At 48.3% G+C, this 71,819-nt stretch overlaps 1 protein-coding gene across 4 annotated transcripts; it reads left to right on the top strand.

The window, feature by feature from the left end:
- Nucleotides 1-13,021: 13,021 nt before the first annotated feature.
- LOC8029880 (inverted formin-2) lies at nucleotides 13,022-60,992 on the top strand. Of its 4 annotated transcripts, none has more exons than XM_040501301.2 (17): nucleotides 13,157-13,504; nucleotides 25,558-25,673; nucleotides 37,990-38,149; nucleotides 42,946-43,115; nucleotides 44,754-44,833; nucleotides 45,102-45,294; nucleotides 48,521-48,833; nucleotides 49,731-49,988; nucleotides 51,013-51,167; nucleotides 51,526-51,690; nucleotides 52,526-52,783; nucleotides 52,852-53,030; nucleotides 53,096-53,216; nucleotides 53,708-53,872; nucleotides 56,180-56,252; nucleotides 58,098-58,165; nucleotides 60,782-60,992. In XM_040501301.2, exons 1-17 carry the CDS (start codon nucleotides 13,168-13,170, stop codon nucleotides 60,812-60,814), a joined length of 2,844 nt encoding a protein of 947 aa, XP_040357235.1. In that variant the 5' UTR covers nucleotides 13,157-13,167; the 3' UTR covers nucleotides 60,815-60,992. The 4 variants fall into 4 exon arrangements, with proteins under 4 accessions (XP_040067285.1, XP_040067284.1, XP_040357235.1 ...); XM_029991187.4 differs by having other exon boundaries at nucleotides 49,620-49,988; XM_040211351.3 differs by lacking the exon at nucleotides 58,098-58,165 and having other exon boundaries at nucleotides 13,022-13,504.
- The last annotated feature ends 10,827 nt before the right edge of the window (nucleotides 60,993-71,819 follow it).

Genomic DNA, 71,819 nt, shown 5'->3' with positions numbered 1-71,819 from the left:
AGATAGATATTGTGATAAGAATTTCGATGGAGGAGAGAAAGGCGTGATACTCGGCAGCGAAGGGGAAGTGAATGAAGCTTAGCGGGTTGACGTAGTCCTGATGTGCTGGTATATGGTGAGTAGTTCTTATAAATGAAATGAAAGGCTCTGTTTTGGACGGATTCTAGGTTATTTGCAAGGTAGGACTGCCATGGGGACCTTATAGATGAGGCGTATTCTAGCTTCGATCTTATAAGAATAGTATACGCTAGTTGTTTTACGAAGGGTGTGGCAAGTTTGAGGTTACGGCGCAAATATCCGAGAGAACGGTTAGTATCAGAAATAACAGAAGTTATGTGAGTAGTCCATGATAGGTCAGAGGTGAGATGAACACCCAGGTACTTATATGATGAACATGCTATTACTTGATCGTTAGTGAGGTAATTCAAAAATAGTGTGGCACGCGAACTGCGGGAAAATGACAGGGATTTACATTTATTCAAGTTTAACGTCATCTGCCATTTTTCACACCAATGGATTACAGATTCAAGGTCTTCCTGGATAGCATGATGATCACGGTATAAAAGAATGGGTCGTTAAATGACACAATCGTCGACGAACAGGCGCACAGAAGAACTTATATTAAGGTGGAGATCATTACTATAGCTTCGAAACAGAAGGGGGCCAAGTACGGTTTCCTGAGGGACACGTGACGTTACGGTAGAGTGGGGAGATTTTACGTTGTTAACGGAGGAATATTGCTTCTGGCTAATTAGAAATTGAGAAATCCACTTAACAACAGAGGGATGAATATTAATATCGTTAAGCTTTGTTAAAAAAACGTTGGTGTGGTACTTTGCCGAATGCTTTGGAGAAGCCAGTGAAAATGGCGTCGGTCTGAATATTCGAATCAAAGCTTGAGTAAATATCAGTAAGGAAGGCGGTTAGCTGGGTTTCGCAAGAGTAAGATTTACGAAATCCGTGCTGATGTTCAAAAAGAAGGTTGTGAGAGTCAAGAAAGTTTATTATATTTGAGTAAAGTATATGCTCCATAAGCTTAAGTGGAACCCTGGTGAGAGAGATGGGACGGTAATTACTTATTACTTGGCGATCACCAGTTTTGTGAACAGGTATTACGTTAGCTATTTTCCAGACTTAACGTTAATATTTAGTTTTTTCTCACGGAGAAAGGCTTATGTTTTTTCTTCTTAACTTAAATACAACATGTAGTGCCTATTGACACACTTATTACTATTTGAGGTGATATACTGCAAGATAATTGTATCGGTGTCGCTTTTGTGTGTTTACATGCAATTTTAGTGTCTGCTTCCAGAAAGTGGCGTGACAACGAGAATGGGTAGTAGCCGGCGCAGTCACGAATCACGGTACCAGAGTTTTGATTTTGAGACTTCATCAGCGCCCGCCCGCAAGTGTGTTTACATTGTTAAAATAAAGGCAATCCCTGCGTTCTTAATTTCTCTGCGAGTCGCCATTTCGTGCGCGAAAACGAATGCGACGGTTGCTGAGCCTTCACCAAAAGAGATAACGATATTGTAAATATGCATGTTTTTCGATTTGAGTCACTTGACGTCAGCTTTGCATGAAAGTGTGCGTTCCATATTCGCAACGTGCCGTTTTTAACCTTTCAAATTCCGGTTTCTGGTGTTAGGACACACACGGACGTTTAGGAACATGGGGGGAGAGTTAGGAATGTCGGATGTGCAACGTCGAGGGCATAATAGATAGTTCTGCGTCTAGTTCTATGCAGATACATGAAAATCGCGAAATAACGCAAACTATAAAGCAATATTATTCTGTTTTGGCGCAAACTACTTGTGAGCCGAAACTAGCTTCGTTATAATAATAATAATAATAATAATAATAATAATAATAATAATAATTTTATTGCATCTCTTTTGCATGATCAATACATGTATGCGGGCTAGGCAATCAATAGATGTATGCATGTATTATATTAATAATAATAATAATAATTTCCTTTGCACAAACTGGAAGGGGCCCATGTTGTGTTGTGCGGCCCGGGCTAGGTAGATAGGTAAAAACATTTACGCAAAGCGCCTGCCAGCCCGCCAGCATATGTGAAAAAACAAAACCGGTGTATAAATGTACAGGATATAGACTCTACAGAAAGTGCGTAAAAAGGAAAGAGAAGAAGGGGGAAACATGTATCACATGACCAGGATGCCACCTGCATCCCATATATTCTGGAAAGCTCTCGTGACTCTGCCCCGTTTGACGGCAGTGGGCTGCGCATGCAGTGAGCGTAGTTGTGAGTTGTCAGTCAATGTTTCAACTACCTCGTTCCATTAATGGAAACGTCAAATAGAAATCACGTTATCCAGAATGCACCGCATCATCTGTCACTTGCGCAGTGGACTGCGTAAATTACTGGTTGATCTTCTGTTCTTGAGGCAAAAAATATTGAAGAGAACCACACTTGCGAAAGCTCACAAACGCACAGTTACCGTGTCGCCTACTCCACACCTCGCCGTAACCGCTGGTTGTACTAAACTGTACGATGGTAACCGCGCGACTGCGCAGCGTCCATTTGCGATCCATGGCCCCGTCGCGTTCGTGTGCGCGCGCAAACATTTGCCGAATTTTTGCCAAATTTTCGCCGAACTTTCCTTCTAAATTTCGGGATGTGCGGAACTTTGCCAAATCTGAAGTTCGGCAGATTCGGTCCATCACTAACTTATACGGCACAGGGTATAAGTCCCCTAGCAACGACGCTCACGCTGGATTAGCTGCTCGGCAACGCGCGGGAACTTAAATTTCGAATTCGGACAGCGCGGGTATATAACCCGCCCCCCCCCCCCCCCCTCTCCCCGCCTTTATTCACGCCGCTTCGCGGTGACAGTGTGCGGCTGCCAATTACAAAACTATTAACCCACTTAGTCCCCCCCCTCCCCCCCCCCCCTTGTCCTACCCACGTACACGCCGCTTTGCAGCCGGCAACCCAAGCCCCGCTCTCCCCCATGCACATCCATAAATAGAGTCCCATACGATTTGGTTCAGCGATGTTTCGTCGACAACTTTTGCTTTTTTTTCAGTGTGGACAGAACCTGGGTCTGCTACGTATGAGGTAGACATCTTGCAACTAAGTTACGCTACCGCTTCGGAAACTCGCATTCTAACCCCTGCCTATGTAGACGGCGGCAGCGCCTATCTCCACGGTTTGTATCGCCTGCGCGTTAAAAATATGCCCCAACGTGTCGGGGAGCGGTACCCTTGGCATTCCTTGGGCGCCGCCGGCTAGTGTTTGCCCTGCCCAGTGGCGGCTGTCTCAGGGGGGCAAAACACATGCCTTGCCCCTCCCCCCCCCCCCACCCTGAGAACTGGGGGGGGGGGGGAGGGGGGGGGCAAGCGCCCCCCTTGCCCCCCCGGTTGGTACGCCCATGGGCATATCACACACGGCGTCGGTGCTTGGGGGCATTGAAAAATAATTTTACTGTCGTAAAACACGCAAGAAGAGCAACACAATTGTAAGAGGTCTGGGGAAATAAGCATGAGTGATAAGTTTATTGAATGGACAGTGCCAAAGACGCCCGAGGAACGCTTTCAGTACAATGAAGCTCCGTAGCGATCTTGGTGCGACTGGTTTTAACGACCCTTTCGAAGCTTCGGAGTTTTGAAAGGGTCCAAAATAGCTATCACCATGGCAACCGACAGCGATGAGCCAATCACCTTGAGAGGTTTTGTCGCCTGTATGTTAATATTTCTTTGTGTTCCGGCTAGCAGGTGGGAATGAACCTGCTAGCCGGTGGGAAGGCTATACTTTCCCAGTTCCAGTGACTTTAGCTTGTATAGGCAAGACAACACAGAGTCATGCCGAGAGCCTGGATGCCCGGCACCCTCACTTTGTGCGTGCTGATTACAGGCTTAGCGTTGCTGATAAAGGCTTAAATGCAAAATTACGAGCTATGCTTCTCGGCGCATCGATAATAACTTGTTTGCCCCAAGTACCCTGGTATCCCGCATAAGGCTCTCAGATGGTAATATGTATAAGCTTTTTATTTTCACGACGCAATTTAGTAGATCGAATTTTTATTTCAATTCAGGCATTGGTAAAAAGTTTGGGGTAAAATATTTTATTAAAAATAACATGTTTTGGGGGAATTCCTGAATTGAACGACCACGAAAACGGCAAGCTTGGATGATTTTTTGTTTTGAAGTTATTGATAATTGAAGCGGCCAAGGCGAAAACTGATGTTTCTTCCCTGTGTCGGAGAACGCATGTTTGACCGGTCGCTATTCTTTGTTTTCACACTACTGCACTAGAGCTGTTCCGTGACACTTCTAGAATAGATTTTATAACACTTGGGCCGGTTGCACCAACGCCGCTTACCTTAACCCAAAGCGGCACTTTCCTAAGCCGGCTTAGCGCCCTAAACCGAGCTTAGGTAAGCATGGGTTTAAATTCCGGTTGCACCAACGTTAAGCCGGCTTTACAGACGCGCCCCTAGCTAAACGCTGGATTTGCGTAGGGAATCTAGGGACAAACAGAGCAAACTAGGGAACGCTCAAAGCGACGAATACGATTGGCGGAGAGGAATCACGTGATGTAAACAAAAAAAAAAAAAAAAAAACTGCCGTAGTAGTTGTCGTCGGCGTCTGCTTTTCGCTGTATTTCTTCGGTGAGTAACAAATTAAAGGTCTCCAAATTCAATCATTTTTTCGTTTAACTTTCAATAACAGAAGTCAAAGCTTCAAATAAACACGAATGCTCTTTACATCTGTGATTGTGTGTTTAATATCGGTTGATAACAGAATATTTTGACAGTGGTAGTAGTTTTCGTGCTCACATTTTGAGACGAAGGAGCCATCGGGGGCCCCAAATCTCACCGAACGCGAGAAGGACACTCTACTCGCTACATCGCTGAAGACAAAACATCACGGATATAAGTAGGCAGGTAAGATGACTACTAAAACCAAGTCAAGCCTGAGACCGATGAAGTTCAAAACAGTGACGAACTCGCCACGGCAGCTGCGAAAATGCCCGGAAATCGTCGAATAGAAGTCGTCGAGAGGTCAGGTCACGAGACCTTGCATCGACGGTACTCGTTGCTATCAGCAAGGTGACAGAACTGCACTGTACCGTCGTTGAACATCCGCTGCAGCCTCAAACGGACTTCAGTTTCACACTGTCGAGTTCAGAAAAAAAAAAAAGAAAACTCCCACTAGTACATCACATCGTGCCGATAAGAACGGTCGTCTCTTCGCATCACCTGCCCCAGCCTGCCCCGATACAGCAATGCACGAATCTAACATAGTAGTCGTTACGATTTGTCGTCGCCACGAATGAAAGATATAAAGCAAAATATTCCTAAAAAATCGCGATCACCAAAAAAGTTACGGAGGACACAACAAGGCGCAACTTTCAACTGAATTTTATTGAAAACGTGTTCCGGTATATAGTCTCAACCATCGTCACAATGACAACAAACGACAAAAGTAAAGGGAAAACACCATCACAGAGCACAACTCGGAAACAACAGTATCTCGTTCTCGGGAAACGAATGAAAGATATAAAGCAAAGTATATAAAAAAAATGCGATCACCAAAAAAGTTACAGTTATGGAACGATACAGTTTGCTGAAGCCAAGATTCTACTCGCGAGATAAGGACAATTCACTGAAGATTGCCTCAAAACTCAGAAAACGAAAGAAATTGAATTTTCGCTGTTTTATTACTTAAAAGCGCCGCAATCTAATGCAAACGGCAGAGGTGTCGACAATCAGCTGATCGCCGAGATCATGTACTGCCACTATTCAACGCGCTGATCAGATTGAAGGATACGCGCTGCAAGTGTAGATAAACAAGGTGGTAAATAACAATGCGTTACAGCTATGCGAAAATTAGTAAGTACATACGAATAAGCTCGTTGACAGAAGAACCAACGGGAATACAGACGTGAGCTCCACAGCTCCGTACGTTTCTCGGTTAGGGCTAACACGCCCTGAAAGTGGAGAGCCAACTTGAAAACAGGGGTCGATCAACACTTCACGCGACAATATTTTGCATCCTTGTCACAATCGAAAGTCATTTTGTCGAAACTTTCACGCTGATGTAGCCTAAAACACTTTGCACAACCAATTTCGTCCACCGCGTCGACCGTGACAAACCAGCCGCCATGTTTTTAATCCAGGATTAAGAAACAACCAGAAGCAAAGCGCCCAATGTTGGGCGCTTAAGTTAAGCGTAGTTTAGTGCTAGGTTTAGCGATAAGCGAGTTTGGTGCAACCGAACGAAACCGAAACTAAGCTTAAGTTCCCGGCTAAGCTCCGCTTTGCGCTAAGCGACGTTGGTGCAACCGGCCCTTAAAGGGCAACTCCGGCCCAAAACGAAACCAAAATAAATTGCTGGTATCGCTTTTGTGGTACGGAATATAATCACAGAAGAAATATTGCGTCAAAGTGAAGCCACGGACTCTATAAAACAAACAATTTTAGAGATGCGACCAGCTGCTTTTTAGCGCGCGGCAAGCGTCTTAGCTTTTAGTCAAGGAACACTGGCTCAGGACCCTTGTGACATCACGTCGCGGTGTAGCTGCGGTAGATTGGTTGTATTAGGGAGGCTATAGTTAGGGAGGCCGCAACTGCTAGATCGGAGATCAAGGGATATGGACGCCATTTAATTGCTGAATTTTGCTGGGAGTCTATGGGGCAAAGAGTCGCTTTATTTCCTAACTCAGGTCAAAAGAGCCCATTAATGTGCTCGAATATTTTTTGCAAGGTATAAATGATTACTTTTCTATAGCCACCAGTTTTGTTCCGATAGGCTTTTTCGCCATCTTGGACGTTGCTGCTTGTCTGGCAACCCTGCGTTCTCCTCTCGATGTTTGCAATTCCCGGAGCGAGAAGGAATCGAAAAGGAAGCGAGAATGGCTACGCAAAGGCGTTCGTTGCTTCCAATGGGAGCCGAGAGGAGGAAAGGCACATGGGGCAACAGAGTGGGCGTCTGCTCTCGTGCAGCCAACATTGGCGCATATCCTTTCCCAATCCTCTCCCTCGGGCGCCGCCATTGATTGCAAAACGCTCTCCAGGATTTGAGTCGCGCCCACTGACTAGAGCCTCACTAGGTTGTACCGCGTACCGGAGCACCAGTGTTATGTTACGTCGTGGCTGTACGGGTGATGATCAGTGTTGGCATCCCCTAGCAGATAGTTTCGGTTTTTCGGTAGAAGCTTGAAACCAAACTCTGGAGGTCGACCTTTGCGACTTGGGAGGGTAGAATCTACTTGCAATGTCATGGAGTGTGCATTAGATCTTGCATCGCCCCTGTTATTAGCGACTTGTTATTAGCAAGCATCGATCGCATCGTTCTAAAACACCTTGACGGTACGATTTGTCAGTCCTGTTGGAAACCGACGCCCTGTCCTTTCATTCATCGATGACTCATATTTGAGGCATCTTTTCTAACTGTCTTTCGCGACTTGTTTTGTCTCATGAAGTACCTGAAGTCGGAGATTCTTGAATTTGACTTTAACAATGTGTCCGAACCATGTATGTAGGGCTTACGAACCTCGGGCCGGCGCGCCCCTTCTGCCCTTTGAGTCCGCACATTCGACAACTGTAAAACGGGCAATCACGAAGACCCGCTACACACATGCTTTACAAAGGTCTTGCTTTCACAAAGTTCAACCTAGCTTCGATAAGTAAACTGAAAGCCTCACTGTCGCTGGGCTCCCTCACACATGTTGACAGCTGTCGCTGAGTCACTGCTCAAAGAAACAAAAACTTGGACTCTGACGGGCTATATCTTTTCTATCACTGGAAAAGGACGGGAAAGAGGAAAGTTCGTTACCATTCCGTATATGCATGGCGTGGCTCATAACATCAAACGTATTGCAGGCAGGTGTGACGTGGACGTGTTGTTCTCCACTCCTGACAAGCTTTCAAGATTGTGTAGAGTCGTTAACCCCTCTGATTGGGAGGCAAGGGCCTGCACTACGAAACATCATAATTCGTTACGTTACCTGCGCTGAAGGAGTTGTGTATTCCCTCCCTCTGTCTTGCGGCAGGCATGCTCCCTTAGCCTGTCTTTAAAGCAGGCTAAGGGAGCATGCCTACAACGTCTCTTCGACGATTTCTGGTCACCTCGGCATACATTGCCATGACTGCAGATGCCAGCCTCAGTTTCAACTGTGTGAGATTCTGAAACGTCACCGGGACCAGCTGACACGCAAAATTCTGCAGGCTTTGGAGATAGAAAGATTAGCCGCCATGTGTGTCAGCAGTCCTTCTGATGCCTTATCAAGAAAAGAGATAAATTTTCTGGCCTCTAGATTAGCTTGGTTTTAGCGCCTGCCCTCTGTCTGTCTTTTTAGAGGCGATACTTCGTTTTTCGTACTTTTTGTTTTGTGTTTTTTAGGCTGATTCTTTTCCTTTTCCGTTCTCAACTGTGTGCGTATATATTGCACTGTTGCGTCAAATAAAATTTAGTTGCGAGTCAGCTCTCTGTTCGTGTCTTCCTTCATCCAGTCTGTCGTCTTCTTGCACTGCTTTCATCTTTTAAGTATGTCGTACCAACTCGCCCAAGCTTCAACCTTATAGTGATGATATATATAGTGTACTATAATCTGCACGTAATAAAGAAAATGGGCTTAGTATTTTACTAAACAATTCGGGTTTACTTTGGACATTCAAATGTTCACAGAAACATGGTACTATGAAGAAGGTGACGTTATACACTCGGAGAAGTACAAAACATTTTATTTAAATCGCTCTGGTAGACGTGGTGGCGTTGTATGTATCCGAGCAAACAAATGTGTCGAGTTCGAACTCATACACCGATTTTCCGTGATTAATGAAGACTATGAGATATTGACTTTCAAACATAACGGCTTTTTATTTTCAGTTCTGTACCGCCGGCCAAGCGGCAATATTTATCAGTTTACTGCATTTATTGAGTCCCTATTTTAGTACGTAGGAGAATACGGCCTCAGATTATTTTGGGAGGATAGTTTAACATTGATATGTTAAGCGATTAAAAACAAGAAAGAGAGTTTATTATGTTGATTGAGTATTTTGGATTTGCTAATATTATAAATTTTGCGTGTTGTGAGATGTTTAATCAATGATCATCTACCCATGTATATTTGTGTCTATCAAAATTTGCCCCAGGTAAACGTAAATGATGCTCCTTCATTTATATTTCAAGACGCGTCGTTCACCGCCCTAGAAAGTTTTAAGAACCAAATCGAACATGCGAACTGGGATACGGTAGTGTCTACGTACTCTGTTGTTGAAGCATGTGACCGCCTTGTCAAGGTCTTCAGTACCATTTGTAAGAAGAATTTTAAATATAAGAAACATCGGGCCTCGAAAGGCTTTCGCAAACCCTGGGTGATGGCCGAAATCCTAAAGAAAATAAACACCAGAAATAGACTCTTTAAGCAATTTGTTCGTGCGAAAAATCCAGAAATACTCTTACTTCTAAAGAAATGTCGTAATGAGGTAGCAAACTTACTTATGCGAGCTAAATCTACCTATTACTTTCACGTATTCAGCAATTTAAGTGCCAGTGTCAGTACACGAGAAAAGAATTAAACTCGATTTGAAGAAAAAAACGTTACCCTCTTCTAATATTGGAACACTAAAAATAAACGGGCAAGAACTCGGAGGAGTTGAACTAGCCAACAAATTTAATGATCATTTTATTAACTTAGTAGATAATGACCGCAGTAGAGTGAATGAAACACTGGTGTATGTATCGATATAAATAAATGAAAGTATCTTCTTTTATGCTATGGTTGTTTATATCAACACTAAGAATAGTAAAAGTCCCGATATTGTAGGCATTCAAATAAAACCCGTTAAATATGCGATTGCGGAAATTGCAGTTATTTTAACTCATTTGTTTAATCTATCGTTATTACAGGGTATTTTTCTTTAAAAATTGTAAATAGCAAAAGTGTCAATACTTTATAAATCTGGAGATAAAAATGATTTATCAAATTATACACCAATTTCTGTACTTCCGATATTTTCAAAGGGATTACAAAAACTTATACATTTTCGATCAAACCAGTTTTGTACAAAATTTTCAGTTGTTACAGATAATCAATTTACATTAACAAACGCGTGATCGACTGAACTTGCGCTGTTGAACATGAAAAGAATAATTATCAGACAGTTTGAAAATAAAATTTTAAAGGCAGGAATTTTGATCGACTTGTCGAAAGCCTTTGATCGGTTAAATCATGACATACTAATCAGTAAACTTTACAACTATTGCATTAGTTGAAATGCGGCGCGGCGTTAGTAAAAAGTTATTGGAGCTATCGTTCTCAAAGCATTCCCATCTGTGGACATTTCTCTGATCTAAAACAACTATAGGCAGGTGTATAACAAGCAGTTAAGACCTATTCTATTGAACCTATGTATTAACGTCATCATAAATATTTCACATAATGCCCAGATAATAACGCACGCGGACGACACGAGCTTACTTTTCAAGGAACAGACATAAATATTATTTCATCTAAAGTGAATAGCTTCCTCAATGTGCTTAGTCCGCGGGCACTGGTAAATTCGTTAAATATCAAAAAAAAAAAGGCCTGTTATTTCGCCCGAAAATTCTCTTTGCCAAATAGGGATATCACTTAAGTAAGATACATTTACCAATACAAGTTGTTCCAACGGTAAAAATACTAGGAGTGTTTTTTAACCAACACACGAGTTGGAACGAACATATAGAAGTTATTATGTCTAAATTATCAAAAAATAATAAGTCTTACTTATAAACGTCGTTTTTATTTGCCACAAAGAGTCAAGTTTTATATATATATATATAACTAATTGTTTGCTTCGCACTTAAAGTACTGTCCGCTTGTATGGGGCAACACGACAAAATTAAACCTACACAAAATAAACATCGCACAAAAAAAGAAAAAAAAAAAGGTCTCAGGTGTTTCGTAGCGAATGTACCATTAAATAGTCTTACCGTTATTTTATTCTCAAAATTTAAAGTATCCCGTGTTTTTGACTTATACACACAGACGTTAATCCAGAAATATAAATATAGTATTTATTATAATAGCAAATCATTCCCTCACTTAGCTTCGCTGATTGAAAACTCTTCGTTTTATCACACGCGTAGCCCAGAGCACTGGAGGGTGCGGCATCCCAGGACCAATTGCGGATATCAAATGCTCCACTATACTGCACCATCTACCATTAATGAACTCACGAAAACGGATATTCGCATTGAAAATATGCCAAAGAACCAAGTCAGACAATTGTATTTGAACAACAATTTATATTTTGGAAGTGCTGCTTTGTTCGTGATATCAAAAGCTGTATCCTGCTCCGCCGGCCGTTTTCTTTTTGATGATTGATGATGTAATGTAACCTTTTTGCGAGTGCTGACTAATCTTCCCAAGTCTGTATGGGAGGCAGGCACCTGTCAAGGCACGTAATGTTGCTGTTTTTCTCTGTCTTCTTCAAACTGGAGTCAAAAAAGATAAATTGAAAGTGAGATTAGAACTATCTACCCGACCTAACTTAGTCGGCGCCCCTCAAGAAATACCGTTCTACGTAGGCACAGCTTCTATCTAGGCACTTTAATTTAACAGGTTTGAAGGGAAGTGGTCTCGTTTTCACCCCGAGAACCGCAGTACGATAAATACGGCTCCGCGCGAAGCAGCACTAATTTCCGCCTTTAAATGGCGAATTCACATATTCGTACGAACATTGAAGATCAGTTATTCGGTATTTTATCAAAACGTAATGCACGTTTAAAACGCCGAAAAGTACCGTTTTTTTCCCCGACAACCATGTCTCGGAAGAACTGCCTTACGCAGCGTACAAACAATGCGCAAAGCTCGCTCTTTTTCATTTCTATTTTTTTTTTCTGACGCAACAATGCGTAGACATTAAAATAAAGAACAGCCAAGCGTACAAAAGACACCAGATTCGATTGTCATAAAACACTTTAATCCACGACTGACGCAACAAATTTCAAAAACTAAAATTATATATAATGTTTTTTGTTCGTAATGTTAATGGACGTGAACGCTACCGGTGCAACTTTCCGTGAACCACACCAGCGAGGGTACAGTGTCGTACTGGAGGAAAGGGAAAACAAAATAAAAATAATTACGCAGTTTATTTTTTTTAATACATAACTAGGAAGCTCGTGTGCTTCATACCTATGTAGGGATCGAACATGCCTGCAGGCAGGTTTTGCACGACCAGTGTGACATATTAGACAAAGTAGAAACACGTCTATACCTGCACACTGTCTCGTGTTGCACGATGCATTAGCTGTGCGAATGCGGCATTGAGAAACATGTTCGCGATGCTATAGGAAACGTCGACGAATCTACGTGGAGGGAGTGGACGCTCCGTTGTCCACTCCCTGGAGAACTGTGTGACTCGTTATCGAGAGAGAAGAGTCCTTCGAAGGACGCGGGGAAAGGTATGTCACCGCAGACGATAAAGGCTGTATAATCTATAGACCGACACACGGTCGACAAACGAGTCCGCCTTTGCGGACACCACGCGTACGGGCTCTGCGGGTGTTCGGGAACAAGATCCGTGTCGAGTGATCTCTGCGATCGTTCACCAGATCCCTGTCACACCGTCTACACTATGTTATTAAAAAGCAAAAAAAAGAAAAAAAAAAGAAAAGAACGAGAGCGTGTTGTTGTTGTTTAAGGCTTATTTACGAACGAAAGAATAAACACCTAGGATGGGGTACAAAACACGACATCTTGCAACTACGAAGCAACGAACAAGTACATTGTTCGTTCTTGTTTGTGGCCAGTCGAAAAATATCCTGTTCTGTGCTCCGTCCTATGAGGTTATTACTTCGTGTGTAACTGAAAAAAAATAATAATAATAATAATAAAAGCTATATCGTTAATTGCGGACGACAAACCGAGACGTCCACGCCGTTTACTTACAAGTTCGCATTTACCCGGATCTGGGTCGGGCGCGTCGAGTGACACGACCACGACGCGTCCGACCCGGTGCCCAGCGAGGTCCGCGGCAGGGCGACTCGCGCGCGAAGCCGCAGGTGCGCTCGAGGAAACAGCACCGCGCTGCGCGCGCCAGCCGCGCCGTCCGTGCCGCAGCAGCAGCGCCACGCGGGAGACGGAGAGGGCTCGAGCTACGCGCACTACGCGCGTCAAACCAGTGAGTCTCTGGCAATGCGCGCGCGATGTCCAGCCGCTGGCAGAGTCTCGCCCACCGGCTGTCCCCCGGCACGGGGGCCGAGCCGGAGTCCGTGGTGTCCCTGCTGCGGCACGGGGGTGCCAGCCAGGTGGCCGGGGCTAGGAGGTCCCTGACGGGGGCTTCGCTGCCCTGGCTCGAGCGATTCCTGTCCCTCGGGGGTCTGGAGGCCCTCTTCGGGGTCCTGGAGCGCTCCGGGTCCGCGTCTCTGAGGGACACCCTGCTCCAGGTGCACTGCGTGGACTGCCTGCGCGCCGTGATGAACGCACGCGCGGGTCTCGACTTTATCGTCCGGGAACCCCGCTACACACGCAAGCTCGCACACGGTCAGTCTCTTGCGGTTCATTATCCACGTTTCTGGGAGGGGCTGCACACCGAGTATTTGTTGGCGGCCCTAGGAAGTGCTCCTTATGCTGTGCGGTTCTGCGCGAGCTGACAGCCAGGGTTCGCCAGAGTCATCATTTTCCACCGTTACAAATGTTCGTGACAGGCGATAGATGACTATGACTTAACCGCGCATGAATACCTCCTATACTATTGGCTTGAGTACTTTGTGTATGAAATTCTTTAAAAAAAAAGGGGGGGGGGGGAAGGGGGGGAATGTTGGTTGATAAATCACTCGTGATTTTCTTCTCGCTAATTCACACTCGAGCACCAGTTCGAGAAAGTCGGGCGGTGGCGCTGGCCGGATGCGGTCTGCGGGGAATTTGTCGAGAGGGGGACAGGGCCTCTCTCGGCGCGCTAGACAGGTTGCCCCACGTGAGTACGGCGAGGCGTAACCCCCGCGAGATTACGAAACAACTTTCTAGGTCGCTCGGGGAGGGAAAACGCGGTTCGCCTTTCGGCGTCGTCGACGGCCTTGACCGTGCCTTGTGTTACGCGACGATCGCGGCGGCAGCGCCACTGCACCTGACTGCACTCCGTTCCACCCCAAGTCAGACCGCGTCCGATGCAATCCGGTCCGACATACAAGCAGCGTAAAATGCGCGTCGTCACGGCGCCCGTCGTCCTCGCGTGTCTCCTATCCCCGGCTAAAGCAATCATGCGCAACAAGCATCTCGAGATCGCGGCGATTTCACATTTCAAACATACAAAGGCGACCATTGCCGTCACGTTACATTTTCGACGCTACTCGGTCAATTCTATTAAAGTCCCTGGATAAGAGCTTCCTCCAAGTAGCGACATTTTTCGAAGCGCCGACTGTATGACGGTGCAGGTTTTAGGAATCGAATGGGCGGCGCACACCATAGGGTTTGAACTGAACGCCGCCATTTTGTTCCAGAGGAATCTGCTGTGTCATTTGTATTGGTTGTCGTTACTCGTAAAAGAAGTGTAAAGGGACTTTAGGTTCCATCGGGTCGTGGCGGCGGCTTGCTTAGGTCGGACTTGAGGCTCGTTCATACAGTGGCGTTCGAGTGCGACTGCGACCACTCGCGCCTCGTTAAGACAGCTTTGCGCCGAGCTGTTGCTATGGCCACACGTACGACGAGCCAACAGGAAGGCGCTGAGCTGCACGATCCGCAAGGTAACCCAACGCGGTCGACGCAGATCGTGCGAACCAGCCGACGGAGTATAATGTCACCAGCCGAGGCCGCTTCGTGCGCGCTGCTTTTAATTCGGGATCCCGAACGAGAGTCTGCGCCGGCCGCAGCTGGCGATTTATGACGGGCCCCAGCTGCGACTGACGCGAACTCGTGAGCCATCGCTCGGAGACGGCTGCGGCCGGAGCCCCAGGCGGAGACTCGACGGTGCCGACCGCCGGCCTCTCTTCGAACCAGGGTCGGTCAGTCGGTCGGCCCCGTATCGTCGAGAAGGCCCGCGCTTGACGTCATCGTTATGGTGCTTCCCCGACCCGCTGCAAGCGGCACACAACGCTCGCCTAGAGTCGCCGCAAGTAGCAGGCGCGTCCGGGCGACTCCGTGCGTTAGCGTCGCGCTCTTTGGGAGACGCTGCAAGATGTGCTGGCAGCGGTGCTAACGCGAGCATAGGCGGCGCTGCGTGGGTCAACTACTGATGACGTTTGGGAGGGATGGGCGCGGGCCTTGTCTTTTAGGTGGTGTTGGTCTGCCGCGTATGGGGAGCGCAATTTCGTCTGCTTCTTTTGCAGGGGTTCTGGTGACGTCGGAACGCCGAGTTTTGATTGGCTCTGATTGAAGGATAGTGGGTAGACTTCAAGGCAGCTTGCTCTGAGGTCTACCTACTGTCCTTCAATCAGAGCCAATCAAAGCTCCGCGTCTTTCTGACGTCACCACAGCTCCTCCAACAGAAGCAGACGAACTTGCGCTCCACGTTCACCTCTCCCCTTCTTGTTTTAAAAGTTGTTTGCTACCTATCGCGAGAAACGGCACGGTGACCGACTTGGGCCCGTTTGCTCGAAGCTGGTTAACTTAAACCGCGGTAAAAAGTTAACGGCATTTCCCTACGAGGGGGAATATTAGGTCACGTGAACGGCAGAGTAAGGACGGCAGGGAAACATGGCGGTGCCCCTGCGAGCGAGCGTCGCTCGCTTTGGGACGAATATGTCGTAGTGGCTGCAATGTCGGGCGCGTTAGTCAGCAAGGAATGGTGCAGGAGGCTTTCGCTTTGCCTTACCCCACTTAAATATCAAAGCACGAGCAATGACCTCGCCGTATTTTTTTAGATATGTCTTTCGATTTGGCCATTACTAAGCTTAAATGACCGCGGTGATTGTCTGTATGGTACGTACACCTTTGGAATAGTATAGTGGATTGCCTTGACTCAATCGGCCGGGTGTTGATAGCACGCAGAAGCAGACAGCGTCCCAACTGGCGACGTGCGCGACCGAAAGCGTCGCTGTGGTCGGCCTTCCGCGATTGGCCGAATGCTGACTATGACGTCAGCAAAGGATTTCTCATCGACGGAAATAAGAGGAATGGAAGAACTTCAATTTCGACGGTGTTGGTAGCGTTGCTTCAAGAGCGCAATGATTTCAAGCTTCCACCATGCTCCTTACAAACACCATCGAACTTGTTGTTCGCAAGGTAGTGACGTCACGAAAGGGAACCATAGGAGGGCGCCACTAAAACATCTCGCCAGGGGGATCGGTGGCCGAGTGGTCTAGCGCACACCAGCTCGGAGCACGTGGAGCGAAAGCTCGCGCTGCAGAACCCAGGGATCCTGGGTTCGAGCCCCACCCCTGCCCGTTTCGATCTGGATGAGCATCGTACCGGCGTGCGGTCGTGTACCACTACTGCGTGATGCACGTTAAAGACCCCAGGCTAGCGGCTGTACCGCACTGGCTAAATTTCTCATCTACAGCTGGGAGACTCGTCGCCCCTGTGAGGCAGACCAAGTTGTATAAACACACACACAACCCAATTATTATTAAAACATCTCGCCGCAAATAGACCTTTTGCTAAAGTTCCCACGCACCAAGGTGCATGCTACGAGTGCAGTTAGACGCGCTGCACGTTCTGGCGTCTGCAGTAGTAACTGTTTTAAAGCAAAAAGCCTAAAACAAAATTTGCCTTGCACGCGCGTTCGTCGAAACCTTATTATGATTATTTACTTCGAATCTTTTATACGCGGAAGGCCAGCGCGCGCGGAGCGTAGAATTACACTTTGAGCATTCTCCTCGACGCTTGGTTAATCTAGTAATAGGTCTATTTTCACTGGAGCCGAATTACACGGTTTCCAATTTATAAGGGTGCTATACACAGTTCTTACACGCTGGTCAACCATGCTGCAGGTGTACTGCCTTCCTTTCACTGCTCACTTCTTCCTCATCGTTTGTCGTAGTCCTGTCGTCCTCTTTCGAACTTGGAAGGAAATTTCAACGAGGCTTGTCTTCACTTCAGACAGCCAAACATTTAGAAATTTTCGAAACAAGGATTAATTTAGTTTGACCTTACCCAATATCTGTACCACGAGCAACAGTGTTTCTTAAGCTCAAGTAAATGCCGCGCTGCGTCGCGAAAACCCGGCACCGCGCGTTCTTGGGTCTCCCCTTTTCGGGAACTTTTCCAAAAAAGCCACTTATATTCGCAACAACCAGTAGGTGACACCAGCTACCACCCCATAATAAAACACGGAGCTATCGCTTATCCAGGCCTCGTCAAACTTGGCTAGACACTTGTAGGTACCTTGTGGAAAAGCGGTTAACTTTTCAGGGATCACCGTGACAATCTGGCGAACAGCTGACAGAACTTTTCCCGGCGGCGCGTTCGCTGTGCGCGTGGCGTCAACGCTGCAGTCGTTATTCCAACATATATAGAGGTGACAGGTTAAGGACCTGTAGTGGATGCTCCGCCTCCTGCACACGCTCGCTGCCTTCCTCCTGTTTGCGCTGCGTGTGCAACTAAGTGTTATTATGGCTGCCGGTCCCTATAGGCAACCGAAAGCCTCGCTGTGGTAGGCTTTCCGCGGTTTGGAAAAAACGCTCACTACGGCGTCTTTAGTGGTCTTGACCCTGATTTCGTTGTCGGGAATAAGAGAAGCGTCAGATTGTCAACTTGGGCGGTGTTAGTTTTAGGAATGCGATAACTTCTAGCTTCCACCGTGCTTTTTGCACACACCATATAGAATTTGTCATTGGAATTAATGTCAACTAGAAGCTCGATCGTCTGCTTCTTTTACAGGGGTTGTGGTGACGTCAGAACGCCGAGCTCTGATTGGTTCTGATTGAAGGATAGTGGGTAGACCTCAAGGCAGCTAGAATTGAGGTATACCCACTATCCTTCAATCATAGTGTAATGCGATATGTAATATTTTGCATCATGGTGTAATACGCCAAATGCGTTTTCGTCCGTGTTGTTTTGGCGTATTACACCATGGATGCGGGGCAACAAACGTTCTCAATGAGTTGAGAAACCACATCCGCGGCACACGGTAACACAAGACGCACCCTAAATAAAACAACTAGCACTTTCGAGCAGTCAACTAGCACACCCAACGCGGGAGTGGCGCCCACAAGAGCACTTTCGCCAACGTTTCTAATCCCTCAGCATGGCCGCGGAACCTGACGCTCGCTGGATGGCGCTGCAGTATTCAAAATGGCGCTACCTACGATAAAACGGTCTACCGTTTTATCGTGGGACGATCGAAGGCAGCTCACTCCAGTTTGAAGGTGTTTATAAACGTTTTATTTGAGGATCACGTCTCGACGACTGTGTCTTTTGTCGAGAACTGAAAACAGCAATGTCGAGATGGGCCTATTGCCGGAGCGAGTCGACCAATGATTCAACGATTCGAAATCAATGCATGTGCATGTTTCAACTTCCAGCAACAGAAATTGAAGGTTTCTTTCCAGCTACATTATTTACTAGTTGTGAAAATAAGAAGAATCTAGTCGCTTTCTGACGGTCAACATGGATCCGTGGCTCTCTGGTGTCGCGCAGGATATCGCGATCCAGGAAAACCGAGAACTAACTTTTCGACAATTTCCAGCCACACCCGGCGGGGGAAATTAGCCTTTAACTAAGTGTTGTAGATGATAAATTCCAGTCAGTGTCACCACTTCAGTATATCAATATTAAGATAAATTCACTTCCAAGGAGTCACAAGCTGAAACAGTGATTATCGCGAGAAAACTTGCACGCACCTTGCGAGCGTACCCCATGTTCATCGGCGGTACAGCGTTAAGTGCGGTGCGCCCTCCATTCACAAAATGTTCCGAGCACAGTCGAGAGGATGGCGTTGGGGAAAAGTCTTTTCGGTTTACGGACTCAACCCACTGCCGCCGGAGATCGGGGTCATGTGGAAAGCGATGCAGCTTAATTAAAGACATCACAGCCGCAGTTGCCGGATTTCGTGCAAGCTACATAGGTCTTGAGACAGTATTCGACTCTTTCTGTGTATATTTTGGCACTCTACTACCGAGCAATGCTGTCCCAATGACCGGGGGACCGCCACCATCGAAGCGCGTGGGTTTAGTTAGGTTCGGGGGTTTAAAACAGAGAAGAAAGCGCAAACGAAGTTCGGGCGATGCATACCCAACACCGGCGAACCCTCTCATCCAGGAGTTTCACTCTTTCTAACGCACCAGCAATGGAGAAAACGCCGTTAGCCCTTTTCCCTCTTTTCTCTCGCCCTCTTTCAGTAAATCTATTGCTATCGCCTGCTGATCACGCGCAACGCACAGAAAAAAGCGCAGAATCATGGGGCATTCACCGCGCGAGATTGGTTGAGCTGCAGGGACCGCCAAAACACAAATGCGACGAGCGCCGTGACGACGCACTTTCTCTGCTCTTCGATTGGCTACAACCGATCGTAGCGACGATGCTGTCGGACTTGAAGGGGAACGGAGTATATCCTGCTACTTTGCGCTCGACGCGGTTTCGTACCAGTCCTAATCTGACGACCTCGTCCGACCGAGACATCGGGGCAGATAAAGGCCGAGCACTTTTTTTTTCCGTATCTTAACCAGTGTTGGAAAACGACCTGGGGGGGGGGGGGGGGTTCCCATAAACCCATGTTCCAGGCGTGTATACCCTATCTTCCGGGATATAGACCGCCGAATATACATATTAAAAAGTTTAAATTTTCTGGGATGCGGTCTATATCTACATACAGGTGCGAACCCTATATATGGATTTCTTTTTTCTGTATTGTTTATTATGACGAAACGTGACGGATGTTCGGAATAATAATTTATGCACAATAACACTTATTCGTGTGACAATAAGGCGGGCATTTGTCAAGGTGGTAATGCTTGCAAATTTTTTCTGAATTCTTCTACGTGTGGACAAGGCACTTGGCACGAACTGTGCACCAAGTGCAAACAACCTTGGGAAAACTTTTTTTTTTTTTTTTCAAACAAAATTTGCATTATAGGGATGCAAAATCCCTATAATGCAAAGTGCAAAATTTGCATCTCACCACGCGGCTGCAATGCCACACCGCTGCCGGAGCCTTGTTGTCACCACGGCGCATGCGCAGAAGCTCCATTTCACGCTAATCTGGTTTCTGCAGGGCCCACGCCTTCCGTGGGCAAACGCGGACTCGCTCGTAAGCACCGTGCCGGTTTTTACTGCTCGTGCTGACTACGGCCCAGAAGATACGGCATACACACACGCTGTGCGACAGAGTTGCTCGAAACGATTCTCCGATATCGGGGGAAGTCTCCCATGCACGAAAGTGGAGAGCGCGGCCGACGGAGACTGGGCCCAAGTGGAGTGGCCGCCGTAATCTTCCCGACGGCCGATACGAGGCGCATTCCTTTTCCGCGGTTCTCTCATCGAGTCCGGTCGGGTCCACGTCATCCGGCGGGCAGGGGAGCGGCGCCCGCGGGCGCCTCGAACGCGTCTTCGACCGGTGTAATTCTGACGCGCAGTGAATAATAAAGGAGCAATTCTTTGTTCGAACTATCCAGCCTGTCAAAAGTATACCACGTCTTGAAACTCATCCCAAAATAAATTCTACCGAGGTTTTTCGGAGACGTCATTTATGTTATAGACCTTAATACATTTGAGTAATACAGACGTAATTTGATATACAAGCCAGTACTACCGGTACTGCCTCACTGATTGTTTAGTGACTTATCACTCTAAAAAAAAGAACGTGTATTCTTAACACCCTTTGTCCCATATAATACACCCCGAAACTTCAGTTCGACGTACAGCGTACTGGCGTCGATCTGACGGTACCACGGTGTAAGATACACTCTTTAGGTGAGGACACGGCGGGGCTGAACGCGGGGCGCGAGAAATCGGATAGTGTTCGTTCGACGGGCACCCGAAAGGCTGCATCCTTCCGCGGCCACCGTGCCCGCGGATGACAGTGTCGCCGGCGGCCAAACGGCGAAACTGTGTGAGAGCGAAAAAAATTATCTCGTTGCCATGACACCCCGGTACACCGTGGTCTTTCTGCACGAGCGGCAACCTCGCTGGAGCTCTGCGCGTGTGGAGCATGAGGCGGCACGAGCCGTCTTGTACGTGCCCACGGCTCGACGAGTCATTTGCCGGCACGCTTGAAACCATAGTGAGAGAGAGAAAGAGAGCGAGAGTGAAAAGCGAACTTTATCTGCACTGCGCGAGGAGCGCGCTGTCCTCACCTTTTCATTTCATTTCATTTCATTTATTGGTACCCTCAGGGCCCGAAGGCATTACAGAGGGGGGTGGGATTATTACGTACAAGTTAATGGAACACTCAAATCACAATCAACTTCTAGTAGTATTGATACAGCTTTTTTAAAATCAACAGGATTAACAATTGTGGCGATGGATGTGGAAAGGTGATTCCAATCAGCAGACGTACGAGGTATGAATGATCTGTAGTAGGTATTAGTGTGGCACTGTGGAATTTCGACTTTATGTATGTGATCATTGCGTGATGATATGTAGGATGGCTCCAGTAGGAGTTCAGTCTTAAGTATAGGGTTGTGAAAAAATATTTTCTGAAATAAACTTAATCGATAAAACTTTCGGCGTAAAGAAAGAGCTGGCAAGGATAGGCATTTTTTCATAGAGGTTACGCTTGATGTACGATGGTAATTAGAAAGAATAAAACGCACAGATCTATTCTGGACAGCCTCCAAGGCGCCGACGAGGCTCTCAGTGTTAGGATCCCAAACAGCAGAAGCGTACTCAAGTTTTGGCCGGACTAGTGTTTTATAGAAAAAGAGTTTCAAAGTCGAAGGGGTCTGGAAAAAATTACGTTTTAGATAGCCAAGCATGCGGTTGGCATTGGAAATGACGTGGTTAACATGCGATTCCCATGAGAGGTTAGATGTGATGTGAACGCCCAGATATTTGTAAGTGTCAACCCGTTCTAAAGTCATATTATTAAGGATATAGGAAGGAGTATCGTTAACTCGCCTGGAAATTATCATGTGTTTACACTTGTCGACATTTAATGACATGTGCCAAGAGTCACACCAACTTGAGATGGAATCGAGATCATTTTGAAGAAGTAAGATGTCGGAACTGTTAACAATTTCGCGGTATACAACACAATCATCTGCAAATAAACAAATAGAAGATGTTACATTCAATGGTAAGTCATTAATGTAAATGAGAAAGAGAAGATGGCCAAGCACAGATCCCTGAGGTACTCCGGACGTTACTGAAACTTTGGACGAGTCGGTATTATTACAACTTACAAACTGTGAACGATTAGTTAGAAATGCGCGAATCCACGAAAGTACATGCGGTTCAATGTTAAGTTTGTGAAGCTTAAGAAGAAGAAGGTTATGAGAGACCCTGTCAAACGCCTTGGAGAAGTCAAGAAAAACACTGTCAATTCGTGAACCACGATCTAGAACGCGATGGAAATCATTTGTTAGTCTTACAAGTTGTGTCTCGCATGAAAAAAATTTCCTAAAACCGTGTTGGTTAACGTTGAAGAATGAATTAGATTCAAGAAAATTAACCAGATTAGTATAAATTATATGTTCCATCGTTTTACAACAAATACTTGTGAGTGAAATGGGTCTAAAGTTAGAAGGGGAATGTTTGTCTCCAGTCTTGTGCAGTGGAATCACCCTTCCAGTTTTCCAGTCGTCTGGAAGCTGACCTAGTGAAAGAGATTGCTCAAATAGTTTAGACAAAATGATTGATGTATATTCTTTTGTATTCTTTAGAAACTTTGAGTTCATATTGTCAACACCAGATGACGATGATTGTTTAGTTGACTCTATAATCTTTAAAATGCCATACTCATCAATGACAATTGGATTCATGGGAAAAAAGTCATATGAAGGATATGATGGACAAAATGAATCAGTAACATTATTAAATACACTAGAAAACATGTCATTGAGAACAGTTGAACACAGTGAATTGGGAAACATTTCACCGGACTCATTTCTAAGTGAAAGGGAACGCTCAACACTGGGATTCATTACACTCCAAAACTGTTTAGGGTTATTAATTAGCATAGATGGTAGGCACTCATTAAAGAAGTAATATTTAGCCTCCCCGACTGCTTTTTTGTATTCATTCGCTGCGAGATTATAACGTTGCCAGTATTCCTCCGAGTCAATGCGCTTTGCGTTTCTGAACAAACGTTTCTTTTTATTTGAGAGCCTTCGGAGTTGAGGAGTGAACCATGGAGACTGTGTGTTTGTTATAATTGAGCGTAATGGAATGTGCTCATTAAATAAAGAAATGGCTTTGTTTTTATATAAGTCCCAATTGGTTTGAACTGAACGCTCGCAAAACTCTGGCAAAAAGTCCTCCAAAAAACAGCACAGACCTTCATTAATCGCTGCGTAGTTGGCCCTCCTGTAATCTCGAATTTGTTTGATCTGTTTTGTATTACGGCACACGGGAGTTATAAAAGAAAAATTAAGCAACGAGTGATCACTGAGACCAGGAAGGTATAAAATATCAGAAATTAAATCAGGTGTATCAGTCAGTATCAGGTCGAGCACGTTCGCCGAGGAGTCTGTTGTCCTTGTCGGAAATCTTACAACTTGCGAAAGATTAAAATCAGAACATAGATTTAAGAACTGGTTACATTCAGTTGAGGGGTTTTGGGATGAAGAACTTAAATCAGACCAGATGATGCCGGGATAATTAAAGTCGCCCATAAGAAAAATGGGTAAGTTTGGAAAGCGAACACGGACAAGGTTAATTGCATCATGAAGTTGCTCAACAAAAGTATTTGATCCTGTTGGAGGACGATAGCAACAGCCTAATACTAGCTTTTTGTGTCCAATGGAAAGACCTACCCATATTATCTCAAGATCAGATTTTATGTATATCAAAAAAGATTTAAGTTCAGGCACAGCTGCTATCAAAACTCCGCCTCCAGAACGTTCCTTGCGGTCATTCCGGTAAACATCAAAACTTTTACTACAATGAAATATTTCAGAATCCTTAACTTGAGAGGAAAGCCAAGTTTCAGTGAGCGCAACCAAACCAGCATCACATGAGTCAATCACTGAGCATAAGTCATCGCGTTTTTTAATCAGACTTCGAATGTTAGAAAAAACAACTGGCACATTAACTGGTCCCCCGCCCCTCTCGGACCGCTAGGCGGAGCCGGACGGTTGAGAAAGGGGGGCTGAAATTAGTGGAAGCACGCTAACATTTCTTTCAGAGCGTTGGAACGAGGTTGACACACATATTCGGTCTTCTTGAGGGTTGTACGTATAGCAGTTGTTATTTTGATAAAGCTTGTTGAAACGCAGTTTGAAAGTACTTCCTTGGGATTTGCCAAATTCTATTAGTTTTCTCCTAGCCAGGCGAGTAGCAAAAGAAAAATCTTCACTGACAGTCACGCCTACCGTTTTTAGTTGCATTTTGCAAGATAAGATAAGATCCCTTGTTTTGAAAGAAGAAAACTGTACGATGATGGGGCGACATTTGTTCGCAGCAAATGCCCCTAGCCTATGTGAGCGCTCTATACCAAATGTTCCGCTTATAGAAGGCAAGGAGCATTCGGAGAGCAGGCTTGTTATCTCTTGTTCAGCGTCACTCCACGTTTCTGAAGCAAGATCAGGAATACCGTAAAAGATAACGTTGTTTCGACGAGACCGGTCCTCCATATCATCAAGACGCTCCCGCAGAGCGATGTTTTCGCTCCGTAAGCTATCAGCTGCTTGACCGGCGACACCGTATTCTTGCTGTTTTGTTTCAAGAAGGATTGTTTTAGTCTCAACGACATGCAACCTTTTGTTAATGTCAGCCACCTCTTCTTGCATAAGTTTCTGGTTTTCCTTTATTTCATTTACACTGGTAAGCAGCCTTGCCTGTCCCTGTTCAAACTGAAGTGAGCGAGCATTCAAGCTCTGTAAAAGATCATACATTTGGCTAAACTGCTTAGCCTGAACATCGCTCATGGGACCCGGATTGGCCTCAACGTCGCCACAACATAGCAAAGACTGAACAGTGTTTCTGACACACTCAAAAAAATGCACATATTGGTGTGGGCAAGACACCAGCAGTAAAAAACGATTATCGGTTCGGTAACAATGATCATTCCTTCTTCCACATACCTGGACAAAGAAGAAGACTCGTTTAAGCATGGTGAACGAGCTGCTGCTGTCCTGCCCACCTGAAGAGTTTTATCTTCCACCGTGGACGGTACTAACTTTCACGAGAGGATTGATAGCCGATAGGTACAACTTATTAAAATATCTAATGTACGTGTTACTGACTACAAAAAAAAAATAATAATCGTTTTTTTTTTGGCGTTACTGCAAAACCTCGGTGCTTTCTTTCTGTGGTCTTTGACACGTACTTTAGCTATTTAATAAGTTATATCGCACCGTTATCAAGCCCCTCGTAAAATTTGGACTGTCTGTTCGACTACAGTGCGCTGCATTGTCGAACTAAAGTTTTGGGGTGCATTATATGGGACAAAAGGGTGTAAAGTGATACCCTTTTTTTAGGGTGTAGTTTACTTTAACTTGGACGATGAATGGTGCACGATAGGAATGCGCTTCCGCGAGCACGGTGTGCGTCTCTCTGCGCAGCGCTCTCCAGTCCGAACCGGGTGGTGCGCAAGCAAGTGCTCGAGCTGCTCTCGGCCATCGTCGTGTACGCGCCCGGGGGACAGCACCTGGCCCTGGACGCCCTGGAGCACGTCAGGGTGAGTGCCCCTGCAACTGGGAAACAGGGCCACCCTACACCTGCCCTCTCAAAGTAGCGTCATAAGTATGAACGCGCAGCGCGTCTTGCAGCGTCTCACGACGATCGGTCGACGCTAAAACATGTTGGCGCCAAGATGAACGGGTCTCCGCTTTGCGACGACTTAGTGCGGGTCGGGGATGCACTAATCATGTCGAACTATCACCGCACTTATCATGTCGAACTATCACCGCACTGCCAGCGTTTCTAGCATGAAAACCTCTTTAGGTCTGCCATCACTAACGCATCGCCGTAAAATCTTTCGCTTGCGTCTTTTCCATTAAATATTTCATCAAAATGCTGACCTTCGTCGTAGACTAATTATCCCACCATTCTATCTCTCTGCTTGCATTGATCATAGTCATAAAGTCGGTATGCCAAATTTTAAAACTTCGTTGTTTCAATATTCTTTTATTCCCCAAACATCGTTGGATTGGAACCACCTTCCCGCCTCAATAGACAATATTACTGATATTGTTCTGTTTAAGAGAGTTCTAACATGATCACATTGTAATTATTATTTTGATGTCCACTCCCCTCTTCATTGTATTATTACCTTGAGGATACTTGAATTAAATAAATAAAAAAACGATGACGTCATGAGCCGGCCTTGTCTTTTATAGTGTGCCTTCACCTGCGCGCTTTGCTTAGGGTGATGGCATCTGACCGTTTCGTTCCAAATGCTAATTTTTCTTTGTTGCTCTGCAGCGCGTGAGAGAGCGAAGACGCTTTGCAGCAGCTGTGCATGGGCGCCGCCATAACTGACCTTCAGTTTTTCTTTCCTCTTATTGGATTTTCTTAACTTCATCATTACCATAGCAGGCCAGGCTATTGCCATCCTAAATTCTCTTGCGTCCTTCTACCCAGCATGGGCCTTTCAGGAGGCTCGTCAACGCCCGTTTCAGTGGCTCGCTTTCTCCATAAGACAAAACAAGGTCAGCAATGGCGGCTGCAATCTGGCGCGTGTGTAAAGCGTCTATATCGGTTGATGTTGATTCTGCTAGAGCGGCATTTTAACGCAATAGCGCTGAAGGGGTACGGAAACGAAAATTGAAATATTCAAATTTTGTTCGGAAATGAATCAAGCACGCCGGATAATAACCGTAATTGATATTCGCCCGTTTGTATTTTGAACGACTGGCTATATTTTTCGTTCCAAACGGTGCACCCGAGCAAGCGCTCGAAGAGTGCGATGCGTCATGGAATATAGACGCTTTACACACGCGCCAGAATACAGCCGCCATTGCTGACCTTCTCTTGCTTTACCGAGATACCGAGCCACTGAAATTGGTGTGGACGAGCCACCACAAAACACAATGCTGTGGAGAAAGACAGAATAAAATCTAAGATGGCAATAGCCTGGCCTGCTATGGTAATAATGAAGTGAAGTAAACGTAATAAGTGGAAACAAAAACTGAAGGTCAGTTATGGCGGCGCCCATGCACAGCTGCTGCAAAGCGTCTATACGGCGCAAACAAAAACAGAAAAAAAAAGATTCTCCACATTCGTGACGTAGCAAGGCTGGCGTGGTTATGAGCTTTGCCGTTGGTGGCGTTGTCAGCGTTGTGGTGGTGTCAATGACGTCAACGCGTTACAGCCATGCCGTTCGAAGTACCCGTGGGGTGACGAGCGTGTGGCTGGCCCAAGGAGCACGTAACTTCCACGGCACTTTCAGCTTAGTGGTGAACGGGGTGGGGAAAGCAACTTCTGTCCAAATTGTGAGCGACGGGCTAATCTTCTAGATGGAGAATGGCTGTGTCTGGGTACACAAACGAGGGTTTGGTACAATGCGCGATTTGGGAGTTGAGGAAAGCTATGAAGGAAAATGTTGAATTCCAAAAAGCGGCGCTGCTCCGATGCAGCTTGCTGTGTCATAAAATTAGTTTTCTTGGGCCTTTCAACGAAAGACTGGTATCTTTGAGGTTATGTTGCAACATGCAACACATTAAAGCTAAAAAATGAGCGCTGGCGCGGAATCGGAGTGACGTGAGCTCGAGCTCTCTACTGCTCGCTTTAAAGTCGGCCATCGCGAAGCGCAGTGCGTATCGCTCTCGTGACGTCAATAGTTCATGCACGGCCAAGGGACCTGTAGTGGCGACCCTTGCCGCTTGGTGGCGTCAACGCGTGACAATCTCGCCTAGTTGTGCTATCCGAGGACTGTACGCCTGCCCGTAATGACACACACCAACATTGCCCCAACGTCATTCGCGACCATGCCGGTATTTTATATGTGCCACGAGCGTCTGATTCACCGTGTTAGTTTCACATCGCAAAAGTAGAAGGTCGAGGAAACCAGTAAGTAAAAATAACCATCAGTACCTAGCAATGGCGACACCTTCAAATTATGTATTAGCGCCGAGATGTTTCAGTGGCACCCTCTTATGGTTTCTATCCTCGACGTCACGACTGGGATTTACCACGCCGTGACGTCACCAGTGGTTATCCTGGCTACTTACCACCAGGTGCAACGACGACTTCAGTGGTGTGTTTAAGAAGCACAGTGGAAGCTAGGAACTAGGGCACCCTACTAGGAACCATCGCAACCGAAACTAACACCGTCAAAGTTGACAATCTGACAATGCTCATATGCCCATGGTTTGGCCAATCATGGAAAGCTGACCGCAGCGACGCTTTTGGTCGCGCACATCGCTAAGGTGGGGAAAAATGAGACAATTTCTTTTTCAATTGTAATTTTTATTTTCGTTTTATATGTTCTTAGATGTCTTGGCTTTATGCCCAGGAAATATTACTTAACTGAAGCAAACGAAATATTCAGCAAAACTACAATATCTGAAAATCACACAATGTCTCATTTTGCCCCGCCCTGTGGGGCTAAATGAGACGACGCGGTAGGCTACCATGAGACACTCTTAAAAAAAACGCGATATGTGTTCACTTTTCGTAATAATGAAAACACTCCAAACGCACTCTGTGAGCTCCGACGCACTCTTCATGAACCCATTCCTTGCATTCTATGTTCTCGATTTATACAAAATGCGGAGCTGCTTGGCTCCAAAGTCCCTTGCATACCAGGCACTGCCAGTCTCTTGTGGTCTGCATCGCACGCTCTGCAGAACGCTGGGACACTGTGCGCATCTTCGGGGGATCACTGAAAATCTTTCTCTTCGAAATCACGATCTTTTTTTTGTGTGTGTGTGTGTGTGGGGGGGGGGGGGGGAGGGGGGGCCCGGGGGGGGGGGGGGGGGAAGAGGGCAGTGGAACGCCGGTTTTTGTTTGCTTTCGTCAACATCGGCTTTGCCTTGTGGGGACATGACGTTAAAACAGCGCTGCTCTCCAGCCTGCTTGTTCTCTTTTTCTGCCCTACTTTAGGTACAGAAGAAATGTTCTCGAAACTTGAAACGCCGGAAAAAACGCGCCTTCTGTGTCGCAGCCGTTTTTTTTTTTTTTTTTTCTTTTTAGCTTTTGCTTTTTACATTTGCCGAGTCGTTTGGCTCGCCTTTAAAGTGCATCCTTTCGTGTCAAAAAGTGTGGCAGCAATGCGAAAAGAATGTCGCTGTTGCTTGACACTTTGAAGAGCTTCGTTCATGTCGGTTTTGCGCTATGAATCCCTGAGTGATTTTTTTTTGTACCTTTGGACAATCCTAGACACTGGGAGAAAATGCGAAAGCATGCAAGCCGCTCGTCCGCTCCCTTGTTCGTCTGCTGCGTACTTTTCGTCGCCGGTCAGCGCGTGTGCTCCCCTGGTGACCTTGGAGGCTCCGTGTTAACGGCGCGCTGATGGACACGCAGCGCCATGGGGTGAGCGGTCGTGGAAACTGACGAGCGCAGCGGCCAATGGGAGCCCCGTCGACGCGCGCCAGCCAATGGAACCGAAGGAAACGGGAAACCATGTGCCGTTTTGCGCTTCAACTGATGACGTCAGCTTGCTCCATGAGACAGTTAAGGCTTTCGCAGTAAAATATGGCCCAGGAGCAACCAGGAGACTAGTGCGTTATTGACATGCGCGTGATAGAATGTCGGATTGTTGCGCTTTGCCCCGCGCGTATCCAGTTACGTAAATAATTATTTAATTAAAAAAAGCAACTACAAATCACTCAAATTTGGTCTGCATGGAGCTAACAAAGCATATCAATAAAATTAAAGCTTACCTTGGTAGAATAGTGGGTGCCAAACGGGGTGCACGCCTCGCAGCGAAACCTCGCGCTGAATTTTCCGTCTTTTTTGGAAAGGGGGTCAAACACGTCAATCTCAACCCCGCATTTATATTCTCCGGAAAACTTTTGCCGACAGCTCTTAAGTTTTACTCATGAAAAGTGTACAGGTTACGGCAACTGTATGTGAAGTTTTAACGTACTCCGGTTGCTTGTCTAGGAGGTGAATGGCGCTAGACACAAACTGTCGCATTTCGCACCGCGTCTCATTTTTTCATTGGGTGGCATATTTCAGCATACTATTCACAGCGCATTCGGGGGGGGGGGGGGAGGAGGAGGAGGAGGAGGATGTTTGATCTGGCGGGGTGCAGGTCTCCGCATCTTCAGATCAAGATCCCAAATAGCGTCTGCAAAGAACGGCGATCGTCATGGTGTGGAAGGCACGTTGCAGAAGCACTGTAAAGCTGAGACTGCAGCCAGTGCCACAACTGTAGCCACAACCATTAGAGCTCGAGGTCGCTGCTTTGAAGCGTTCTTCGGCGGAACGAGCGGTCGCGCTAGAAATGCTTGTCTCAAAGCCAGAAGCGCGGGCATACTCCGTTTCACCTTATGCTGTACCGCAACGAAGGCTAGAAGCGCGAGCTCATAGCGTTGGCAGCAGCCCTTGGTGTACGAGAGCTTGTACCGCCGAGACGTGCCCTAGAGCAAGGAGCTCGCTCTTGTAGCCTTCCCTGCGGTACATCATAAGGTGAAATAGAGTATAGCTCCTGTTTGTAGCTTTAGCTGCAGTATCAGCTTATGAGCGTTCTCCGCCATGTCACATTCAGGACTAAGTAACTCCTCGAGCGAGTCATACTGCCGCGAACTGGCGCTGATTTTTAGGAACTCACGACGTGACGGCATTCTAACCGAGCTTCAGAGACCGCCACTAGAGGCAATTTTCGAATCTATAATTTCGCTTTAAAATTCGTTTTCTTCACTTCTCTGTGTGTAGCCCAGAAACACTAGCCTAGGCTAGTGTTTCTGGGCTGCCGATACCAACGTTATTAGAACCAACTCAGTTCTGGAGCTCCGCTCCGGAGGGGGGTCCCTTTGCGTGGCGCCTGTTAGAGGGCGCGCGCTCCGCATTAATATTCGCTATCATCATCATTGACGGCGTGCTTGTGGCCGTTGCCATAGAGATCGTACATGGCCATTGCATCTGGCCTACTGAGCTTACGGATGTTCGTGGCGCTTTATCTGACAGTAGCAGACGACTTTCAAATTGTTTCTGGTGCAGTTGGTAATCATCGGCACATCTACTATTACAGTATGTACAAACTTGCCCTGATTGTAGCCACCGGATTGTGGCGCCGACGAATTTGGGTTGTTCGAAACTCTTCGCGCTGTGAGCACAGCTAAGGCAGCGGCATTTCACAATAATGCGAAGCGTATGCCAAAACGGTCGTAGCGCTTTTCATGCTCAAATTGTAATTTTTACTGGCGAAAGGGCAAAAATTAACCAAAAACCATGCTGAACCTCGAGAGGAGTCGGGACTCGCAAGCAGCAGCAAAGCAGTAGCAGACGAAAACGCGTGGAATAATGCGCCGGCAGCGCCACCTAGCTGCAAAAATATCGGACACAGTTTCGGACCCTCTCCAATGTACAGCGTCTATGGGAAGTTCCATAACCGAGTTGATCTAGTAACGTTGGCCGATACAACATAGACCATATTCTATGGTGACAGCGCAGAGAAACAATCACACACCAGATACTCAGAAAGACAAGCATCAGCGCGTGTTCTTGTCTTTCTGAGTATCTTGTGTGTGATGGTTTCTCTGCGTTGTCACCGGAGAATATAGTTCACCAACTCGCCCAACCATCCATCCTATCAAGTAACATAAACCACATCTACAGAAAGAAATAAGTGTGAAGATTGCGTTTTCGTACCCCGTTAAGGACCTCGTGTCGCAGATAACCGGCGTCGGCGTTGTTGGCATCGTGAAAGAAAAATCCTGACTGGTCGATAGGGTCATGACGTCATAGCCATGCGACCTCGTGCGGGATTTTCACAAAACTCGCAACGCTCACGTCAAACCTGCTTTCACGCGTGGATTGAAAGTGATTAAAACATGATATGTAACTCGAATTAAGCGTCGCCACATGTCTCAAATGATTTCACTTTATAAGGTAATTCATGTTAAAAAAAATTTGAAGAATGTTTTTGGCGGGATCTGGACCCACGACCCTTCGGTTGCGAGCCAGACACGCTACTGACTAAGCCTTTTTTTTCTTTATTGCTTTATTTTGACAGTGAACAAAGGACCATAATGCACGATACATTTCACTTGAGCTAGTAAATTATTATATTGAGCAAAGACGACTTTAGTGAAGGTGACGATAAAATGCCGCCTGCAAGGCTTTTGAGAGGCTGTGAGAGTTGTTAAAATTCTCTGATCATCGACAGCTTCAAAAAGGCCGGCAACCAGTCCAGTTCCAGACAAATGTTCTGCTACACAGCTGCTATCAAGTTCACATTCTCAATGAAATAATAATGGACGAACATCCAGATCCGCATGACGAACTGCCATCCTACATCTACAACTAGCATGCAGGCCCAGTAAAAATACGAGGTCATATGGGAAAGGCGTCCTCTCCACAGACAAGAAACGTATTTCACGAGCCGTGAGCGGTAGGTCTTTTTCGAGGGTGCGTTGAAGCACATCCCAGAACAGGATAGCATCCCAGCAGTCAAGGAACACGCGCTCTACGGTCTCCCGTCTCTTGCACAAAAAACGATCCTAACCGATAGCGAAAAAGGCCATGGTACAATCATTCCCTTTTTTTCTTAACCAAGTCTTTACTGACAAAGTCTTGTTGTGGAGATAAAAAAAAAAAAAAAAGGTTTTAACGGATCCAGGAACTAGCATTCTTTTCACGCTGGAAAGCACATCACGGTCAGTACTGTCAGATAAAAAAGCACCTCTCCAGGGCCCGTTTGCTCGAAGCGCTAACCGCGGCTAAAGTTAGCCGCAGTACCTAGGAGAGGGATTTTGAGATCACGTGACTGGGGGCTCGGTAGGGATGCGGGGAAACATGGCGGTGCCCCAGTGAGTGATCGCCGGTCGCTTTGGAACTAATATGTCGTTGTAGCTGCAATATCGGGCGAGTTAGCAACGAATAATGCAGAAGGCTTTCGATTTGCCTTACCTCACTTCAACCGCAAAGCACGGGCAATGACATCGCCGCATTTCTTAGATAGTGTTTTGATTCTGGGCATTCCTAAGCCTAAATGAACGCGATAATTGTCGGCATGGCAACGTCTTTGGAAAGCGGATTGTTGATATAGCACACAAAAGCGGACAGCGTCTCGACAGACTTTTTTTCTAAATTATCCAAGCATCGCGAGGAGAAAAACGCTGGAAGTGTAATTCTACGGTTCCTCGCACGCTGGCCTTCCTCTTATAAAAGATTTGAAGTAAAAAGTCATAATAAGGCTTTAACGAACGCGCGTTCAAGGCAAAATTTGTTTTATACTTTTTGCTTTAGAACGGTTACTACCGCAGACGCCAGCACGTGCGACGCGTGCAACTACAGTCGTAGCATGCACCTCGGTGCTTGGATAATTTAGAAAAAAGGTCTGTTGGGACGCCGTCTGCTTTTGTGTGCTATCAACAATCCGCTTTCCAAAGACGTTGCTATGCCGACAATTATCGCGTTCATTTAGGCTTAGGAGTGCCCAGAATCAAAACACTATCTAAAAAATGCGGCGATGTCATTGCCCATGCTTTGCGGTTTAAGTGAGGTAAGGCAAAACGAAAGCCGCCTGCACCGTTCGTTGCTGACTAACGCGCCCGATATTGCAACCACAACGACATATTAGTTCCAAAGCGAGCGGCGGTCACTTACTGGGACACCGCCATGTTTCCCCGCATCCCTACCGAGCCAGTCACGTGATACCAAAGTCCCTCTCCTAGGTACTGCGGCTAACTTTAGCCGCGGTTAGTGCTTCGAGCAAACGGGCGGAAAGCGCGTTACTTTGCCTTCACATCTGTCGCACGTCAAAACAAAAAACCTCGGGTAGCTCTGAACAACCGTTCTTGGATGACAGTTCTCAGAAAAGAGTCATCCTGGTCTCGCAAAAAGATAAACCGTGAAACCAGCGTTCGTATGAACAAATGCGACAAACTATAGGTCCACCCGACATCTCGGGGCTAAAAGATTACCTCGTCTGTTTTCTGTCTGTCTGAGACCTGTCTGTTTTCTGCTACTTCTGCTCTTCAAAAAAACCCCCAGTCTCAGGGTAAACGACGAAATGGTTTACCTCGTCTAGTTCTTTCCCTCGTAGACTTCTATACGTACACGGCCATCACGCGGTGCATGCGTTGCAAATGCACACGATAGCAGTGTAGTAAGTGTGACAGGTACCAAATCTTTGCAACAAAGAATAAATCGCACACCGTTGTCCATGCAAAAATAGAAAAATCCTGCATGGCTACCCCACTTCGCGGCTTTAAAACTCATCTCCTCTATTTTGTTACGCCAGAGCTCGTTGCTTTCACGGTAGTTTTTCAAAGGCACCCCCAAGTATATACCGGGCTCTGTGGACCACTGAATAGTCTCAAACACACGCGGAGTCACGTTCCAGGGGCCGTGCCAGATCCCCAAGCGTTTCTCCCAGTTCACAGCACAGGCCGTTTTGGCGCAGATTGATTTAGTGAGCTGAACAGCCGCTTGAGACGCTCCCTCTTTCGCTACAAAAATTGCAACATCATCTGCGTATGCTAACATTTTAACACCGCACGCATTTAAAGAAAACCCACGTATGTCCTCACTATTTATGACACGTAGGCAGTAGGGCTCAAGAAATAGAGCGAACAACAACGGGGAAAGTGGGCACCCTTGCCGAACAGAGGATAACACAGAAATGCACTTAGTCACTTGTTTGTTAATCACAAGGCTACTCATGCAGTTACTATACGCCATATTTGCTCCATCAAAAATAACTTTACCCACGCCAACATGACTTAGGATGCAAAAAATAACATCTTGGGACACTCGATCAAAACCCTTTTCAAGATGAACTTGCAACAGAGCAATCTTTTGCGGAAAATAGCATCGCATAGTTCCAACACGCTACGCACAACACGAATCTTACTCATAATCGTACGACCCTTGGTACCGCACGTTTGATATTCTTCCACCAGATCCCCAATCACCGATTGCATGATTCTCGCAGGGATTTTCATTGGTATCTTATAGTCAGTATTAGCTAGTGTAATCGGCCGGTAATTTGCCACATTACGGAGTTTAATAGAGTCTTCATTTACGTGGATAAGAACTGTGTGAGTAAACAAAAAACGAAGGCAGGAAAACTTCGTTTTCATAACACTCGCGACGCACTTGTAGCAAAATACAAGTTAAATATTCTTTTTATACTTTTTATAAAAGGCAGCACACAAACCATCGGGGCCCGGTGATTTTCCGCTTTGCAAATCATCAGTGGCTCTTTCTACTATGGACATGCCTATCGGATGTTCTAACCATTCTTTTATTTCTCTATTTATCGTTGGCCAGAAGGGGCAAACAATTATCTGTGAACCCAAATTCTTTTGGGGCTTTGTGACTCGGTAAGCTTTCGTAGAATTCAAGAAATCCACGCTCTGTCATGCCAGGGTCACGCGTCGTGGTATCCTGGTAATGAGTTTGTTATTTCGTTAGCACCTGCGTATTTCGTTTCTGTGGCTAACGCTCGTTTTGTTGGTGCTTCACCAGAAACGTTTCTGCCCGAGCACGTATTATGGCGCCTCTGTAGTGCTTAGCATCTGTAAGTTGTAGCTTGATATTTATTTTATTAATGTCTTCTATAAATAACCCTGGGGATTTACACTCTTCCAGAACAAGCCCCTTCAAAGTCGAGCGTAGCTGTGTTTTCCCTCTTCTTTCTCGTACCTAAAGGAGCACTGCAAAGGGACGGAGAAAATCAAAAATGCCGCTTTGAAGGGCGTGTATATCAGTGTCAAACGCGATCGTTCAGGGACGACATTGGTCTTGAGCGTCGGATGACGACGACATAGGAATCTAGAGGTAGGACTGGCTGAATAGGTGCACGTGACTCCTTCTAATTCTTTCAAGCGCGTGATTCTCACTCAAATTGTTGCTAGGGACACCCGTAAATCGGCGGAGCGTTCACGTCTTCGTAACTGGATGTTAATTTGAACAATTAGGAATGTCGCGCATGGTTGTTGCACGCTCTTGTCATTTCGGTTCTCTATTGGTCCAGACCAATGGCATCATCAACAATAGAAACTGATAAAAGATCCGAACTTCTTTCTACTATTATGTTAAAGATACATCAGATTTATTTTTTATTTTATTTTTACTGTGTTGTTAGGGTGCCACACTCTAGTTTGAGGGAACGCGATGCATTGAAAAAAATTGTCAGAAACGCTTTGCATGGCCCTTTTAAGAGTGATTGATCTTTCAACGGCGTCTATTTTAATTGCTCCCTTAAATACTTACCATTCTCCGCTCATGTCACTCCCGTATATGTTCCCCAAGTTTTCAATCCGTGCATTTATCTTGTCGTTAAACAACTCGTCGTCAAGGAGCTTGTAGTTCATTTTCCAGTTGTGCCACCTAAATCGTTGTGGGTATTTTCTTTTTGATCCTAACCCGAAAGTCACCAGGGAGTGGTCGCTAAAGCACACCTGTTTGACACTATAATGCTCTCACAGCGGGATAAGCTCAACTGACATGAATAATCTGTCTAGCCGTGCGTGGCTGCTTTCTTGGAAATTGGTGAGCTGCACGCCCTTCGTGCACTTTCCGCAATGTGCCACGTCCTACATGTAATGCTCCTTCAGTAGTTCATACCAGACATCGCCACTGCTATCCCTCTGGCGACCATGAGGGGTCTTGTCTTCTTGAGCACATGTACTGTTAAAATCCCCCACCACCTCAAGCAGTCGTTCGCACTTTAAATATTCCGCTATACTTCCCAGAAATTGGCATCGCTCCGCCTCTAGGGTCGGTGCGTAAATACAGATTATACGAAACTTTTGTTTTGACAAGCGAATATCAAAATACACGACTCTTTCATCTTCACGCGAAGCAACATTCTCAACAATAACACGTACAGAATTTTAAAAAATGCATACACTTGCCGATCTCCCAACCGCATGGCGTAGGCATGCATCGTATCGCGACCTAAATTGGCGCACCGTCTGCTCGGTCTGCTCCTTACTTTCAATCTTGGTGTCCCGGACCGTTACCACGTCGATGTTGTTTTCCAAGAACAACCGTCTGAGCTGGCACTGCCTTCGCCTTGCAGACAGTCCTCTTATGTTCAGTGTAGCTATACGCAGTGCGACCTCGAACTGTTTCACGGTTTCAAAAACATTAGGAGCTTATGACCTTGCGTCAACAACCAGACACTCGCCACTGAGGTAGGTAGCGGGGGAACCAGTTTACTGTGACAGCGGTTTTCACGAGCCCTGGAAGACGAGCGGCTGCGTGTCGTATAGCGTCATTTTTTTTTTTCCGGCGAGCTTCCACTGATATGCCAGGCGTCGCAGTGCCAGCTCGCTGGTGGCAGTACTGCTTGCACCCGGTCCTCCAGTCGCCGCTTCGAAGTCATGGTGTCCAGGGTCATTTCCGCGCTGGGGCTGTTGTCCGGCGCCACTTCCTCTTCCTTACACGTGGACGACTTCTCCGCTGTCTGTATGCTGTAGCTGCATCCGAACCTGTTGAGTGTTAGAAATGAGGCACCTTAGTCTTCTATAATCACTGACAAGGTGGGAACGGCAGGGAGGAGCTTCTCTTGCCCCGCCTCCAGGGCGAGCTTCGACAACGTTTCGGCGTGTCGTGCACCTCGAGCCTCGCGCGCGCCGCCAAACCACGGCGGAAGCCATGGAACGCGTGTGGAGTCCGGGCGTTCCAAAAACACGCCCTGCCATTCTCATTCTGGCGACGTGCGTCCACGATTGACCAAATGCTCAATATGTCGTCTTAAGTAGATGGACAGTACTTTCAATACTGAAAACAAGAGGATTGTCAGGCTGTCAACTTTGACGGCGTCGGTTTAAGGTCGCGATGATTACAAGCTTCCACCGTGCTTTTTTAGCGCATCATCGAAATTGCGGCTGGCAATCGATTGTCATCTCGTCCTTTTGCTTTGCCCGCAGACGTCCTTGGGCAAGGCGCACCGCTTCAGCGTACTCATCGAAGAACTGTCCCACCCAGAGGTGCTCCCGTACGCGGCCACGGTGCTGGCCTTCATCAACTGCGTCATCGTGAGCACCGACCACTTCCACGAGCGCCTGAGACTGCGCAACGAGCTGCTCGGTGGGTAGTTCTTGCGTCCCTCTATACTCCTTTTCACGATAATTTGGCCAACTGTGGAGGCTACGGCTTCCGCAAACCAAGTAGCGCGTCGGAGAATCACGTGATAACATTCCATGGTCGAGGTCACCGAGACCGGAGGGATCGGTGGCCGAGTGGGCCAGCGAGCAGCACCAGCTCGGAGCACGGGGAGCGAAAGCTCGCGCTGCAGAAACCAGGGGTCCTGGGTTCCATCCCCACCCCTGCCCGTTTTGATCTGGATGAGCATCGTACCGGCGCGCACTCGTGTATCACTACAGCGTGATGCACGTTAGAAACCCCAGGCTAGCGGTTGTACTGCAGCGGCTAAGTTTCTCATCTACAACTGAGAGACAAGTCGCTCGTTGAGGCAGAGTTAGTTCAAGCTATGTAAACATACCCACAACCGATTTTGCTTTCAACGAGGCCTTGTTACTGCGACAGCAACAACGCCATCCTCAGAAAAAAAAAAAAAAGATTTAGCGGCATATGATTTTGCGCGTTTCCTCCTATATCGAGAATGTATAAAAAATAAAAGATTAATATGGACGAATTTATGTGTTTAGATTCTATTTAAACCAAAAAAGTTACGCCACATCCGTATCCGCTCCCATTATTTTTCACTGTGTAGCGCCGTGGCCATTTTCGATCGAAGCCATGTAATCGACCGCTTCCGCTAAAAACATGACCCTGGCATTAGCATCCGCCACAAATTTGGTGGTAAATTGAGCGTATGGTTGTCTTATGAACTGGTTCCGAAGAGCTCGCTACTCTAGTGGACGGCAATGTTGCGGCTGTGGACGTTCATCCGTAGTTGGTTGGTTTCGCAGCAGACGACTCTTAGCCAGCAGACGACTGCCGGTTCCTTGGTGCAGTGACACACACGTTACCGCGGCGTGTTGTCACGTACCTTGCTCCGACGCTCTTATTGGGTTGCGGGGGCCGTAGCCTCCACAGTCCGCCAAGTTTTCGGGAAACGGAGTATAGTCCTCGAACAACTGGGGTGTGTCTATGTTTATACAGCCTGAACTTAGTCTGCCTCAACGGGCGACTTGTTTCCCAGCTGTAGATGAGAAATTTAGCCAGTGCAGTACAACCGCTAGCCTGGGGTCTTCAACGTGCATCACGCAGTAGTGATACACAATCGCACACCGGTACGATGCTCATCCAGATCGAAACGGGCAGGGGTGGGGATTGAACCCAGGACTCCTGGGTTCTGCAGCGTGAGCTTTCGCTCCACGTGCTCCGACCTGGTGTGCGCTAGTGCCACCAGTGCAACGATTTTCAGACTTTGGCCAATTAACTGCGGAAATTAATCTGCGTCACCTATGGAACGAAAAACCGAAAGCCGCATTTTCTTGCGAGCGCTAGTTCTTATTAAAAAAAAAAAAAATTAAACAAATCGAAGGTCGACATTTTCTTGCGAGCGCTAGTTCTTATTAAAAAAAAAAAATTAAACAAATCGAAGGTCAAAGTGCCTCTCAACTCTCCACGCCGACTTTCGAGTGACGTCTCTGGGGGTTCACGCGGTTTTTCCTCGGGCCCTCTCTTCAGAGACCCCAGCCGCTTCCTCCGCGATTGTCGACTTTCAAAGGATTAGCCTCGTCGAAGGTCGCGGCGAGCGATGCACACAAAGGACAGTTCGCCACGGGGCTGAGGGCGAGTGTAGCAGCGGAGGGGGACAGGGTTTGTTGATTTCCGCGTATCGCCCAGAGACGCCGTCATTTTAGTTCGCATAGCCGCCACCGGCGGCTGCAGATCGGCAAATAATTAGTTTTTTGCCTAGCGATTACGCAGCAGAATAGCCGTTTTTTGGGGAAAAGTGACGCGTTTTTGGTCACTTGGGCTTGTATGAACAATATAAAAAATGCAAACTGGCAATTCTTTCAACAATAAAACCGTTGCACTGCCCCTTTAAATAAGCTACGCTTCAGAGTAACGACACTCAGCCATATTGTGTCTTAAAACCATGGTTTCCAGTCATCTGAAGCTTTATCTGAAATCACAGGAAACGCTTTTCCGCCCTCCGCAAATGTTTAAGCAGTTCGCAAGAGAGCAAAGCAATAATACACTGAGTAAGTCGCACTTTTTAATCATGACAATCGGCACTTGAGTCTGCTCCGCATACGCGCCAAAATGGCGGTGCCCACATCAGTATCGGGGGACGGAGTGCCGATAATCTAAGCGCTGCTCATTTAGTGGCTCCAAAGACCCTCTATCTTGGGAAAAGTGGCACCATTCATTGTTATGGAAATGCTCGAGACACGTGCCACGCGCTACTTCTGGGAAGAACATCGCGTCTGAAATCTAGCTCAGTGCTGCGCTCTGCCGCCATGATCTTCCCAAGGGCTGCGCGTTGCACGTGCCTTGTACATCGACGTACCTTGCGCTACTTTCGAAACCTGAAGGGGCTTTGAGTGGCTCTAGTGTGCGCTAGCCCACTCGGCCACCGACCGAGCGAGGACGGCAGGCTGCCTTTATCCAGTGTCCAACTTCCAGCACGCGCTCGTTGCCTTACGTCGGGCTCTGTCTGCGCGTGCGTGCTCGGCGCTCACGAGACGCCGAAGTGTTATAGGGAGTATTCACTGGCGGCCATAGCTGTGTGCGCGAATGCTGAGCTCGTGCTGACGGCGAGCTTCGACAGTTTTTTTGCAACGTGCATTCCGCACCATCAAGAGTGCCGGTCCTAGCAGCCTATTGATGTGAGCTCGTTCTGAGCATGCGCTCTAAGCAGCACCCACAAATATGGCGTCCAGTGAATACTACCTATAGTAGAGTTCCTGTATTCACGGCGAGAAGTTTGAGTATCGCCGCCGCCTGGTAGAATTTTTTTACGACCCAGAGTGAGGATATTTCAACTTCCTCTGCTGGCGCAAGCACGTCCAATGCCAAGCTTTTATGCCCACTAAAAATTAAGACATAATGCGACCTTGCGAGCTTGTCATCGCGAATAGGCTCCCTACGGGAGCCGAAGTGGCGCATCCAGCCATAGCCTATCCAGCCATCTCGAAATCCGAAGTTAAGCCGGAAAGCCACTCCTCGTGCGTGCAGGAGCCGTGCTCCGTTGATTGTGGCTGGTCACGTGTCACGTGCCTGTATTCGGCGAAAAGCGGCGCCGTGCGCGCCACCGCACATGAGAAGAGGAGGAGAAGGAGTCAAGAGCGGAGGAGCATACACCGCGTGGTTCAGTGTCGGCTAAGCGACTTTCCTGCACGGCGCGGCATTTTTTGCTCCTCACGTGATCGATCTCGGCGAGTAGCGGCGCGGTGGTACGTGGAAAACTGACGCGCAACTCTTGCTCCCGTAAGGGATCCATACAGGAACTCTAGGTGGCGGAACAGCTGAAGGACCTCACTGCCCTTCAATCCTGTCACGGAAAAAAGACAACGCCTGCGTCTTTCCTTCTCCAACGTCGTCACTTATGGACGCACTGAAGAGCCTACAGGTCTAAGAAGTTGTAGAACTGGAACCTTGGAGAGCACTTGCAATATAATGGTGGGCGATTGTCTCGCCGATAGATTGCAGGTGTGCGGTGACGTAGCCAGGAACATTTTTCGGGGAAGGGGAGGCTGGGATCTGTATGGGAAGTGTTGGGAGGTGGCGAATGTGCTGCATTTTGAGGGAAGCTTCAGCCCCATAAGCCCCCCCCCCCCCCTCTCTCCCCTTTGGCTACGCTACGGCATCTGCGCAAGCCCGATGCGGAGTGGCGAGGGAGGTAGTGGGGGGCGGAGAGGCGGTGCGAAGCCTGGAGACGCTCAACGCTCTAGCCCTCCTACTCGCATCTGGCTCGTCGTAACTTCCATGCAATGCGGAGCGCACGTTCCGTCTGCTTCTTGCACACGGGTTGCGATAATGTCAGAACGCCGAGCTCTTATTGGCTGATTGAAAAGAAATAGTAGATAGACCTCAAGGGCATCTAGCGATGAGGTCTGTCCCTATCCTTTCAATCAAAGCCAATCAGAGCTCGGCGTCGTTCTGACTTAACCGTAGCCCCCGCGCAAGAAACAGACGACTTGCTGTCCGGATAAACATTTATTAGTACGTTCCTCGATCCTCGCATCTTCTTTTGCAAACACGGCCCTATAAATCACGTTACCCAGGCCAAGTTGCTGAAAGCGGTCTCAAATCTTAACAGAACAGGACCTACGATCCCACGCAGCGTCGCGTACGCGCGAAGTTCGTGGCTCGTAAAGCCCTGGTCACACTGCTCATACGTCATACAAAAGACAGTGTGCAGACACGAGTCACCGCAATATACGTTGTCCGAAGCGTCGGCTTGTTGGCACCTTGGGTTGGGTCGGGGGTCTACTCATGATGACCTAAGGCCTTGTCTCTTATGGTTATTGAGATGATGAGAACGGCGGAGACTCTCGGACTTTTGGTACATTGTAAGTTGCCGAAGCCTGTCAATCCCTGCTCAACGTGACGGCACGAACTTCCTCTAGCAACGCAAATAGCGCAAGGTCTCAAGCAACACTCGTGTGTAATTTCTGCTCCGCGCCGGCCTTTTACAGCTGACGTAGAAAACTTCAGTGCAAGGCTTCCAGTGATGTTACATAAGCGGTTGTTGTGGTGACTTTGCTGATGAGCGCGTACCTTTCGGAGCATACTCTTCTCACCATCGATTTAGTTCTTCTCGGCAAGAACAATCTGATGACGTCACGTGCAAGCCATAGATCTAGCGGCTGGTGGTTTCAGGCCACTGAGGTCCTCCTATGACATCTCCGGGAAAGGAAATGGGATCTGGTCAACCATCTAGCGTGCCTTCTTTCCTTCTCCAGGTCTGGGCCTGTTGGAGCTGGTGTCCCCGCTTCGCGATGCCGGCGACGACGAGCTGTTCATCCAGTGCCACGTGTTCGAGACGACCAGGCAGGCCGACGACGAGCACGCACGCAGCCTGGGACTGGCCGCCACGGGTCATGCAGAGGTCTTCGCCGCCCTCCTCGACAAGGTGCCGACGCGCATTAGACCGCGCTTTGCAGCCCTGTGTGTTAAACCAATACCACACGTCACTGACAGGGTTAGAACGGCAGTTAAGTACCTCAGTTGTCCCCCCCTCTAGCGCTAGCTTTCTCCCTTCGATAATGCTAGGGCGTCTCGTGAGCCTCTAGTGTGCACGCGCAAGCAAAGCACGGCGGAAGGCACCGAGCCCGTGCTGGAGGCGGGCCATCAAACTCCCTGCCGTTCTCATCGTGTCATTGTCTAAAGGAGACAAGGCCTGCGCTCGACGTCATCACTATACTCGTGAACAACTTTCTGTTGCATTTTACGAGTGAGACCGTCGTGAGCTTTGATCGGCGCTCAAGGTGCTCAAGTGCCCGTGCACGCTTGACCGCATAGATACAAAGTTCTCTATGGGTATAGTGGATCCCCGACCTACCCGAAGTAGCAAACACGCTGAAGCCTTTTTTGGCTCACAAATATATGTCTATTTGCCTAAGCCTTCCAAGTATAAGACCAGTGTGACTCAGAAAGAAATACCTTACAGCTATTTGGCTCATTAAAGCAAGGCACTTACTATGGTGACGATATTACCATGGTCCTCACAAGGCCACGGTCCTTGAAAGGGCCCGGTCTAGACGAACTGTCTCGCCGCGTTGGAGGAGTCTTTTACGTAGCTCTTCTGATTCTTGAGCTAGCTGTCAAAAGGTTCACTGAAAGACGCTCGGATTACCCAGCACCTTGGGGCCTGGCGGCCTTTTCGAGGGACAGCTGTGTCTTCTGCTACAGCGGAGCCGCCATCTTGCCTCCCACTCTATGCACCGTTTATGAGCTGTTTACAAAATTATTGAGCGTTTCTACTTGTGAAATAAAGGCGTGGTAACTTTAAGAACACGCAGTGTTGCCCGTTCCGTCAATCGTTTGATTGCGGCGTTGGTCAAGAGGCCGGAGGCCGAAGTAAAAATGGTGGCCACAGTGAGAAGCAGCAGCACTTGTCCTCCCAAAGGATGTCGCCACCGCCGCCACTCCAGCAAAACGCAGCAAGCAAGCAACATTGAGGCACTCCAGTTTTTGTCTTCTCTTTTTCGTCTCCTAGAAGCCAACTCGTACTATGGAACACTGCTTTCTGCTGCCTTACAGCCTTTCTCTGACTCGGAGTATGTAGGTTCTTAACACCGTAGCTTCGTCAGTGTCTTGGTCTCGTTGTCCAGACCCGGCGACGGTAGCGATGTGGGTTGAGCACGCGCTGGGCCAAAACCAACTGCGTGGCGCGAAGACGAGGAAAGCCAGGACAAGCGATTGTGGTCCGGCCTCGGAACGATCCCTGAGCGCCGCATTCGTGCCGGTGGCAGGGCGCGGCCGAGGACGCCACCGGGACACGTTCTTCTGCAAGGTACACTGTGCAGTGTCATTGAGGTGGCAAGACCACCGACGGGGGACATCTGGAAGAGAGCTTCCTGTTGTTGGGAGGTCTCGCATTACGGCCCTCATTGCGCGTCCGTTGACTGAAAACCCAAGTAAAGGAGTAGAAAGAAGCCAGTGTGCTCTTTCTAGTAATTCTTTTCGACTTGTTTTCCTGACGCTTTGAGTGTCCTGAGGGCGTACCAACTAGCCTATCTATTAATCTTACTATCATCTTGGTCCGCAGGTGTACGGCCGACCGGAGTCCGTCTCCTTCCTGAGATTACTTCACAACCTCGACCAGCTCGATCCCGATGACGTGACCAGGTTCGTCCCTATAGATTCCCGGATCACTGTTGATAGTGAAAGATCTCGACACGACGATAGAATGAACGAGAATCAAATAGAGTCAAAGCATATCGCACCTCAGACTCTGACACTGTTAGTGCCGTCTTGATGTCTTTGAGAATCTGCCCTTGGAGGTACCACGCAACATCTCTGCTCCCCCCCCCCCCCCCCCGCCATGTGTCCACTTAGCGTCCACTGGCCCGCGCTTGCACCAACGTCGTGTCTCGGGTTTCTGCGTTCCCTGCAGTCGCTTGGCCTGGGATTTGTTGGAGCGGTTGTCCGAACAACTGGCGCGGGGTCCCGTGCTGCCCCTGTACCATGACGTGGTGGACCGGCTGAGTGGCGATATGGAGAGGCGGCACACCGAAGACAGCGCGGGAGACGATGCCGAACGACCCGCTCCCAGGGTCAAGCTTAACATCTTCAAGCTCATTGGACAGGTTTGTCTCTTTCAACGGGGCTTCCCAGCACACAGATTAAACTTATAGGGGACAAAATAGAAAAAAAATCTTAAGGGTGCAGGCGACCTGGTGAATATTAACCATGTTGAATTAACCTGAGACTGGGGTAGAGAAGAAACGTCAAAACGTAGAAGGGACAGAAAATAGACAGGACGACGTCTCAAGCTCGGCTAACTCGTTTATTTAGTCCACCTCTTTATATAGTCTCTATCTCAAGGTCATATCCACCAACACAAAAGGACGAAGTCTATACAGTTCAGCTATACAGATTGTGGCGCTTGAACTGTATAGACTTCGTCCTTTTGTTTTGGTGGAGATGACCTTGGGGATAGAGACTATATAAGGAGGTGGACTAAAGAAACAAGTTAGCTGAGTTTGAGACGTCGTCCTGTCTATTTCCTATACCTTCTACGTTTTGATGTTTCTTCTCTACCCCAGTTTCAGGGTAATTCAACATGGTTAATAGGGGACATTCACCGGACGCCATATTTGAGTATACGCCGTTCTCAGCGCATGCTCAGGACTAGCGTACACTTAGATTCTGATAAGACCGGTAATCTTGATGGTGTGGAACGCTCGTTGCATAAGCAGTGTGGAAGCTTGCCGTCAGCGACCATTGACTCAGCTATGACCACCAGTCAATATCCCTTACAGTAAGGAAGCTTGCTTGTATGCGCAAACGAAGACAAAAACTAAGAAGGTGACACGGACGAGTGCTTATTCGTGGCCCTTCGTCTTTCTTAGCGCGTGCAGGTTCTATCATTATCACGCAACAACTAGCCCAACAACAGCCTTGTTAAACTTCGCAGAAAGCGGAGAACACTTCTTGACTATATGTTTAACCTACAGTGTTCTAGAGGGTGTAGTTGCAAGAGCGGCGCCCGCTTACAATGAAGCGCGTGAAGACGGTCGACGTAGATACCGTGAGTGGCGCTGGAGTTCTGTGCCCTAGGAGAATTAATGGCACGTGTGCGATGAACTAAGAAGACGACGAGGGTGACGCGGTACGCTTCTCCAAAATGTAGCACCGTAGAACTTCTTTCGCAGCTATTAAGCCTGCAGCCCAAGTGATAGCGTTGCTGAACGATGTGTCAGTACTGGGGGGGGGGGGGAGGGGGGGGGGGAGAGTCGATATTAATTAAATAATCTCCCTCAAAACACGCGAATATTTCAAGTAGACGATAGCACACACTCTAGAGGCATTAGTCCAAAGGCAGAACTACAATTTACTATACTTCGTTTCACCTTATGTTGTACCGCAGCGAACGCTAGAAGCGCGAGCTCATAGCGTTGGCAGCTGCTCTTAATTCACCACAGCTTGTGCCGCCGAGATGTGCCCCAGAGCAAGGAGCTCGCGCTTGTAGCCTTTCCTAAAAAGTCAAAGAGTCAAATTTGGGGGTTTTACGTGCCAAACCTACGACGGGCATCTGGCACGCCCTAGCGGAGGACTGAGGATTAATTTCGACCACCTGGGGATCTTTTGACGTGCAACCGAAAGCTCGGTTACACGGCGCCTTCTCCGCAATAAGCCTCCGTCATATTGCGGGCACCTCGGTCGGGATTCGAACCCGCCACCTGGGGATCCGTAGGCCGGCGCTCTCGCCTCGGAGCCACCGAGGCGGCTTGTAGCCTTTCATGCGGTACATCATAAGGTGAAACAGAGTATACAGAACAACATTAGCAGTTGTTTCGCACCGCGAAAAGCTCCAGTCAAACCACAGTAGTAAGCGCCCACCAGCGCTGATGATGGGGCTGACGGGGGCGCGCTCCTAGGGCACAGAACAGCAGCGCCATGGTGTCGTCTACGCGCAAAATCTTCACAAAGCGGCCGCCACTCTTGCCACTACAACCCCCTCTAGAACACTGTAGTGTAACCTAACCACCCGCTTCCGCATGTAGGAAGTATTCACTGGCGGCCATAGCTCTGTGCACGACTGCTAAGCGCGTGCTGATGCCGAGCTTCCACAGTTCTTTTGTAACGTGCATTTCGCACCTTCAAAATTGCCGGTCTTAGCAGCCTATTGATGTGCGCTCGTTCAGAGCGTGCGCTCTAGACATCACCCACAAATATGGTGCCCAGTGAATACTCCTTATTGGCATGAACTTGTCGCTCACACTTCCAACTACATTTTAGAGATGGCGGCTGTCACGTGTGCCCTTAGAGTAGCGCTGTAAATTACCACGCGTGGTAATTTACAGCGTTACACTAAGGGCACACGTGGGAAGTGTACATAGTACCCTAATTAATGCCGCTTTCGAGTATTAGATAATTTCCACACCGGTAATTTAATTTCAGAAGCTGCTATTGTGACTTCCATTTTGAAAGTATATTAATTTATAGTTCGCGCCTCCTATAAATTACTTTATAGGAGGCACAAAATCCTGGCCAGTTAAAGTTGGACGAAGTCGTGTCCTGTGTCCATTTCACCTAGAAAACAAGGCCTGCGCTTGACGTCATTGTTTGTGTATCCCCGACCCGCCCCAAGCGGCAAACACGCTGAAGCTCGGCCAGAATCGCCGTCTGTTCGCCGCGTGTTAGCGTCGCGCAAGTTGTGAGACGCTGCAAGACACGGCGATGCTGACGCATGTTGGGCGGCGCTGCGTAAATTCATTCACATTGACATTTTTTTTTTTAGAGTGTGTGTGTGTGTGGGGGGGGGGGGCGCAGGCCTTGCTTTGTTGGTAGTATTGGTGGGCAGCCTTTAAAAATTAATAAATGTTAAAAAAAAAGGACGGTGAAAGTTTTAACGTAGGCACCTTAAACATTGTCTTAAGTTTTCTTTAGATTTCATTGGTAGGAGCGTCGTAGTCGCCTATTGAAATTTTGATGGAACCCCGCTCCTCGCGACGCGCCGAGCGCAGGACAGCGCGAGAGCAGAGAGAAAAATTTATAGCACAAGTGACGTCATTGCAGGGTTAGATGACCCTCCCTCGCCACTAAGCTGTCTCGGGATGCCGACGATGGTGGCACGACGCTTTGGACAGAAAACAAGCTGCAGAGAGGCTCGCCACATTCCGTGATGCAATCGCTGCACGCGTTTGGAAAATAAATGCGGTTTACGTTTACTTTTGCCCAAGTTAAGTGCCATAATTGAATTCAAGGGACAAAAAGCTATACAAGTCCGCTGCTCACTCGGATTCCTTGAAAAGGGCTTCAGTTTCCCTTTAAGCCGTCGCGTGACCGAGCGGACGTGTACGCCCGCAGGTGTCCGGGCTGTCCAGAACGCGCTCCTTCCGCGTGGGCAAGTCGGCGTTCAGGGAGCCCAAGTCTCAGCCCACATCCCCGGCCGGCCATCGGCGCCGTGCCTCGGAGCAGGCCGACTGCCAGCCGCAACGCTCCCCGAACTCGACCAGCGTGACTCGGCAGTCCACGGGACGGGACGCGGCCAGCCGTTCGGCACCCAGGTCCACCCAGCTGACGCGGTCCTCCGCGCTCAGGGCGCAGCAAGACGCCGTGCTGCAGGGCTCGCTGCACGACGGACTCGAGGCGCCTGCAAAATCCTCCCCCACGACACAAGGTGGGGACTAGTTGAGGTGTTGGACGTTTGGTTCCTTGGATGATCGGACACGTTGGATGTTTCGACCATGAGCGATCGGCTGAGTGTGTGTGACCTGGAGAGACAGGGCCAAACGAGGGAGTATCCCTGTGGTAGTTCTTTGTTCTTTAGCTCACATGGTAGTGTCATTCTAAAGTAATATCTTGATGAGAAAACCCTCCACGGACCTATCTTGCTCGTGTTGGCCTCACCGTATGACGTCTCAATGTCAAGTGACGTCATGGAGCGCCATAGTTTTTCATAACGCCACGGTGTCACGGGGTCACACGACGCCATGGTGAATGTGACGTCATGGTGCCACATGGCGCCATAGTATAGTGGGACGCCACAGTATCCTGTTATACCGGGATACTTTTTTTCCTTGACCACGTCTTTGAGAATACTCTTTGCTATGCTGTACGCCGTCTCAGTTCATTCCGCCTTGTCACAAACGTTGCTTACTGTGGAAGTCTTGAACCATGCGCATTAGGCTGGGGTCACGCTGCTTATACATCATACAAAGGACAGTCTGCCTACAGATTCGAACTCGAGTTGCAGCGAGACCCGTGCTTCGAATGCCACATGGCAATGAGTTCAAGTAGAAACTTGGCACGCGGCATTGGGACCACGGACGCTGCGATGACTCGTGTCTGCATTTGTATGATGTATGAGCAGTGTGGCCGGGAATTTACGAACCACGAACTTCGTGCTTTCGATTTTTTCGGACGTGTTTGTGGCCAACAATGAGCCGTCTCTTTTCGCCGACAGAGATTCGGCGCAGGAGAGCCTCCTGCGATGTGACTGAGAGTGCTTGCCAGACTCGAGCTTTTGTGCCGTCCTCTCCAACGCTAACCAAGGGTCTGGGCCTGCCGAGTGCAGTGGCACCCGCCACCGGCCCTCCGCCTCCTCCTCCTCCTCCACCACCTCCGCCGCCACCTCCGCCACCTCCCCCTCCCCCTCCTCCGCCCCCACCTCCACCCATGCCCAGCTCCCACGGCGACTGCGCGACGGTGCAAGAGGTGGTCACGAAGACGGAGGCCCCCACGTTGGCGGCGACGCCCTTCCACACGCTGCCTAAGCCCCGCCAGAAGATGAAGACGCTCAACTGGACCAAGGTGCCCGACACCCTAGTCTGCGGTGAGTGCGGTCGCTGTGTCTACTGCTATGGTCGCCCTGACTTAAAGGGATGCTGAACCGAAATCTGGATTCCCCAAAACACGCGGCAAAAGCGTGCAACGGGATGCTACAAACACCAAAACATCACTCATACAGCGATAGCTCGAACGGATGACCGTATTTTTCAAAAAAGAGGCGCATTTGGCAGAAATGTTGACGTCATGTTTCACCGAGAAGGAGAGGGAACGGCCTCGCGTCTTCTCCGCCTCGCGGCCTTGAGGGAGCGAAGCGAAAAGAGGAGGAAACTAGGTATCTTGACGGTCACGCGCCTCGTCGGCCTGGTTCAATCTCGACTTCTTTTTGCAAAAATACGGCCGTCCATTTGAGGCATCGCCTTACTAGTAGAGTTGTAGGGATTGTAGCGTCCCGCCTACATCTCCAGCATAGTTTTTTTTTTTAAATCCAAATTTCGGTTCACCATTCCTTTAAAGGGATGGTGAACCCGTGGTCTGAAGGATGTCCGCCTACCAGCTTATCGCCAGCGCCAGAATAACAGTAAGGCTTTATGCATATTCAAGTGTACTTTTATATTTATTTTTTGACACAAGCTAGAGTTTTCGAAATTCAGACGCTGTTTCGACGCTGTAAATGTCGACGCTTAGCTAATAATGTCTCAGATATGGTGCAGAAATTAACCCTCCCGCGTAGACCGCCAGTATGAAGAGTTATGTTCGCCGTTCGTGTTTTTTCTCTTTAAATAGGTTTCGGATAAATGCGCTTTTTGGCGATATACGATTTACGATTTGTTCGCCGCGTCTTTAGACATCTGACTGACGACCGCTGGGAGGGTATCCACCGCCTCGCTACCCCGTGTGCTTTGATGGGCGCTTTGACAAACACCGTGATACGTTACCGCCATAATACATTGGTGTCGTCCCGATAAGCTAGTGGAGTCCACCCGAAGCATACCCTCGTAAATTTGACCGCGTATTGGGTTAGCCGCCCGCGAGGCGACCTAGTGCTTGACGCGGCATCGGGCCTCCAGGCGGCAAGAGCATCTGGAGCGACGTGACCAAGGAGGCGCAGCAGGAGCACGTGGAGAGCAAGCTCAACTACAAGCAGGTCGAGGAGCTCTTCTGCCAGAAGGTGGCGGACAAGCAGGGGGCCGACTCGGCCAAGAAGAAGCGGGAGCCCGCCCTGGTAGGTGCCTTCGTTTGCTTCTTGCAGCGCGCGCCACCAGCTTTTAAAGTAATAGCTTTATACGGAAGCCCTGCACGGATCTTGGTTTTTTGTGTTGGTGTTGGTACCTTATCAAGACCATAAGAAAGATGTCAACAGCGGAGCGGAGATGTATGCTTGACGGTCATAGCGCGCGCGACCATTAGTGTTGCGGTGCGCGAAAGAGGGAGGTAAGCGATCCGTTAAACCCCCCCCCCCCCCCCTCTTTTTTTTCTTTTGCGTGAAAACAGAGGTTGCGTAATAGGTTAGAAACTGCGCATCGTACCTTCGTTGCATTTTACGGAATGTCTAAGCCGGTGTTTTTTGTTTTGTTTCGCAGCTGTCCCTGTTGGACGGCAAGCGGAGCCTCAACGTCTGCATCTTCCTCAAGCAGTTCAAGTCCGGGCCCGAAGAGATCGTCGCCATGATCCGAGCCTGCAAGTCCAAGGAGATCGGCGCTGAGCGACTGCGCATGCTTCACAAGGTTCTGCCTGAACCAGACGAGGTGCGCATCCGAGTGGCGCTGAGCCGGTGACGTGGGCTCATCACGCGCCTCGGCAAACAACGCGGCAGCCTCGTGTCTGGAAGCCTCTACCCTCCCCCTTAAAAATAATAACGTCTGCGTGTTAGCTTTGCAGCAGAATTAGAAACAAGGAATCACGGTGAACAATTAATGGCTCCCAGCGAATAAGGAAGCAAGTAATTTAGTTAGATCTGAAAAATGCGATGTGCGCAGAGACAACAAAAAGTGAAACGTCATGCCCATTACCTGTGGGCACTACATTTTTTGGTCGAATCGTATCCTCATCATTCGCTGAACAAACTTGTATCGTTCGTCGCAATTCGTTGTCTCGTGTTCTGAATACAAGCGAACATTTCTTTTAGAGAGTGCGTTGCTCTTTTTTTCAGGGTCGCGCTCTCTAGTCATGCAGACCAGGTGTGCCGGGTAGCTTACTTAGCGACATGTTCTAATTTACTTTTGTCACTGACATAATGACGACGGCGTGCGTCTTTTTGTATGCCCCGCCTTCATTCCGCGTTTTCCGCCTTTCGTCGTGCGTTGACTGCGCGTGCACGCTTGAAGCTTACGAGACAACGAAGTGATTTCGAAGGTATACGCTGCTAGCGCTGGAAACGAAACATCCTAAAGGCTCTCCCTCTCATCCCGTTCGGGTTGTCTGATAATAATTTACTGGTCTTCTGAGGCTTGCTCTGTAGACCCTATATCGAAATTTCTCCTAGTTGGAGGCTGCTGGGCTGAATTAGAACCCCGTATAGGTACGAAAGCCGAGGCAAAGGTTTTCTACGACGTGTGCAAGCGAGGTCGGTGATTTTCACAGCTGGGCATGCTGCGCTCATACACGGGCGAACGGAGCAAGCTGGGCGTGGCTGAACAGTTCTTTCTGCTGCTGGGCGAGCTGAAGGGCTACGCTCTGTACGTGGATGGCCTACTTCAGATGGAAGAGTTTGGGCCGAACGTGGACGCGCTGCGGCCGCAGCTGGACAACTACATCGGCGTCTGCAAGGAGATCCTTTCCAACAGAAACCTCAAGGAATTCCTCAAACTCATCCTCATCACGGGAAACTTCATCAACTCGGTGAGTAGGGGGCGCGGGTGTGGGAAGCGGACACGAAGCTTGTTCGTGAGGGGGGTGCATCGTTGCAGGGCAGTTACGCCGGTAACGCCCTGGGCTTCAGGCTGAGCACGCTGCCACAGCTCCTCGAGACGCGCTCCAACAAGCCCCGCATGACGTTACTCCACTACCTGGTCGAGATCGCCGAGCAGGAGCAGGCGCACATGCTCGAGTTCACCGACGACCTCCGGCACCTGGCGCAGTGCTCCAGGTAAGTCTAAACTGTGAACAAGAGCCGGAAAGGACGGCAGTATAGAAAGCTCCCGGTGCACACAGGATGTCCCTGGAAGGCATGAGGTCCGAGCTCAAGCAGCTCTCCACCGGGATCGAAAAGTTGGAGCGGCAGCTGACGCATGGTGATGCCGACTTCCGACGGCACTTCGGTAGCTTCGTTCAGGTGAGTAGCTGACGTGTTTTCCCGCGCGGTAGCGTGGGGTATGGTGCCTGGAGCGCGTTTTCGTCTGGTGTGGTTAGCTTCTGATCCCGCCCGTACATCAGAAGTGTCCTCGAAGTGGCAACAAATGTCGACGCCACAGGAACTGGCCTGACATGTTGTCGGATGTCGCGATCTTGGCGGTTGGTGCGGAAGTCCCGTTGAAAGTGCGAGCGAAAGCGAGTGTCGCTGTCGTCACGGGGTCCCAACTCCGGACTGTTGAAGCTTCGACAGACTTTCAAACTGGAGAACGACCTACAGCAGAACAGGCGTTTGCCACACCCACCGCCGCGGTTGGGACACCGCTAGGATCGCGACCGGCGACATCATGGACACTTCTACAACGCCACATGGCGGAAATCGATAGACCACTTTTCACGACGCGGTAAAAGAACCCGTAGGAGACGCGTTCCAGGCACCATAGCGTTGGTTGACCGGCGTGTTCTCGTGCGCAGAGGGCCCAGGGCCAGCTGCGGGAGCTGTCGGCGAGCCTCGACCAGATCGGCCAGCTCTCCTCGCGGCTAGCGGAGCACTTCTGCGAAGACGAGAACCGGTTTTCGGTCGAGGAGTGCCTCCACATCTTCAACAACTTTTGCGAGAAGGTCAAGCTGGCGCAGAAGGTGACTGCTCCAAGTGCTGTCAGGCCGTCGGGACAAAATAGAGCCATTTGGTTAATAAGTTGCCGCCTCTTCACAATACTGAATGAAAGTGACGCGGCAATAATAGCAAAAAAAATATTGGACACTATTTAAAACATAGATCTCGTAAACGTTCTTAAACGGCAAAAGAAACGTGCAGTATATCGAACGAATTGTACAAACGAAATGGGAACAAATCACCGAAAGAGATGGCGCTAGCCACCCCTCTTCATTCTAAGGCCAAGGCAGCTTGGCCGTATCGACAAACTTCGTGGTATGTAGAATGCAAACTGGGTCCACCAACGCACGTCAGAGTTCTGAAGACGTGTTTTCGGAAGAGGTTATGAGGGACACCGCACGAATGCTGGTTTGTGTACGAGTCACACGTCAGTCGCAACGTGCGAACGTGACGTTTTAACGTGAAGCTTTCGCGCGTTGGTGTGTAGCAAGCCCAAGGACGTACTCATGTTGAAAGGAAATGGCTGAGTTGAATAATGAGAGCATTTTCAAGTCATTGACGGGATGACAGTGGCAGGACTTGCCTTTGCAACGCCCGACCTCCAGCATGCACTCGTTGACTTCCGTCGTACTTTGGCTGCGCGTGCACGCTCGAAGTTCGCGAGGTGCCGCAGTCTCACAGCAGGTAAGAAGCTCGCGCTGGAGGCGGGACAACTGAAAGACCCTCCTGCCGTTTTCATGCTCTCAGTGACTTGAAACTTATAAAAAATGGTTCCTTACCAGTTGGGGCCAACTACAGTGCTCATGCGTAAGACGCGCGCTTTGCACGCTCTGCGAAGCGACAAACTCGCACGTGTTGGGCAGCTGGGCTATGGATTCAGGACACGCTATTTGTAGCGGGGGCTCGCGCTGCCACTTCGATGCATGCTCTGAAGCGCGCGCCCGTAGCGGTAGCGGCTCTTTGAAAGCGATCTACTAAACCCCCTAATAGGGACTTTTAGTAAATCGTAGACCTCCGCTTTGCTAGCGGGGGCGCCCGCTGGGCCCGCTTTCCGCTGAGCGTTATCGGTGTACGTGAAGTTGCCATAACTGTAGCTATGGCCGTAGTTATGCCCGTGGAAGAGACAAGTCGTGTCGTCTAGTGCTCCGCTCGCACAGACGCACAGACCCACAGCGGGATTGTCGCCCGTGCAATATAGCGGTGAGATTAGGGAACCTCGATTCGCGTCTGTTTCAGGGTGAAGACAACCTTTGTAGTAGCTTGTGCCGACGGCAAGTGCTAATTCTGACATATAAGTAAACGGTGGGAACCAAAGTGGCGCCAAAGCACTAGTAAGAGCTAGGTGCTTACGCCGAGGAATGCAACTGCGCGTGCCGGCGCGTGCATTCTACGAAAACTTAAAAAAAATTTTGGGGATCAAAATGGCCGAGATGTCATCAACTCTAACAACGTACGTGAGTCTGTGTGCATGAAGGCACTCTAGGGCCGTGTTTCAGAATTTACTCGATCTTACTCCAGGGTAAGGGTTTTGTACCCTTGGCGTTCTAAAACCTACCCGCGTCCAGCGTTTTTTAATCTGTACTGTCACGTGTTATGATCCGCCGGAGTAACTCGGATCCATTTGGGTAAGATTTGGAACACAGCCTAGGCGAGATGTATGGGTGGCGCCCTCCTATGGTTCCCTCTAATGGCGACATTACCTGGCGAACAACAAGTTCGATGGTGTTTGTAATTAGCTTGGTGGAAGCTTGAAATCATTGCATTCTCAAAGCAACAGTGCCGACACCGTCCAAATTCAAGTTCTCACATTCCTTTTATTTCCGTGCGGTGAGAAATCCTTTGCTGACGTCATAGTCACAATTCGACCAATCGTGGCAGGCTGACCACCGCGACGCCTTCGATCGTGCATGTCGCCAATAGACGATTGCAAGCACGGCATCGTGGCCGCCGCCATGACTCTGCGCGTGCAGGCAAGTACATGCAATTACAAGCTTGCCAAAGCTATATACGTTCATGCGCACGCTGCACATGCTTGCACGCATGGGGCACCATTCAGGTGGCATGCTTGCTAGTAGGAAGTTTTCTTAGACCGTGTTTTCCCCTTTGCTAAGCTCTCCGCAACAAAGAAGCCGCTGGTGCGCCTGCGCGCCGACGGCCTTGGCTTTAGAGTTCCGGTTATCATAGCGGTTTGCGGTGAGCGTGGCGCGACGGCGAAAACTCCCTAATGTCTATAGATACGGTGTGTGTGGTAGCGCTTTTTTTTTAATGCCTCGTTTTGATCTGTTGCCGAACTGTGTCTTAGAACGCATCGCTGGCACTCCGTGTTTCAGGAGAACGAGGAGAGAAGAAGAAACGAGGAACGCGCCGAGCGTCTCAAGTCGACGCGCACGGCCGGCAAGACCGGTGAGAACCTCCGCTCTTTCTGCTCTCATGTGGACAACCATCGTGAGGGTAGACAATGACGCCCCGCACCTACGGGCGATTAGTCATTTCGCTGCCCGCGTACTTGATGAGCTTTCTTCGGGCATTTCGCCAACGTCGGCCTCCAGCTTTGTCGGTCCAAGCCACGTGAGTGTAACGTTCAGAAGAAGCTAGACGATTCTCAGCTTCAGCAACCACCAGGTGGAGCGTCCAACTCTTCGGCCAAGGAATTCGCGGAAGCCGCGAGTCAACGGCCAAACTGCGCACTTTCCCGATTGAGCCACATAAGATGTTCCGCTAGCATCATTGCCCAAAATAAGCGGGGCTTATGACTTCGACAGTATCCGCCGCGCGTAAGGGACGCCTCCTCCTCGCTCAACGCTGGCTGGCGCCTTCAGAAGATGAGGGAGAGGAAGGGTTCAGAGCGCCGATTAAACGGGTGAGGGGGTGTAGACGCGAACGTTGGCTGCCTTTGTCTCATCCAATCGGAGCGAACAAGAGCGTCGTCTGGTCTTCGCGCAGTGTCTCGCATTCGGAGTTGGGCCAATTTCGGCACTCTTGACTGTAGCGTTTTTATGGACGTCACATCGCCTGGTTTACCGGGAGCGAGGGTGACGGTGTGTATCTCTGTGTGTGTGTGTGTGAGGGGGGGGGGCGGGGGGGGAGGGGGGAAGGCTTAGGTGAACGAATCCCCTAGTCGTTTTAGAGCGCGTCAAGATCAGTATACCACATCTGAGATATGGAGCACGCGATCCGATCGGAATCGCTCCGCCTCCGGATCCCCAGTGGAACATGCATGACCACTCCTCCGGGATCGGCGGATGCCTTCCCTTCGCTCACCTTCCCGGGAATCCTCTTCCCGCGATCCCGGATCACCAAGCACATGTTTTCGCAGTCGCGGCGCGAGCAACACGTGTCCAACGCACGAGCGAAGTTAATCATGATGTGAAAGACGCGTGTTCATAAGCGATGTGCATTAGCGTAGCCCGCTCTTCCCTTCATTGGAATACTCGTGAACGGTGTCCAAGTACGTCTTGATCTTCGGCCTCTTCTGCGGAGGTCCAAAAAGACAGTCGAATTCATGCGGGGACATACGAGTAATCCTCTCGTCGCTGCTACTCGAGCCACTGCTGTTGGAGGAGCTGGTCGAGGAACTTGACGACAAACTGTCATCAAGCAGCTGCGCTGTAAAGCGGGTGGCACTTCGCGAGCGGTCATTTTGAATTCTTCCGAGGCGAAGTGCCCGGCGAGAACGGAAGTCACGTGTGCGCGCCAAGGAGGAGCCAGGCCGGCTTCCGGTCGAATCCGCCGAAATTAGCGGAGCGACTTTTCTCGGATCCGGATTGAGATCTGGATTAGGAGCTAACCTAAAAGGATGGTGGAACACGTCCGTCTCGATCCCGATCATCGCCCAGCCAAATAGGCGCGCTCCAGAAAAGTCGATCCAGGCGCGCTCCAAAACAACCAGTCGCCATCAGTGATTCACGCTCTAGCCTGTATCGGGCTCCCTGATTTGCTTATCGGACAAGCGTGAGCAAATCGGTGCGACGGCTACAGGCTAGCGGGTGAATCCCTGAGGCGTGTTTAAGCTAAACCTCGCCCGCCGTCTTCTTTCTCCCTGTAATCCGGACGACGTAACATCTGTGGAAACGCGCCAATCAGCGTGCATAAATTGACCTGTTGACTTCCTTCATAATATTTTCCGAATCGGCTGCCTGGTGCAGAGCACGGTCCAGAGCGAGCCGTTACCTTTTTTCTGGTGTTGCATCGCGGCTTACTTGTCTCTTGAAAGAAAGGTGAACCGCTTTGCTGGGCGTCTCCTTGAAGGTGGTCCCTCGGCAGAGCCTAAAGCGCAGCAGTCATTCCAGCTTCTGATGCAGCTTCTGCAGCGAAACGTATGGCTTCCTTTATCCGGTGCACGCACGGCACCGCCTGCTGCATGGCATCCTCCGTACTTGCGCATGCAACACCGCACAGCACAGCACTACCCTGCACGCTGCAGACTCGCTTGAGCACTGCCGGGTAGACACTTTTGGGTTTCTCCCTAGTCTAGAGCGAGCTGAGCAATCACATCGTGCGAGGACCTTAGACACCTATACTCCGCTTCACTTTACGCCCGACCGCAGCACACGGTACGAGCCACCTCAGCAGGTCCTGCTCTGAAAACGTAGCACGTGATGCGTTCTCTGCCCGTCATGCGCCTCCTCTCCAAGGTCACGTAACATTCAGGCGGCCTTGAATTGGCTCAGATTGTCCGTAGCATCCGCTGCGGTCGGTCATAAGGTGACGCGGAGTATAGCGCATGTCGCAATCGGAGGCTGAGAGGAAGCCACATGTCCAAAGCAACTCTGCGCCGCTTGGGGTTGGCGAGGCGGGGCTCGGCATGCCGGCTGCACTGAACCGACGAGCGTTCTTTGGCGCGCCCGTTCTGGGTTGACTGTTTTGCTCGAGTGTTTTGGGGGATCTCCTCTCTGAGGCCGTGCTAGGTGTGTCCAATACCACCTAAAGGCGTTTGCTTGTACGCCCTCTGGGCCGCCGCCATTGCTGCTTGTGCGGGTAGATCGTCTGATAGTCAAACATTGCTGTGGGGTACCCACAGCCTCGGCAATTCTTGACTATCAGACCATCTACCCACACCAGCAGCAAGATGGCGACGCCAAGAGGCCGTTCTTGCATACGTCTATACGGCATGCAAGTTCGTATGCTCCTTTAGCATTTCTTGCGTTTGTTTACCCCACCCCCCCCCCCCCAAAAAAAAAAAAAAAGAGAAGAAAATAAAAAAACTGCACACACGTGCGGTTGTTTTCCTCTAACCTCAACCAATGGTGGTGCTTGACTGTCTCGTCATCGCGCGAACACCCACGCGTTCTCTACGTTGCCTTTTGATTGACGTGCTATTCTTTGCGTTCCGATGCACCAGAGACGTATTTTACGAGACTTGCTCGCTGTATAGTCGCTGGCAGGCTGAGAGCGTCAGGGAGGAGTCTCGGTAGTCCCGCCTCCAGTTCGAGCTTCCTGCCTGCTCTAACGGTTCGGTTTCTCGTCGGTCTCGAGCTCCAGCGCGTAGCCAAAGCACGGCGGAAGGCAGTAAGCGCGTGCTTGAGGCGTGAAAAGAGGTGCCGTTTTCTCCTTGTCAGCGACTACAGAAGACAAGACCTGCGCGTTACCTCTTCGCTAGTAGAACTTTGGCCCGCCTCAAGTGGCGAACACGCCGAACGACAGCTAGAGTAGGTGGCAACGTAGCAAACGCGTGAGTATAGGCCTGTTGCACTCGGTCAGAGAGCGCGAGCGCGTCCATATATGATGCGACCAGGTAACGTTAGCTTCGGCGTCTGCAAGACGCGACCTTAAAGACGGAATTGTATTATGGCGCCTTTAACGCGTCTCCGACTGGTGTGTATAGCGTCCTATTTTTCCCATACATCAAAAGTGGTCCCCAAACAGCAACAAGTGACGTTCCTAGTAGCACACTTAGTTCTGAAAATGTCCTTAGGATGTTCTAACGTGTCCTGTGGGCACTTATAAGAAATACCCAGAACGTTAGGACACCCTAAGGACATGCTAAGGACATTAACAGAACTAAGTGTGCTACTAGGGGCCACAAAAGCTGGAGTATGCTGTCGGATGTCGCGATCCTGGCGGTTGGTCGTAGAAGTGCTGGTGAAAAGCACGAGCGAACGCGAGTGTCGCTGTTGTCACGGCGTCCCAACCTCTGGCTACCGAAGCTTCCGTTGACTGTCGCACTGGAGAGGGACCTGCGGCAGAACGGGCGTCTGTCACGTCCACCGCCGATGCTGGAACACCGCCAGGATCGCGACCGGCGACAGCGTGACACTTGTATGACGTCACCAGGCGGAAATCGAAGGACAACTTTCATCGACGCGGTAAAAAGACCAGTCGGAGACGCGGATCCATGCAGGTGACGCTGCATGGATCCTCAAGTGACGACGTAGGAGGGGGAAAAGTGCAGGCGTTGTATTTTATAGGTCGCTGACAGGGTAAGAACGCCAGGGGAGTCTTCCTAGAATGCCCGCTTGCAGAACATGCTTGTTGCCTGGCGTCTGTTTTGGCTGCTTGTGCAGGCTCGAAGCTCACGAGGCTCCGAAGCGTTATCAAAGGTAGCAAGCTCCGGCTGGGAGCGGGACAACTGAAAATCCTCCCTGTCGTTCTTGTCCTCTCGGTGATTGGAGGTGCTATTGGTGTATTGGGTCTACTGCCGCGCGTCAGGGTGATGTCCGATGTAACCGCCTCGGTAGCCCCGAGTCAGGACGCCGGCCTTCGGATCCCCGGTTGCGAGTTCGAATCCCTGCTGAGGTCGCAACCCGACAGAAGCTGACTGCGGAGAAGGCACCGTTTAACCTAGACTTTGGTTGCACGTCTCGAAATCCCCAAAATGGCGGAAATTAGTCCCCAGTCCTCCGCTGGGGAGTGCCAGATGCCCTTCGCTCGTTTGGCACGTTAACACCCCTCTCCCCCCCTCTCCCAATTATGACTTTGATCGCTGTGTGCAGGACACCCGAAGAAGTCGGCTTCCCCCGTTGTAGAAGAGGTGTGCGTCGTGGACAGACTGCTGGCCGAGATTCGGCAGGGAAGCTTCAAGCTCCGCAAGACCCTGGCCTGAAGGCGTCTTCTCATCCATGATACTCCTTCCAAATCCCTTCACTATTTGTTTTATTGTTTCATATAGGTTCGCCGAATATATTTCCTTTATCACATCAACCATTTGCTTCTTCACGTGTCGGTCTTGTTCGTCTTGTCTCGAATCTTTATACCGGGTGTTTCAACAAAGATCGTAAGAAATTCCTACCAATAAAGTGGTTGAGAGAAAAAAGAAAATATTTTTTCGGGAACAAACTGCCAGCCAGCGCTCTACACGAGCTCCGGGTATTCCTCAAATTGACTGATTTTAAAGTTTCTTGATGACGCGCTCAGCAAGTTTCTAATTGGAACCATATGTTAATTTTTTTCCTTTCAACAATTTAATTAGAAATTTTATTTCATTTCTTAGAGGTTTAGTACCTTTATCTGCAATCTCCAAAGTCCGTCGTGACTGGCAGTTTTTTTTTTTTTTTCACCCCGGAAATAGTTTATTTTTGCTCAACCACCCTATTATTAGGCGATTGTTTTTTTTCTTTTTAGTCTTCGCTGAAGCAGTTGGTACATTTTACCTCGTAATTGTGCTCCATGTCTGGGAATCGTTTATGCTCCGTTTAACGCCAAGTCCGAACGCAGTCGACACAACGATTTGATCGAGGCAGTCAAGCAGTGGAAAAAGCGCTTTGTCACCCCGCTCGTTGTTCTTACGGGTTTACAAATTCCAACTAAACCGTCGCGCACACAGACAGACACACAAAAAAGCGCAGGATAACGCACATTTACTGTTCGTGATTGGATTAGCCACCGATGATTGGAAACGCAAAACTTCGACGAGTGTCGTGAGGATGCATTTTTGCTGCTGCTTGATTAACTGTCAGATAATGTAGCGTCGATCACGCTCGTTCTGAAACGGAGTGTAGTACCATTTTTTTCGTTTTATCCTGCCATTTTAACGGTCGCCGCGAAATTTTGATCTAGCAAAGAGCTTTTTTCGCAAATGTTTGGCCTCATAAAATTACTTCAATGAATAATAAACGTTTTTTGTGCCATTAAAAAAAACAAAACGAAAAAACTCGGGGTCTCTTATGTTATTTTTAACACGACTTGAAGGCGAAAGTCCAAGCGCCGATGCATTAAAGACACACAGATTTACTCGCTGAGCCATCCCTCTTAATGTGGTAAGTCCTTCTTAATGGGCTGAGTCATCCTTATTAATGTGCCGAGTCATCCTTATTAATGCGCCGAGTCATCCTTATTAATGTGCCGAGTCATCCTTATTAATGTGCCGAGTCACAATCTTAATTCGCTTAGTCATCCACTGAGTGGTCACGTAAACGTTTTGGTACCTTTGGTGTCGCCGACGTTTTTTCGCTCAGTCTTTGAAGGACAACTGAACGATGAAACATACAAGGCTTTTGCCTTATTAATACGCGTTATAAGCGTCTTCCATTGATAATATTTGGTAGTGCCTTTTATTTAGATTTTCTCTGCGACTATGAATTTTTCCGAAGCAGTTAAAACGCCCGCTATCATCGGTAGAACGTATAACGAGGCAGAGTGAATCCAACCTGCATTATATAAATCGCAGAGATAATAGACCGATCTCACTAAGCGTTAGGCGCATGCGTAAAGCCGCCATAACTTTAGTTCACAGGAGGCAGACGGCCGTGCACGCGAAGGCTTGTGCCTTCTCGTGCTCTACAAGCGAAGAGCTCCAGCGAGGTTGTCGCACGTGCAAAAAGACTAAAGTTCCCTCGGTGCTTTGCGGCAGCGGTGGCGTAGTCAAACTGGCTGGTGAGATCAGTATATTAGATACTTCATGTTAGGAATATATTTCTTGTCTGAAAATATTAGAAGCTAATCTGCCGGAATCGAATCACAAATAACCATAAATCAAAATCGAGTCTTTTCTCTCGATTGAAATGAATGTGGGTCTTCGTCATAGTAAAAACACGGCTTAAACACATTCAACAGCATGCACTTTTTTTTTTCGGGGTTATAAGAAGTATTTAATTTTCAGAAAAGTATATTAGAGGCCGCACTATGATGACATGCATAGATCGAACTGACGTCCCATCAGAAGCCATTGCGGTGACTTTACTGTTGTGCGTGTATCCTCAACATCATAAATTTCACGCAAGTGTTTTCTTTTTCTTTTTAAAAGAATAAGTATGAATACTTTAGACTGACCTCCAGCCAACGTTACTAGCTTAGGTCAGTTGTGAAATTCCCGAGGAGGACGGATCCCCCTCACTCACTTCCGTCCGCCTCCCGATGCTTAAAGCGCAATCTAGACCGTCGTTACAAAGCTGTGCGTTGCTTAGAGTACGGTGAAACGCTACCTTTACACCCTTTCAATATTTACAAGTCCTCAGCCCAGCGTGCTATCTCAGCCCAACTTGCGCATGTTCGCCACTTCAGCTATAGCCCCCTCTATACTGACAAAGCCTGTCAGATCGCCACGAGACGCGGCCGCCGAAAGTGAAAAAGGTAAAGAGGCAGACAACGGCTGAAAGGAGAGCCACGTGACGAGCGCCACGCTACGGCGATACGCCCAAAACACACTTCTCCCGAGGGATGGAATGCCCGCTCGTCCTCCTCGCGTTCCTCGTGCTACCGCCTCGTCGGGTTCGAAAAATATGTTTGGGGTCCTCGCCGCTGCAGAGCTGTGCCCTGACGACCAGGTTCCCCGAGAAATGCCCTGTGTAACCAGACCCTCGCACTCCAATCTGCGACCGGGCACTCTATGGCTCCGTCCTCGAACTGCCAGGCTTTGTGAGGGCTTTGTGAGTAGAGAAAAGGCTATACTTCAGCGAGCAAATCACGCACCATACACACGAACACTGAAAATAAAACCTGCCAGGAGCGCTTTTTTTTTTAAACCTCTGCCCGCGCTTTTGGCTTTAAGATATGCATTTTTATACTCCGTTCACCCTTAAAGGGCTTCTGACACGCCGAAAAAAATCAAAGTGCCTGCCAGTGCCCTGTGACGTCACTATGTACCGCAAGGTGTCGGGGAGGTCAGAAGGGAGATATCGACCTATGTCACTAAAAGTAGGTTCGCCGGAAGTCACATGAGTTTCACTCCTCGTGCTCTCCACGATCGCGCCTAAGACTACTTCTTTTTTTTTTTTTTTTTTGTTATTCTGGTTATTTGTTCATCCAGGAGCATCGTAGAAAACGAAGTTTTAGTTCCACTAGTTTTTTATCGCTGCACCGTTGGTTAGTTTGCATGCTGTAAAAGTTGAGGACGAAGAGTCAGTGGATCGACTTGATGGAGGCCAATGATGAAAGCGTTGCGAGTACAAGCCAATGTAAGAGCACATGCCATCAGTCCGATGGTACAGGGCCATACTGGGCACAATACGAGCTATTGAGTCTTGAAGAAAATATTTTAGAACGCTCGCAGAAATTAGGATTGTTCGCGTACGACTCGCCCGTTCAGGCACCGAGGTCGTCGAATCATCGGATACTCTCCAGGCTGAAGATGCCTGCCGCCTAGAGAATACGAACTGGCGAGTGTACCAAGTACAAGTAAACGTCGAGCATAAAGTACGTGTTTTGCCTAGGACATTAGTAGAACTTGTTTTCTAGGTGCACTGACTCCTCTTCTTCTACCTCTACAGCAACATTAGGCGATGAAAAGCAAATAAAAGAAACCTTGTCTGCTTGGAATGCTCGCGGAGATGCGGAGAATACCAAAAATATTAAAAAAAAAATATTACACGCGGTCGCGGTAAGCACGAGGAGTGATACAACTCACGTGATTTCGGGTGATGCCTCCCTTCTGACCACCCACATCTTGCGGTACACTGTTACGTCACAGGGCACTGGCGGGTACTTTGAATTGGGCTTTGTATTTCTAGTTTTAATAAAAAAACTACGCAACACCAAAGTGAAATAATTTTTTGGTGATGCCCCGATACACCATTTTAACGTCTAGCATGGAAAAAAAAATTTAAGCTCCTCTTTCAGCGCGAGCTCGCTGGCTTCCGCAGTACTTTGGCTTCGCGGGCCTGCGAGTTAACACTTGTGTTAGAAAGGGTAGAAAGCTCGCGCTGGAAGGTGGAGCTTCTAGTCTAGAGCGAGCGCTCGTTCTGCGGAAGAACGCTTCAAAGCAGCGACCTCGAGCTCTTGTGATTCTGGCATAAGTGGCGTACGCTTAAAGGGGTCATGAAGCGACTTTCCCACTTCTTCCTCCTTAGCTTTAATCCTCAACTCAAGGGCGAATTCAAAAATCACGTCGTCGTGACATGCCTGAGTACCGGTGCGATGATTCCAAGTTTCCAGCGTGTTTCTTAGGCACACCATAGAACTTGTCATTCGCAAGTGACGATAAGCTCCTTTGGGGCACTAATTGGCCACCAACGCGAATCCAAATATTTGTCGACGGATTGTTTGTTGACGAACACATACGTCCGAGTGACGCAATGCTCGTATCCAGTGCGTGGACAGGGTTCGGCTGACGTCATTAATGCGATAGCATTAACTGTCTCATGGAGCGAGCAAAGAGCGAATTGGGGTATGGGAATATTTATACAGCGTGTAGTTGGTCAGCCATTTAAAGTTGCGACGAGTCACTCGCTGTAGATGAGCAATTTAGCCAGTGCAGTAGAACCGCTAGCCTGGGTCTTTAACGTGCACCACGCAGTAGTGCTCATGGAGCGAAAGAGCTAAACGGCTCTTTTACACCGCTTCGATCCCATTGGCTAGCAGCGCGTCCACAGCCAACGGCACCTTTTACATCGCTGCGAACCCATTGGCTAGCCCGCGACGACCAGGCACCCATTCGCCGGACACGCAGCGCCATGGGGGAGGGGGGGGGGGACGTTTAAACTGACGCTGCGCGCCAGTTTCAACTACCGGCGACCTCATGGCGCAGCGTGTCCGTCAGCGCCAGTTAGCACGCCAACAGCGAAAGTCGGAAGCCTGTCTCGTCTGTTTGTCTTCATGTCCCTCTTATCGTAAATTAGAGACCAACACGCTCATTTATCTACAGCAAGATTGATGTACATGCTTTCGCATCCACAACTCTTAAGAAGTGCTTAAGTGCACCTCAATATTTTTTTTTTTTTTTGCCACCGTTGACGTGCTTTAGGTACCGCAGACGTATTATAGTGAAAACACGGAGAGCTTTCGAACGAAAGGAGGTACGAGATAGTCCGCTATATTTTCAAATGTTCGTACCGACGAGCTGGTTTTCGACTTTCTGCCCCCTTTCCTTTGGCCCACTAAACGGTATGCGATTAGTAAAGTCCCAATTTAAAATCGTTTATCCCAGCCCCCCCAAAAATGTTTCATGGCCCATTTAAAGGCCGACGTACAACCTCGGTTTTCTGCAGGGAAGGTAATGCGCTCCTCCTAATCTGCAATGGGAGCCAAGTTGAGGCAAGGTAAGGAGTGAGGATATAGGAGAGGAGGAAGTGGGTAAAAGTAGAAAGCACGATGTGTACGCGCAGCTGTGCAAACGCTCCTGTTTGTAGTGCAAATGTCGCGTTTGTGCGCGTGCCACGTTTATATATATATATATATATATATTTTTTAAATAAAGCATATTCATCATCAGTGTCTTAGTGCAGAATGTGGCATGCATTTGTCGAAACTTAACGCTCAATAAAAAAGTGCAAGTTTCGACGTTTTCAAAGACATGTCTTTACGCATTCCAAATTTCTAGACTTGGATTGCATCCAAGCCGCGTTCTTATTTTGTTTTATGAATAGATGAATGTCTCGTGGGCTTCTGGACTTACGTTTCTTTCTTAAATGGCGCACTCACATTTTTTTTATTTATTCACAAAGTGCCCTTTTTGTACGATTTTGAAGTGTCGTAATTCATTTTCACGTAATAAAACAGCAAGGACATTTAAAAGCATGCTCTTGGTAATCATAGGAACTCAGCATAAAAAAGATATTAGAAGTGCAACGCCAGCACTTTTTGCGTAAACACCACTTGACCATGATAAAATTTCAAAGAATTCCCTTCACGCGTTGTAGGTTTTCTCAAATAGCATTCTAGCATCTGATCTATTTTTTTTTTAAGTATATGCTAGAGGAGCTAGGCTGGTACTCTGTAGCAGTGGTTTGGTTGTATTAAAGTTCAGACTTTTCTAAAATAATTTTAAATCATGGGGCTTTTTTTAAGCTCGACTTTGTGCTCAAGAAACCGGTTTCAAAGAAGAGGGCAACTATTTAAGCGATTTTTTTTTTAACTAGAGCTTTTTTCGCTCTAATTAAAGTCACTTTCTATGATCGTAATTTTTTAAAAGCATACTAATTGTCCTAGATATAAAGAATGGACTCATGTTGCAGAAAACGACGCGCACTTGCGCCATCTTTTGAAACGTTGCAGAAATGAGAGGTTGAGAAGTTCAGGAAAAATGGAGCTGATTTTGGGCCTGACGCAGAGGATTCTTGTCTCGCATGTTTTCTCGTGCTTCTTTCTCGTACAGCTAAATTATTGCACATCTGAGCAACCATACGCAAGCGAGGGACGTAACCAAAATCAGCATATGAGGAGTCATCAAATGATAAAGCAAAAAACGGGTGTGGGCGTGCCAAAAATATTCGACGTTTAGTGCTGACAATATTTGCTTCTCTATCAATTTGTTTATATCGCAGTGGGAAGCCGTGAAACTCCACATCAAATCATTTTGGGCAGAGTTTCCGACGGTAGTTCTCGCTAGATCGTGAATGCCGCTTGTTGCTACTTTGTCGAACAAAATCGACAAAATCGTTGGAAGCCACGTTCACCTACAATGTCCCGTTCAAGAGAAAGGAGATCGGAATTCCCACTAGGTTAAAAGTACTGCCGTGAGTCGTGACTGAATTATGCATGGTATAGAGTTGCTTCTCTTTTTATATATATATGTATATATATGTGTTTTTTTTTGCATGACCTCGGGGACGAACTGGGTGTCGAAGTCTCTTGGGGGGAAGGGGGGGGGGGGGGGGGACAATTTTTTTTTTATGCAATGTCCTTTTCTATTTGTCTTTTCACTTGAGAAGAACGTGGACTGTAGAGAGCGAAGAGAAATGCTGTTAAGTGAAATGAAGGTCGTCAACAAGTCTGTCAAATAAAAACAAAACAACACGCCAACCGCAACAACAGGTGGATACACTTTATTGCTCGGCACAACGACAATACCGCCGCCTAGACTGCCTAGGGGCACTGTACCGAAACGTTGCATTTTGTAATCGTGTACATCTATCGGACTAATATAATTCCCATTCAAGTCTTGCTTATTCCAAGTAAGTGTGTGCACATACACCATCGTCTGATATAATCATTCCGTGCCATTTTTGAAGCATCGGGTCATATATTTTTAACTGCACAGTCATCAGGGACCAGAGACAATAACTGAGAATTACGTTTGACAGATTATTATCCTTCCCCGTACCCTCGCTGCGACGAAGTGCACGATGGACGAGTCACGCTATGGCAAATGTTCCTATGCGACGAATCATCCTGTTACCTGTCGGCCTGTGACGAGTGCGCATGTGACGACTCGTCTTTGTCTTTTCTGAACCCTAACCGAAAGCCCCTCACAATATGTTTTCGCTACGTTGGCAGCGCCTGTAATTGACACAAGTTTCGCAAAAAGTACATGAAAAAAAAAATTGAAAACGGAGGAAGTAGTGGGATACAAAATAAAGTTTATTTTTATTAGTTCCGCTATTTCGATTTAAAGAAAAAAAAAGTTTACATTAAATTATAGTTACTATTACAACACTGCTGTCTTCCCATACAATTTCTACTCAGGCGGTGTTCGATGAAACGGTGTTCGGTGTAAAGGCGTTTGATAAAACGGCGCTCGATGAAATGTCCGGACCCAGTTGGACCTCACAGCCACCCGTGATCAAATGTCCCGAAACGTTTGGCAGATTGAATATGATGTTACCTCTATACAACGGAAACCACATTACTTCCTTTATTCTTATTAATATTACTATTATCATCATCACGGTTATAACTATCACTATCTCTACTATGTTACTACTACTACCATTTAATTTTTATATCCCGCCGCACCATCCTGTTGTAACAATCTTTTTATTGTGCCCATCTGATTTCTTTTACATTTTTTTTTACCGGTATCTCATCATGATTCAGGCATTGAAATAGTTCTTGCTGCCTATGATGCCATTCTTTTGACCATTTCACAACAAAGGGATATCAATGCCGGCATTACACACGAAATGAGAATGTAGCCACTCCCTCCCATATCTCAAATTGCAGCACAATGTGTTTACAAAACTGTACTGCAGAAGTACGATGAACAGGGTTCGAGAAGATATTAAGTATAAGTATTTTCAAAAGACCGAGAAAAAAAGGAACAAAAGGAGCCATCAATCGGCAGCGCGTGCAACCAGAGGCAGTGGTGACTAAAGTCCCTTGATAAGATCTACGAAAACACATCGAGGGGCTTTAGTGGTGGCAGGAAGCGCTAGGTGTGTCTTTAGTACGGCCGGCATCCAGAGTGCGCTCAGATGTATACTATTGCGCTTACGAACTCAAAAGACGTTGACTTTTTCACATAGGATTGCAACGCTGGGGAATGTAGGCGTGTGGTTTCGAAAAGTGCTTTCTAGCATTTCTACACAAGAGTTCTCCTGCAACCCAAGCATTGTGCACAGTTACGCCCTCGCACCCGTGCCTTTGCTAGCCCTGTACAAAACTTGTGCAACTTCGAAAAAGCATACTAGTTTAAAATTGGCTGCCATGCTTTTCCATATACCGCTGCGAAACCCCAGCTCGCTCAAATCATTTGGCAGTTGGAGAGCGGAAAAGGAAACTGAAGATCGCAAGCGACGGGGAAGCGATTTTCAAAATTGGCGTGCAGGGTTCCGCAACATTTGCTCACACTAAAGGCTTAAGGACCGTTCAGACACTTGGAAACTAAAGATGTTCTGTATTTGAGAAAGAAAAAAAGCAACACTTCAATGGCCTTCAATTCGACCTCCAGGATCACGAATATCGAGATTATTTTTTTTCAATTTGGTGCGCGGAGCCTGCAGAAATTCATGTTTAAAGTACCGCCGAAGCCCCTTTTCCCGGTGCGTGCCGTCACACTAGCACCCGTATTCACCAGGCGCGAGTAGTGCCTGTTTAACCACTGACTAGCGACGTCATCGACTAAAATGATCACGTGGCAAGCGATAGTCGCCGCTAAGTGAGCGCTTGGTATTCACCGGTCGTGTTTAGGGCCTAGTCGCCCCGTGCGACTAAGGAGTCGACTAACAAATCTTAGTCATGGGGTAGGGCTAGTTTGGCCGGTGTTTAGCGGGCGACTAGCGGCTTAGCGCCATGGCCGACTCGTATCACCGCTGACCGCCAGCGCTATAACAAAGCACTTACTGTCTCGGAACGCTGGGGGACATATCTAGAAAGAATCGGAGGAGTAAATATTGACTAAATAGCCATGTTCAACGGCCAGAGACATTGCTAAAGCGATCTCGGCAGGGCGGTGGACGGCGCGAAGAAACGCATTTACGGGCGCTTCCATATTCGTTTATGTCGCTGGCAATGCGGCTTCCGTGTTTCTCCCTGGCGTTGTTTTGAAATTTTTCGTTCTAAAACTCTGTCTAAGACAATATGTCTCTCATTGTAACTTTTTTTTCCTGATAAACATTTAAATATTAGTTTTTATAGGATAAAATACCCATTTACGCAGCGGCGTTGAAGTTCGCGTGCCCGTGACCTATCTTTTTGTGTCACTTCCGCTTCTTAGTTCTGACTAGATAGTCACCCGCTCGCTTCGCGCTCGTGAATACCGCAGAACATAATCGCTCGTTAGTCGCGGATTTCTCGTTTAGCTCGCAACTACTTAGTCGTGCTACTAACCTTAAAACGCCGCTAGTTAGCCGCGCCTGGTGAATACGGGTGTAGGAGTTTTCATAATCCCTGCTCTCACGCATTTTCAGCGCTTGTCAAAGCTATGCACACTATTAGCGGCGAGATGTTTCGGTGGCGCCCTCGTTCGGTTACCTTTTGTGACGTCATTACCTTGTGAAAAGCAAGTTCGATGGTGTTTGTAATGAGCATGGTGGAAGCCTGAAATCATAGCGCTCTCAAAGCAACACTGCCAACACCGTCAAAATTGAAGTTCTTACATTCCTCTTATTTCTCTTGATGAGACATCCTTTGCTGACGTCATAGTCGGCATTCGGCCAATTGTGGTGGGCCGACCACAGCGACGCTTTCGTTCGATCACGTCGCCATATTAAACTTGCAATTGCAGGCGCTTCCCACACGAGCGACACGCGCTTGGCGGCCCAAAGAAAGATCCTAGTATGACGTCACGACTAGTCGGAGGTTTTTCGTGTTTTCTCGCTTTTAGTTACATGTTGGGGAAAAAAAACGAACGCGCTATTCAGATTCATGGGATAATAATACGCCAGAATGCACCTTTAACTCGTTCTCTTTTCATTTTCTTTTTCAGGGAGTGTTTTATTTTTTTCCGAGTGCCTTGGAACCTCTTCGGATCTCTTACGACGAGACGACACACTGTCGCCGTCTATTGCGTAGCAGTGGAAACTTGGCGGTCCCGCCAATTTTCTATTTCTCTCGCGCATCATATTTTCTTTCTTGGCTCGAAAATCTTTTGTCTACGTTATAAATGAGCCTTTCTTATAGGTGTATATATATATATTACGCACATTTGACCTCGGAAATCCCGCCAAACATTCGCTCTTGCGAAATGCAGTTTCAGGGTCACCGCATAAATGAAAAAAAAAAAGCGTGCCAGTGGGTTCTCTCGTCCTAAAAATTTTAAGAGGTTTCAAGGCGCTCGGTTCTAAGGAGTCGCAAGTGTGTGAAAGGGCCTTTATTCACACGATGCATCTTTTCAACACGCCACGCTTTAGCGAAATTTAGACTTCGCGAAATCGGCCTGTTCGCATGTGGAGTTTGAAGGCCCGTTCACACTCTTGCGACCGAGTACGACTGAGAGAGACG

Source organism: Ixodes scapularis, unplaced genomic scaffold (assembly GCF_016920785.2).
Source record: "Ixodes scapularis isolate PalLabHiFi unplaced genomic scaffold, ASM1692078v2 PGA_scaffold13__105_contigs__length_92229423, whole genome shotgun sequence".
Taxonomy (NCBI): Eukaryota; Metazoa; Arthropoda; class Arachnida; order Ixodida; family Ixodidae; genus Ixodes; species Ixodes scapularis.
Note: the sequence above shows the minus strand (reverse complement) of the source record. Positions and strands in the feature narration are given on the sequence as shown.

Coding starts and splice junctions, on each gene's coding strand:
- LOC8029880 (XM_040211350.3), top strand. CDS start 13,168: ATGTCCAGCCGCTGGCAGAGTCTCGCCCACCGGCTGTCCCCCGGCACG. Junction 53,217..53,707: donor ACTTCGGTAGCTTCGTTCAG/GTGAGTAGCTGA, acceptor TCTCGTGCGCAG/AGGGCCCAGGGCCAGCTGCG. Junction 56,253..60,781: donor GCGCACGGCCGGCAAGACCG/GTGAGAACCTCC, acceptor CGCTGTGTGCAG/GACACCCGAAGAAGTCGGCT.